Here is a 72,089-nt window from a genome sequence, read left to right as displayed (position 1 = left end):
GTTAGGCAATTTTGGGGAGGAAGCACCGGCAATCAAAACTTAACAGATCTCTTGGATCTTGACGTATATGGTCAACTTAAGACGAAGCCTTCCTTTTCTTCTTCTCGTGATAGTAATAAATAGCTTAACTCAAGCCTTTGGCTCTCACAAGTAGCATTGCCTGAGGCGGTTCTTAGTTGGATGGTAAATTAAGCCATGCAATGGACATGAACAATATATGCATTGTCCAGGGAGGCATTTGGTGTCTTAAGTGTGGCGCCGAGGTGGTAGGTCCTCCCGCTAGCGTCACCCCAAGGTTTGCTCACCGGCTACCGGCTGTATAGGATTCCCTAGGTCATCAAAAAAAAAAAAAACAATAAATGCATTGTGGTACATTGAATCTTAGCAAGGTTTTTTTTTTTTTTTTTTTTTTTTTTTTTTTTGTAGATATGTGATTCGGGGATGGACTAGATGGCCTTTAGTCAATCCAACAAAATGGGGAATGATTGTTGAGACTTAAAAGCTTGAAAAAATGTGGCTCTTAGTAGAATAGGAAATGTTACTGCCCAACATGAGTTGACAACGACAAGGAAACTAGAATTATAAGTGGAAGAATTTGTGACACTCCAAATCTCACGTAAGATGGGAAAGAACTTAAGATATAAGTTGAAACCTACTCCCAAGAATCACCATCTATATACTTTTTTAGGGAGATTGGCCCCGTTGAATGCTCCAAGTCATTACGTGTGTTCATTTAGATTGAGGAATTGTCACTACCCAACATGAGTTGACAAATAACGAGGACACTAGAATTATAGGTGGAAGAGTTTGTGACACTCCAAATCTCACACATAAAATGGGAAAGAACTGAGATGTAGTTGAAACCACTCACAAGAATCACCACTTGTACACTTTCCTAGGGAGATTGGCCAAGTTGAATATCTAAGTCATTACATGTTTTCATTCAAATTGAGTAAATTTGTGTCCTCGTAATATTTGATGGAGCAAAATAAAGATAAGAAATTCCCTAAAGTTAGTCTAATGTATCGCATTAGAAAGTTAATTCTAGACCCAATCAATAAAAGATCCGGTCTAAATGTGGACCGATTGGTACTATTTTTAAGGCAGAGGCCCGTGACAAGATCACAACCTTAAGGTCAATGAGCAGATCAATCCCGATCCATGCTAATGGTCTGAGAACGGAATAATAGGAACGACATGTTAATTAGAATTGAAAAATCATTGTTCTAAAGAGCATGAGAAACATTGCGCAAACTGAAATTAGAATTATTCAACCGCATCGTTGCCAAATGCCATGTCTTTCTTAGGGCTCCTGTGAAGTAGCTCGCATCATTATCTACTAGTGAGAAGTGAATAATTCAACTTCATTTGCGATTATCATATTTTTCACTTCTAGGAAGACTGTTTCTGAGGTGTTTTTTTCGTACAAGTTCAGTGAATATTTCGATTATTTAGTATTCAATTTTTTTTTTTGGGCAATGATAATCAAGAAAACTGTAAGGGCATGTAGATTACTTTCTTGAGTTTGACTTATATGTATTTTCTTATGTTGGCTGACTTTTGTGACCATCTACTATTAACTAAGTCAGCATGAGATTTATAACACATTTAAATATCTTGCAGATTACTTTTTTTTCCAATAGTGAAATTTAAATTCTCAAAAATAAAATGTATGTTTTGAGGTGTGAAAACTTCAATCGATCGGCGCACGGGTCAAATTCTAGTTGTTTTAAAAGCAAGAGCAATTACTCGGTCTTCTTCACTTTACTTAATAATGAAATGTTCATTTTCAAAAATGGTCATACATGTTAGGGAAAAATTAGTACAATAATTTTTTGTTAATTGATTAGTTAGCGCCCTAAAGGTAATTCTTTTGAAAGACAGTTATTTTTATTGAAAAGAACCTAGGGTTATTGGCTCAACATGTGAAACATGCTCCTTTTTAACCGCAGAAGATTCTCGACATTAGTGTTACTATGGGAAAATATTAGTGTCCTTAGAGTAGGACTTGTAGAGTACTGTGGACCTTACATGGCCATGTGAACCACGCCATGTTTTTAGTTGCAAATCACTCGCGACATCGATGTTACATTGGAAAAAGAGAAAAGAAAAGCAAAAGCAAAAGGACGGCAATATTATTGCCCTCTAAGGACCTATAGTGGATGGGGGACCTTATAATTGAGTCTTTGATGCTTCCTATCTGAATAAAATAACGGCTGGACATGGAAGATGTGAAAAGGCGAGGAAGGTCCTAAGTTCATAAGTTCATCCTATCAAAACGTCACTTGTCACCAACCAAACAAAAAAATGAAAGAAAACGTTGTATATCATGTAAAAAAGTATCATGTTTCTAAATATAAATGATTCGTGACGTTAGCATCATTTTTCAAAGAAAAGGCAAAGGACAAGCATACATTATTGTCCCCGAAGGACTTGTAGTGGATTTGGACCTTATTCGTGTCCAATTAAAGCAATGATGGACATGTGACGCGTGAAAAGACCAAGATGACCCTAGATTTGCAAAAGCTCATCCAAAATTTCGAAGTAAGAAGGATATCATTGTCATAATAATTGTAGGATGCCTATTTTAGTACCAAAATTTTTCAAATAGAAAAATCACCAATTCAGTCCTAAAAGGTCTATTGTACAAATTGAAATATAGTCTTTCATCTTTCAATTTGACCAATGTAGTTTTCTAATTAATACTGTAGAAATTGTTGACATGATGGTCCAATTATCATCAATCGTCTTTCATAAAACTGGGGATCTAACATGGACAAATTTCAACTATGATTAATAGATACTACCTAATCACAAACTCCATTGGCATTTTTCCGTTAAGAATTTGGATTTATTATATTACTAATATTATAAATTCAAGTTAAGAATAAACTTCTGGTGAAAAAAAAAAAAATCAAGAATAAAATGAAAGATCTTGATCACCGAATCACAATCAAACTTACCCCTTTTGAGTATACCAATTCAACCAATTGATGTGAAGATATAATATTCAATATTGAAGCTTTGAAGAATGGTGATATTTTAATAATGTTCCTATCACTAAGCCACCTTTCCAAACTCACTTTTAAACTACCTAACTATGGTTGTGTTTGGTCATGTCTTAATAAGCTAATGTTCGATATAATAGCATTTGGTCGAAGTGAATTCTCCATCAATTTTCTCATGCTCAATTTCATGTATGAAGGATGATAGATCTTACCATGCACTCACGCCAAATATTTTCGAGTCTAAAACTACTTAGCTAAGTAAAACGGGAGGAGCTGAGTATCAAATCAGTCGGTAGTCAAAACAATGAGTCGATTTGTCGAATATCACCGATGTTAGTTGATGATCTCCATTTGTGGAGATGACTAAGTTCCGGTCAAATAGAGTGATATACCGAATTATATAACATATTGCAAATGGACCTTTAAACAAATGGTCATATGCAACATTAAAGAGAAGTTTGACAAGCTCATAATATTCCGATTTTAATAAATTGGTTTTACTGTACTTTTGTTATTTTGCTATCATTGAAAGGGCCAAGACACTATTTGTTGGAGAAACGGGAGGGCAAGATTACACTCAATCTTGGCCTTTCCTGAAGTTAAAGGGCAGAGCATGGTCCGGGGCTGAGCAAGCATTGATGGATAACTTGCGACTGCTTGCATTGACGATGTTTGTGAGCTCCAGGTCCTTTTTCGACGTTGCTTGCGAGATGGATGGCGACTGCTTCAATTTGACCCATGGCACCAAAGAGTCGAAATGCGCTGAGTGGGAGGTTTTTTTTTTTTTTTTCTGGAATAAGTTAAGGATTTTTGTTTGAGACTTAGATTGGATTTTGACCGATGGTAAAAATAATGGAAAAAATATTATCTCTATTTTGTAAATGATTGTACTAGACACAATCGCTAGTTTGGATTATCGGTCTACAACTACAGAAAGCGAATGCCAACTATATAGCGATAAGAATAGTATGGTTGCCCTATCAATATCAACCTGTGGATGGACATTCTCCTTATCGAAAGATTAAGTTTTCTTTTAGAAGCCAAAATGAGTTCACTCTTGATCATAACAAGTGTTTACTTGATCCTAAGAATGATGCAGTTGGCCTCTGATGACCGCGCACTTGACCTAAACGAGAGCATGGATCATGACGAGAAGCATGCACTTCCTCATGCACATCACCCTGCAGAGTATGCACCTTATCCATAATAGGACTGCGTTTTAACAGTGACCTTCTAATTTCTCCATAAACAATGATTTTTTTTTTCTGGGTCAGATTGACAGTTGACACCATGTCCTTAACTGGTTCATGAAATGGCGGCCAGACAACAACACGAAGTACCGTGCCAAGGAGAGGGAAAAAGTACAAGATGACAAGCTTGAAAGTACATAAATATTAGCAGAGAAAGTAATTTATCGAATACCCTGTCAATGAAGGATATTTCCGAGCAATGACAATGTCGAACCGAGACAATTCGTGGTCCATCAGTTATCAGTTACTCGAAGACCAATGAGGAGAACTTTTTCTAAATTCCACAAGGAGCCTCACCTATTATTTCCAAGCAATTATACTCTGGAACCGGAGAGACAATTCATGGCCCGTCAGTTGCGCGAACACCAACGAGGAGAACTTATCTAAATTCCACAAGGAGCCTCACCACCTATTATTTCCAAGCAATGACACTGTCGAACCGAGACAATTCGTGGTCCATCAGTTGCGCGAAGACCGACGAGAGAACTTTTCTAAATTCCACAAGGAGCCTCACCACCTATTATTTCCAAGCAATTACACTGTGGAACCGAGACAATTCGTGGCCCGTCAGTTGTGCGAAGACCAACGAGGAGAACTTTTTCTAAATTCCACAAGGAGCCTCACCACCTATTATTTCCAAGCAATGACACTGTCGAACCGAGACAATTAGGTGGTCCATAAGTTGCGCGAAGACCAACGAGGAGAACTTTTCTAAATTCCACAAGGAGCCTCACCACCTATTTATTATCCACTCGTTTCGTCTTAACCACCATCTATTTATTATCCACTCGTTTCGTCTTAACCAGTAGAATCTCGCATGCGTGGCACATGTTAACACAATACATATTTGTAACGACGTACATAAATCAAATTTGAATTAAAAAGATTCGAGATTCTTTTTTTTGACTTCTAAGTGTCATTATTAAGGGATATTTCCGTAATTTTCAAGAGAATAATAGAAAGAAGAAGCAAGTGACAATTTCTCTTATAAATCGTACCTAACGAGACAATTTATTATTTATAAAATCTTTTGAAAAATCTTTGAATTTTCTTCAACGTGAAATTAAAAAACACTCATGTGAGAAAAAGATAACAATAACATACAAACTAAAATAAAATAGCAAGAAATTGAAAAGTATAATATATGGAGAAAGAGAGGGAGTAATTAATAAATTATTTGTGCAAAAAGGCAATGAAAATAGAGAAGTAATATATTGGCATCTTCGGGTGGTTAATAAATGTTTTGGAGATGAGTTAGTGATTGCAGCTGGATAGCTTTTGAAGAATGTATATATCTCCATGATAATGCTTCATCTATTATATTATACAAAATTTAAATAAGAAAACGATGAGAAGGCTGTAGCTGCAGTATCTATGAAATAATTTTTTTTCCACCCTCTTTTTGGAGATTGATCACAGATTAGAGAGTTGCGACCAGTCTGTAAATGTGATACATTACATACGTTGGCGAGATAGGAAAGTTACTCAAGTCCTAAACTGGAGTGAAATGGAGCCGGCATTTGGTGGACTAAACCTGTTAGGAATGGGGGAACTAGAAAGAACAAACAGATTTCAAGTATTTAAAGGACTTGCTGAGGATAATTTCTGGTCGTGGTATTATGGTCACCCTCCTTACGCCCTTCAAAATCACAATAGAGGATACAAAAATCAACTCTATGCAATTGCACGGAAACAATGTTGATCAGGCCTGAACTTCGCCGGCAAAACCGACGTGCATTTTTGTGGAAAATCATCTCAAGGATCGAATTGGTCCTCAATGGCGAAACCTGACTCTCGCTCATCTAATCCTGCATTCATTCTCTCTGCCTAGCGTCCTTTGCATGTGAAGTTGTAACATTCAATATTGAAGCTTTGAAGAATGGCAATATTTTAATATTGTTCCTATCACTAAGCCACCTTTCAAACTCACTGCTTAAACTACCTAACTTCTATGGTTGTGTTTGGTCATGTCTTAATAAGATAATGTTTGATAGAATAACATTTGGTGGAAGTGAATTCTCCATCAATTTTCTCATGCTCAATTTCATGTTTGAAGGATGATATATTGAGTTTGGGACACCTAGAGTGCAAAAACTTGGCACGAAAGGGACATTTAAATGCCAAAACTTCCGAAAATATCTGACGGCAGGAGTGCAGGTTTCCGAGTAAGAGTGGAACATTAGAAAGTGCTCGACAAAATCTGTTAACAGTGTTTGACGACTGGCAATTTTGGCGGATTGGGTGGAAAACGACGTCTTTTTTGCGACGTGGCGAGAAAATACAAAACAACGTCGTTTTGTGTCTCATCATGTAAATAATTAATATAAAAATTAATTAAATTAAATTTAAACTTAATTTTATTTAAAATATTCTAAAAAATAAAAACTTAAAATTGAAAAACCTAAAAATTATAAAATTAAAATTATAAAACCTAAAAAATAAAAACTTGTAATTAAAAAAACATAAAAAATAAAAATCTTAAAATTAAAAAACCTAAAAAATTAAAAAAAACTTAAAATCAAAAAACTTAAAAATAAAAATAAAAATTGAAAAACTAAAAAAATTTAAAAATTGAAAACCTAAAATAAAAACTTATAATTAAAAACCTAAAAATAAAGAACTTATAATTAAAAAACCTAATAAATAAAAAATTAAAATTTAAAAACCTAAAAAATATACATATATATAATTAAAAAACTTATAATTAGAAAACCTAAAAATTAAAAAACCTAAAAACTAAAAACCTAAAATTAAAAAAAATAAAAAATAAATAAAAGAAGTGGGGAGCCGAAGGGGGCGGGTGAGGGCTAAGCCCTCACTGGCCGCTAGGAAGGGCGTTTTTATTATTACTTCTTTTATTTTTAGGTTTTAAATTTTAGGTTTTTTAATTATAAGTTTTTTTTATTTTTTAGGTTTTTTTAATTTTAATTTTTAATTTTTTAGGTTTTTAAATTTAAGTTTTTAATTTTAGGTTTTTTAATTTAATTTTTTTGGCTTTTTTATTTTTTTTAATTTTTTAATTTTTAGGTTTTTTAATTTTAATTTTTAATTTTTTGGTTTTTTAATTTTAATTTTAAATTTTTAGTTTTCAATTTTTAATTTTTAATTTTTTAGGTTTTTCAATTTAAGTTTTTTATTTTTAGGTTTTTTAATTTTAATTTTTAATTTTTTAGGTTTTCAATTTTAAGTTTTTTATTTTTTAGGTTTTTTAATTTTAAGTTTTTATTTTCTAGAATATTTTGAATAAAATTAAGTTTAAATTTAATTTAATTAAATTTTATATTAATTATTTACACATCGAGATACAAAACGACGTCGTTTTTGCATTTTCTCACGTTAGCAAGCAAAACACGGCTTTTTTCAGCCAACTTCACGGAAAATTGCGGCGTCGGCAATTGACCGATTTTGGTCGGGAGTAACACTTAAGTGTTCCACTTTCTCCGAAACTAAATGGGCGTACATTCCGTTTTGATAGTTAAGTGTTTACCGGTGCAGTTTTGGCACTGGTTGTTCTCATATGATATATCTTACCATGCACTGACGAATATTTTCGAGTCTAAACTACTTAAGCTAGGTAAAAACGAAGGTGAGTATCAAATCAATCGGTAGTCAAAACAATGAGTCGATTTGTCGGAATATCACCGATGTTGGTCGACGATCTCCATTTGTGGAGATGACTAAGTTCCATGGTCAAATAGAGTGATATACCGAATTATATAACATATTGCAAATGGACCTTTAAGCAAATGGTCATATGCAACATTAAAGAGAAGTTTGACAAGCTCATAATATTCCAATTTTTTAATAAATTGGTTTTACTATACTTTTTGTTATTTTGCTATCATTGAAAGGGCAAGACGCTATTTGTTGGAGAAACGGGAGGCCAAGATTACACTCAATCTTGGCCTTTCCTGAAGTTAAAGGGCAGAGCATGGTTCGGGGGCTGAGCAAAGCATTGATGGATAACTTGCGACTGCTTGCATTGACGATGTTTGTGAGCTCAGGTCCTTTTCGACGTTGCGAGATGGATGGCGACTGCTTCTTTTGACCCATGGCACCAATTTTGACCGATGGTAAAAATAATGGAAAAAATATCATCTCTATTTTGTAAATGATTGTACTAGAACACAATCGCTGGTTTGGATTAACCGGTCCCTACAACTACAGAAAGCGAATGCCAACTATAGAGCGATAAGAATATTATGGTTGCCCTATCAACATTAACCTGTGGATGGATATGCTCCTTATCGAAAAGAGGTAAGTTTTCTTTTAGAAGCCAGAATGAGTTCACTCTTGATCATAACAAGTGTTTACTTGATCCTAAGAATGATGCAGTTGGCCTCTAAGGACCGACGCACTTGACCTAAACGAGAGCATGGATCATGACGAGAAGCATGCACTTCCCTCATGCACATCACCCTACAGAGCATGCACCTTATCCATAATAATAGGACTGCGTTTTAACAGGGGCCTCGTATGTTCTCCATAAACAATGATCTTTCCACATCCTGCCCTTTTTTTTTCTGGGTCAGATTGACACCATGTCCTTAACTGGTTCATGAAATGGCGGCCAGACAACAACACGAAGTACTGTGCCAAGGAGAAGGAAAAAGTACAAGATGACAAGATTGAAGGTACATAAATATTAGTAGAGAAAGCAATTTATCGAATACCCTGTCAACGAAGGATATTTCCAAGCAATGACACTGTCGAACTGAGACAATTCGTGGTCCATCAATTGCGTGGAAATCAACAAGAGAACTTTTCTAAATTCCACAAGGAGCCTCACCACCTATTATTTCAAGCAATTACACTGTTGAATCCCGAGACAATTCGTGACCCGTCAGTTGCGCAAAGACCAACAAGGAGAACTTTTCTAAATTCCACAAGGAGCCTCACCACCTATTATTTCCAAGTAATGACACTATGGAACCAAGACAATTCAGGCCCGTCAGTTGCGCGAAGACCAACGGGAGAACTTTTCTAAATTCCACAAGGAGCCTCACCACCTATTTCCAAGCGATGACACTGTCGAACCGAGACAATTCGTGGCCCGTCAGTTGCGCGAACACCAACGAGGAGAACTTTTCTGGGTTCCACAATGAGCCTCACCACCTATTATTTCCAAGCAATGACATTGTGGAACCGAGACAATTTGGTCCATCAGTTGCGCGAAGACCAACGAGAGAACTTTTTCTAAATTCCACAAGCAGCCTCACCACCTATTATTTCCAAGCAATGACACTGTCGAACCGAGACAATATGTGGTCCATCAGTTGCGCGAAGACCAACAGAGGATAACTTTTCTAAATTCCACAAGGCCTCACCACCTATTATTTCCAAGCAATGACACTGTCGGGCAGAGATAATTCGTGGTCCATCAGTTGCGCGAAGACCAACAAGGAGAACCTTTCTAAAACGCCAAGGAGCCTCACCACTCATTTATTATCCACTTTCATTTCGTCTTAACCACCACCTATTTATTATCCTCGTTTTGTCTTAACTAGTAGAATCTCGCATGCATGGCACATATTAAAATTTGAATTAAAAAGATTTGAGATTCTTTATTTGACTTCTAAGTGTCATTAAGTAAGGGATATTTCCGCAATTTTCAAGAGAATTATAAATAAATAAATAAAAAAAAGAAGCAAAGTGACAATTTCTCTTATAAATCATACATAATGAGACAATTCATTATTTATAAAAAAATCTTTTTGAAAAATCTTTGAATTTTCTTCAACATGAAATTAAAAAACACTCATGTGAGAAAAGGATAACAATAACATACAAACTAAAATAAAATAGCAAAGAAATTGAAAAGTATAATATATGGAGAAAGAGGAGTAATTAATAAATTATTTGTGCAAAAGGGCAATGAAAATAGAGAAGTAATATATTGGCATCTTCGGGTGGTTAATAAATGTTTTGGAGATGGGTGAGTGAAGATTAAAAAACGTTTAGAGAGTTTAGGGTTGGCATATTACTACGACGATCTGGAATCGTTCTCTCTGGAAATATGATAACTAATGAAACTCCCTAAAAAAAGAAAAGACCTAGGTTATTTTGTTTTACGCCATACTACGATTGTACGAAGTAGAACAATAATATTATGAAATTGTCATATCAAACAAACTTAGACACGTTCCTTAATCAATTGTTATAATTTTTTTTTATGATTCAAATATCATCAACCTTCTCTCATAAAGGCTTTCTTGATGACAATAGAAGGGCTTCGTTATGTCCCTAAACCATCATTTCTCACAAAAACTTGTCTCGAAAAGTGCAATCGAGTCCTAAAACTTTCAAAAAGTGCAATTAATGGAATGACTTAGATTGAACCACTTTGATTAGTCTTAGGACTTGATTGTACTTTTTTAAATTGTAGGAGTTAATTGCACTTTGTGACACTTTACCCAAAAAAAAAAAAAAAAACTGCACTTTCAGGACAAGTTTTAGGATTTAATTGTATTTTTGAAAGTTTTTGGACTAAATTGTATTTTTATGACAAATTTTAGAATTTTCAATACACTTATTCCTATATTTATGTATAGAGTCCCGAAATCTGTACGAATTGTCTTGCAAATAACAGTAACAAATATTCTTGAAAAAGCAACCTCTTAATTCGGTAATAAAAATGGTTTTAATCGATGGTAAAACATACCCCATGTAATCCAAAATCAAGTCATCGTGTACGTATAAATATTGTAGCCCTGGAATGGAAGCTTTTTATTTATTTATGCTGATTGTGCACATAATAGAAAGAATAATGATATGAGGTGACCGCACCGTTACTCCTTGGAGAGTAACGTTGCTCCCTAACTACAAGCTTAGATTAAAAAAATAGATTAAATAAAATAGAAATTAGAAAAATCCTAAGGAATTGAAAAGAGTTTTATTGAAAGCATTATCAACATGAAATATTTTACATTTCATGTAGAAAGACCAGTCCAAACATTTTTATTATAAGACAAATAAATTTAGGATTTCTATTGACAACATCACTATTTAAAACATTTTTCATACTTACTGTCGTAAAAAATTATATTCATCATTTAACAAAATTAAAACAATTACAAAAATTAGCCCTAAGAATATTTATTTATACAATTTAAAGCATTGATAAATTCAACTTAAGCCAAACCAATCAAGTTAACTCAAAAACCAAAAACATGATCATTTTGTAACTATCCAAAATTGAAATTTATTTAAAAATGTATAGTATATTGAATTTGTTTGATTAATTTTTGCCTCACTTCCCTTTTTTTTTTTATATATTGCATAGCCCAACTTTTTCACCATGCTAGTCAAATTTCAATTTAACATATCTTAACTAAATAAGTATATATTGTGTCTACATTCAACAACACAACAAGACTGTTGTAGTGTACAAAATTTTCACTTATTCTATAATGTCTTGGAATGTAATTAAATTAGTGAAATACACGTGTGGATTACTAAGATGACTTTTTTTATGTCAATAATATGTGAAAATATTATTGCAAGTACACTATGAAGGATTGAGTTTTACATTTAAATAGTTAATCAAAGTCAAGTTAAAAGTTCAGGCATAAGTATATTTCCACTTTAGTTAACTTTTATTGAATTGTCCAAATTCTAAGAAAATTTTGTTCAGATTTTCTCTGAAATTTGTGTGGTTGAAAAGGCAGCGTTATTTCACAGCCCAGACAAGGTCCTAATAGAAATTGTAGCTCAAAGAGTATATATTCATTATGTAGATTTGGCATTCATTTTACTAAAAAGTAATACAGATAAAATTATGCAATATTAATGAACGAAATGATTTAAAAATCTCTCCACTCTACATAAAAACATCTCCATGCACCATTGTAGAGGATAAAGAGGTTGTCTCTTTCATCCACTTTGTCTCTATGCAAATCATCGAAAAGAACACCACAAGTGCTATAACTTGGGCATGCGGGACATAAGTGCCATAACTTCCAAACTAGGTACACTTAAGTGTACTTTTCAAGTGGGACACTTATGCCACCTCCCAGCGACCATGCCGGAAATCATACGTGGCACTATTTTATTACTATTTTTGCCAACATGGCTCGCCGGAGCTGAGTCGGCGCTTCGGATCTAGAAACGACGTGCGTCTCCATAATAAAAGCCCCAAATCTTCCAAAAACGTACGTCGTCTCCCAAATGCCCCAAATCTAAAACCCTAAATCGGCCCAGAAATCCCTATTGAAGTGCTCGAATTGAAGTCTCGAACCCTAATTTTCATTTGCCCAAAATTCCTTCGCGAATCTTGGAAATGGAGAGCAGGACTGTAGCGGCGCCTCAATTTCCTCTCATCGAAGCGAAGGAGAAGGCCAACGTTTCTGTTTTTGGGTTAGAGGTCCAAGAAGAACATCGTGGACTCAAATCAATCTGGGAGAAGATTTTATGGATGCGCCCGATATAAAGAAGCGTCGAAGTGCAAATACTTCAAATGGATTGATGAGAAGTTCTCCGCCCAGGAGCCCAGAGGTGATATTGGATCTACTTCATAAAAGACAGCAATCTTCATCTCAGGTTCGGACGACTTGGACGATGTTGACTCAATGCAAGCTCAAGTGTCTTCAAAGGTGAAACTTTCGAAGAATGAAGTGTCAATGCACGCTCAAGCATCTTTCAACTAAACCTTTCAAGAATGAAGTCCCAATGATGAAGATTGAACGAAAGTGTTACCAAGCGTGTATTATGGTGTTGTTTTGTTGTCTATTGTACTTTATGATGAAATGTAAAGTACTTGAGAATGAGAAAAAGTTTACGACTTGCCATAGTTAAAAATGGTGTTGTTCTGATTAAACGTTGGGTTTTTTTTTTGAAAGATCTTGAAGAAGTTTGTGTTGTGGAACAAGATCATTGTTGCTTTGTTGTCGTTTGTTGTATGGACTTGCCATAAGTTTACCATCATCTTCCGTTTTGATGCGATCATCTTCTCTGTTTTGCAATGCGAGAATCATGTTCTGTTTTGATGCGGCAGAGCATATACACAAGACAAACATGAGTCATTACCCGAAAGTGCCATAAGTTGTATTCGTAGATCGCGTAAGTGCTTGGTCGCGATGAAAAAGGATCACTTTGGGTGTCAAGTTATTGTTAAAGTGATCGGTTAAGTGTCACTTGACAGTTAAAAGTGAACAGGTTAAGTGCCAAGTTTTTTAGAATAGGATCGAGTTAAGTGCCAATTTTTTGTCGGTTTCAGTAAAAATTGCGCCCAGCCACCCGGCACCGGCGACACCACCCCAACCATCACCACTTATCCACACTACACACCAGGCGCTCCCAACACCACCATGTCAGGTGGTGTTGCTCGCCAAGATACTAGTGCAGGCTCGGCTTGCACTAGTTTGCACCAACACATGGTGTAAGATGGCCTGCACACTTGTACTGTGTAGGTGCAAGCTTAAGCCTATAACCCCACCACAAACCAATAATCACCGAGGCATCACCATCACCACACAGCACCCCAGCCACGACATTAGCACCCCACCAACAAACTGACTACCACCTACCACCAAACATCACCATCCACCATCACTAGATACACCAGCACTCCAGCTATCACCACAGAACACCAACAGCAGCAGCAACAAGTAAAAAGCGAATCCATGATAAACAACAACATAAATTGACAAGCGAGCGCAATATCATTTCATTGATATTAATATCATCAAGTCTGAGTCTGACAACATTCATTTCATTGATATTTCATCAAGTGTGAGTCTGAGTCTGACAACATCAATGAATGACAAACTAAAGAAAAAAACAAAAGATAACCATCGATGCATAGACTTTCTATATGCACGACAACATCATCGTTTACATAATTGTTTTTACTCCTAAGCTCCACCAAATCCTATCACATCTCATCTCATCAATCAATATGCACGACACCCCCGTTCGTCCTCCTTTTCGATGGGCCTTTCACTTGATTCATAATTCGGCACTCTTTCTAACTGATGTGAAACTTCTTCTTGAACCTTCTCGGTATCCGCGGACTCGATGGAGCTGCAAATGTCATAGGCCGAATTGAATCAAAAGGAGTGGAGCCGGAGCCGGAGATGGGCCGGAGCTGCGAGCTCGAGCTTGAGCCGGGTTCTTTCTCTTATTTTTTTGCATTGATGTTGATGTTTTCTTCTTTTTGTTGGTGCAGCCGTCGATTCTTGAGTTGGGCACGAGATAAGAACTTCGAACTTCTCCCGGGCTACAAAAAACAATAAATTGTTAGCAAAATCTACAGCATAAATTAAATTAAATGCGGACCAATAAAACTTACATTGAGAATGACTGTTCAGTGGCTCATCTCGTATAATGTGCCATAGCCATATTATGAACCTCTTTCCCAAGTGCCCCTCTTGTTTGAATAGGGCGTCACTTTCAGAACTTGTGATTTGTTGCCCACTGTCTGCTTTCTTGGGCCACTTTAACTACGGTAGAGGCTTGTTCGACCCATTGTGTTGGGCGTCTTCTAGATGGCCTTTGTGTACACCCCTTCACCGGCCTTGTTCTAGTTGTCCTCTCCGTGTGCCCTTCAACTTCAAAGGTGACACCTCCTTCTGTTTGGCCTTACGAGGTGGTACTGGTGGTGGTACTTGTGGTGCCCACTTGCGGTGAGATTCTTCCGGTGGCTCTGTGATGATCCTTGAGGTGGCTCCCGTGATGATCCTTGAGGTGGCTCTGTGATGTTCGCCCTTGATTTAGCTTGAGTTCGAACTTGCTTTCTTCAACTGAGAAAGAGGCGAAAAGATACCATAAATATAATATCGAGACATATAATAATAAAACTGAATACAAATTGATTGAATTTAGTTTGGGTATTTCTTTATCACGCTGAAGAACAATGATCGACTGCACTGGATGATCTTTGCCGCTTGGTCAATCAGCTTCAGCTGGGCGAGTGATCTTTGCAAGGGTCCAGTCCTTTCAGCCGTGATGCTGCCACTTGGGCCAATCCCTTTACCCTGGCTGTGTTCTACCTTGCCTTCTTGAAAGGCTGTTCGGTTTCATGACTTACTCGAGGTTCTTCTTGTGACCTAACAAACACATTACATAAGAAGCCAAATAGGATATCATTATGTACATTTTATGATAAACAAGAAAGCAACATAAACATAAAATAAATTTCATGACTTAGGTTCTACTTGTTGACGAAGAACACTCGACTCCACTCCTGGCTTTGTGCATTTCTCCAACTGTCTCTTCACTAGGCCCTTCACCTTGCCTCAACCGTTGTTGCTTCTCAATCGACAACCTTTATCAGGTGGCTGTGGCGACAATAAGAACGTGATCTTTTTGCCCCTCCTTGCTCATTCTTTCTTGACCGAGACCTCTCCCTCCGCCATTCTTCGTCTTCGTTTTGTCCTTCCAATTGTCTTCTTCGGTGGCAAGGTAGAGGTGCTTCACGATCAGGTGGGCTCCCAAACTTGCTACTTCTAATTGGCTGCATCATGAACGATAGGAAGCAAGATACTTTGATTTATGGTACCAATCATCGTGTAATCATCTATATTGTCGCCCTTCAACCGGATGGCACATATGGCATGTGCACATGGAATTCCACTTACTTGCCATGATCTACATGAACACTTCCTACTTCCTAGATTGACAACATACTTATCTTGCACCCTTCATTATCTCATATCCGTCATCTCCATTCCAAATGGGATGACAATGCGTATTCTGCAGACCAAGTTGTCATCAATTTCTTCACAATCCTAGGACCATATTGTCTTGTCCACTTTGCGGCCTCATCTCTTTGTTTTACTGAGTCATAACGCCTTTCGTATATCTTCAAGCATTGAGATGACGGTTTGCATCTGCATCTATTATCTTCGAATTAAATACTTCACAAATGTTGTTGTCGACGTTATCGCACTTGAACTCCTCATGAAGAATGCCCCGCACCAATGCTTCGGTTCTAGTTGAAATAGGGTAGCCTGACCTTCCTTTGTCAAGCGAAGCGATCCTTCTTTGGCTATTCTAAAGTCAGCCATGTTTGCACTCTTTGCTAATTGCCAAAATTGCAATTAGAACTGTCCCCTTTATAGTTCTTTGCCCAATTTCCGTATATGTGCCGCGCACACATTCGATGTTCGGCATGGGGCAACAACTCGGCATTCTTCTTGGAACCAATCCTATGATAATTCAAAGTAAGAAATATTATAGCAAATTACATGTTCATATTACAAAGCAAAGCAAAGCAAACTATTGACTAAACTTTTCAAAAGCAAGCATTACCTTACGTTGGTCACTCGTGAATGCCCACCCTTCCCCGTTTGTTATCTCCAAGTCGTTATCAGATTTTTCAAGAACCAAGACCAATTGTCCTTGTTCTCAATCTTTACAATAGCCCAAGCTAGTGGGAACATTTGGTTATTCGCATCTCTTCCAATCGGCGCAACAATTCTCCTTGCACTGAGCCCTTCAAGAAACAATTGCCGTCCAATCCTATAATCGGAGTCTACACCAGCTAAAAACCTCGTCGCGCATCAAAGCACACATAGAACTTATCGAACTTGGTCCCATGATCGGGAAGTGGTCTCTCAATCCCTCTACATACACTCTACTTGTAGGGTTTGCAACACTCCCAAGCATACTCCCACTCGCCCATATTCCTTAGCATACCGACCAATAAGTACCTTTATCACCTTTTGCTTTGCTCTTTTGCACCGATTCCTAGATACATTGATGCCTACACGCTCCTTCACCAGCATCCTAAAGTTAGCAAGTTTCAAGTTGGGCATCACCTTGATCGGATCGAAGAAGTGCTTCGACAACCATGAACTTGTTACCCTTTTTGTTTTGAAAATTAATGGAACAAGTGTGTTCCTCTTGGTAGGCTCTAATCGAAAAGACCCACTCTTCTTAACAAACGCACCGTAATCTTCCATGGACAGTTTTTGCTGGCACCTAGCTCTTACAAATTTCTTGGTATTTCTAATGAAATCAATATTTCTTTGTGTGCAGCAATGGAAGAACTCGAAATTATAGCTTCCCTAAATTGTATCGCATCATGGAATTTCATACCCTCTTGACAAAGTAGGAGATGCATGAGATGGATCATAGGAAGGAAACTTACTTTTCCTTCTACGCACACTCGTTGATCTTCTTCAACTTCGTCTGGAAGTTGCGGTGTCGATGCTTTCTTCATAATCTGTCTCCCGGGACAGACCGCGCAACACCAACATCTGCGGGCCTTCGTCTGTTTGGATGAACAGCTACATGCAAAGTTGCAAATCTATCGACAAAAAGTCCCTTTGTTTTTTTTTCCTTGGCCGTGTAAGCTCCTCATCGTCGGCGTCACTTAAGATTAACAAATTTTCAGCTTGACGGCTTGACCCTTCATCGTCATCGTCACCCTCCCTTTGGATTCGGCTACTTCCCAATCTAATTCAGTGATGGTGACATCACCCATGTCACAATCGCTGCGTGGCTTGACATCTGCGCCCCTCTCCTCCCCATCCCGTCCATCATGACCTCCACCATCTCCTCCTTCTCCTACTTCGGTGGTATTCGTGTCATCATGTTCGTCCTCCTTATTGTTTTCAACAAACACTTTCGCCTCTTCGCCATGAAGATAATGATATAAGACATCCCTAAAACCATTTATCATCTTCCAAAACTCAAACCCGTCTCTCAAGCCTTTCGGAACACAGTACGGTAACTTTTACTTACACAAGGCAAAAATGTCACTATATCCCTAACAAATCCAATATAAGATGCCTTCTTTATATCTAAAAGATAGTACTTCCTCATTCCCCTCATACTCCCACTCATCCTCCCGTCACAAAATCTCCACCGTAGTAAACGATGACAAACATAGTCTTTATGCGCCATTTCTTGCAACAAAGAGACAAATATACTGATGTATTTTGGGGCAGCATTCTAAAAAGAAACAGAGCAAATTGCAAGTGGAGGTCCCACACTCTTTATTAAAGAAAAAGAAAAGAAAAGAAGAGAGAGAGAGGGAAGATGCGGTCGTCGACAACTGCAGAGCTTGAAAACAACGGGCAAGGACAAATAAAAATTAAGATGGGACCGGACAACTGCTTTGATTATGCGCGTCGCATTTCTTTAAAATATGGAGAGATTCCTCAGCATGGGTCCTCAACAATGCAATTTATTAAACAAATATCCAAGTCCCCATCCCCCAACCTTGATTCTCACATGTGCAAAGTCCAATACTCAACCCTAACAATCAAATCATCGCACATTTCACATCCGACCACTACAAATTACTTTCGCACATCACGATTGACACCCTGAATGAATCACACATCACAAAGGATGAGGCGACGTCGGCCCTGCACTGGCCAGCCCACTTTCCCCCTCGAGCCCTACACCGAGCCTATATTTCAATGCCACTCCTAAACTGTCAATTTGAACCCCAATAGGATTGTAGCACTACATCTCGGCCATTAAATCTCACATCAAGCCTGACCTTTCCAGCCGAACCCAAATTTGAAGTCCGAGCCCTAATAAACGAGTCGGAGCCCTAATTTCACCACGGGGAGAGGAAGAAGAGAAAAAACCTGAGCAAATCGACGACGGCGGCGATGATTTCGGCGCTTCGACGGCGGCCCGGCGACCGGCCGCGGCGGCGACCGACAAAGCGGCGGCGACGGCGGCGATCACTGCGAACGGCGAGCTGTGAACGGCGATGGATGGATGGAGGGACGTCGACCTACGTGAACCGACAAAATGTTAAATTCCAAATAAACGAACGACGTCGTTTTGTTTGGCCAAGTGCACGGTGGATGGGGCGGCGTCGTTTCCTCCTCCACGTCTGCTTTTTTAAAAAAAAAATTGCCACATCGGTTAAGCTTGTCGCTAGGAAAATGCCACGTCTGCATTTTGGCCGGTTTTTGCCGGATTGGCACTTAAGTGTCCCATTTTACTCCGATGATGGCATAAGTGTACCATTTTAAAGTTATGGCACTTAAGTGTCCGGGCGTGCCAAGTTATGGCACTCCGTGTCCCGACCTCCAAATCATCTCTACTTCCTCAATTCTTATAATAGCTCGATGGGCAAAAATCATTTATATATGGGATGAGGAAAAGCAAAACAGATTTGAATGCAAAAAAGGATGAAGGAGGGAGAGAGCCTCGAAGAGCAATCAATGGAGAAAGAAACACCCAGGAACTTTTACGGAATATGTAATTATCAACGGCTGAGATTTAATACCATTCATCCAACAATTTAGAACCTTAATAAAGACCCAAACGTGAGAAAGAAAGAGGGAGAGGTATGGACCATGGAACTCACAGCCTAACCTTTGTTAATGCCTTAACTAAACACCAATCTATTTCTTGGTAATTGGTAAGCGGGTTGCTCTAAATCATCTCTAGTCAAAACTAAATATTAAAATCCGACCAAAGAAAAACTATTAAGAAAGACTATTGCTGATTGCCTCAATCAAGACAAGTATATATACGGAGATGGATGATGAGGTTTTAGTCTTAAACCCGCTTCTTGTCTGCCATTATTAGGAGAAAGAATGGAAAGAACAACAATAGAGGTGGATGGGCATTATGTAATTATGCACACTATAACGCTAGGATATGTAAGTATATATTAAATTCCACCTATTTGAACGGCAGATGGGCATATTGAAGTTAGGCTGCTCCTCTTTAACTGGGATAAAACAATAAACATGTATATTTTTTGACCAAGGAAGCTTTGCTATGATATAATCTATGATATAATCATTGTTGCTTGGTAAAAAGGGGTAAAAAAAAAAATTTGAAGCTTGAACGTTTGCAATTTAATTCGATCTATAAATACCCGATTCTCTTTTCCATCTACTATAATCTGATTATATATTCTTGGGAGAGCATATCTAGGTGATGACGACAGAATTGAAGAGAAACTAACAAATTTTTTTAAATTATTTTTATCATCAATTAAAAATAAATTTTTTATAGAGTGTTTTTGGACACTTATTGAGCAATACGGGCCCACTTTTTCACCTTCTGAACCTTTGGCGTCTTTAATAATTCCAAGACTTTGGTCCCATTTCCGACCAACTTGCTTGAGAGAAATTGAGGCAACAAAAATGAAATTAAATCAAAAGGGACATGATGAAATGCAACGGCAGCTTCTTCCGAGAAAGAAAGAGCCCTTTAGTGCTTAAAGTCTTTTGATTCGCTCCATTATTTGATCTTTGCTGTCCTAGCCGGAGTAACTTATGTTCCCTCTCCGCTCTGCACACTTTATTTCAACCCATACTGGGCACTCTTGTTTAGTCCTCTGCCCTCACGAATCAAGCCATGCCCATCACAGAGCTCTTTCTCGCGCCTTTCTTCAGGTGTTGTTCAATAGGTTGGCCTCTCCGGGGCTCCTCAACATTGCACGGCGTGGGGGATTGATATGCGGTTGAAGAAATGGGGAGAAGATCTTGGAGTATCAAGGAGGTCTTTGGATGATGCGGAGGATAGGCAACTCACCGAGCCATCTCGGGGTGAAGTCGTGGCTAGAAGATCTTAGAAACTTGGCCTATGACATCGAAGACTTGCTTGATGAGTTTGTCCACGAATCACGAAAGCAAGTCCAGGCGAATCCAGCACTAGCAAGGCGCATTCCCTTCTTTCCAATTGTTGCTTTAGATTGAGTCCGAGAGAATTTATGCTCGACCACAAAATGAGATCTAAGATAGAAGAGATGGATGCCAAATTACTGGAGATCATAACTCGAAAAGACAGTCTGAGCTTGAGAGAGAATAACGAGAAGCAATTGACAAATCGTTTACAGGATAAGCCAATTCCAACTACACATTTGACCGAGGGTTGTTTTGTTGGTAGGGAAGAAAAAAAAATGGAGATTCTCAAGTTACTAACCGAAGAAAAGATGATATAATAACTACAAACATAAAAGTGATTCCCATCGTAGGGATGCCGGGTCTTGGGAAGACTGACTTTGGCTCGACAAGTCTTCAATGATGCCCGAGTGACCGGTTACTTTGATGCAAAAGCATGGGCTTGTGTTTCGATGATTTCGATGTGCTTGCTATTACGAAGAGTATCCTACAAAATCTGGCACTTTGTCTAGTGAAGATAAGGACTAGATTGGCTTCGGGATAAGCTCAAACAAAACCTTTCGGGGAAGAAGTTTCTTATCGTTTTGGACGATGTTTGGAACGAATTATGGAACCGGACTATCCTCTTGAAGCCTTTTCAATCGGGAGCCAAGGAAGCAAAATCATCGTCACAACTCGTAATTCCATGTTGCTTTGAAATAGCCGGTGCTCGACCTTATACTCTCAGAGAGTTGTCACGAGAAGCTTGCATGACTCTACTTGCATTTCATGCTCTTGGAGTCAAAAATTTTGATCATCATCCTTATCTTGAAGCATTAGGTCTCAAAATAGTGGAAAAATGCAAAGGGTTGCCACTAAGATTTGTAAAGACATTAGGCTGGGCTACTACGCACTAAAGTTGGTCCCCTTGAATGGCAAGCTGTATTGAGCAACAAGATTTGGGATCTACCAAAAGAAAGAAATGACATCCTTCCAGCTTTGAAACTTAGCTACCTCCATCTCCCTTCCAATCTGAGGAGATGTTTCGCTTACTGTGCTATATTTCCCGAGGACTATGAAATACAACGGGACGAATTGATTCATTGGTGGATTGCAGAGGGCTTGGTGGACAAAAAAGAAGCAAAGAGTCAATGGAATACAGGTTTGAATTATTTCAACGAGCTAGTAAACAGGTCATTATTACAAAAGTCAAATAGCAATGGATCACAATTCTTAATGCATGATCTTGTGAATGACCTGGCAAAACTAGTTGCGGGTGCATCCCATTATAGCTCAGGGGAATTTGAGTTTGTGGATGATCACAATAATGCGTCTTTAGCTCGTCACGCCTCATTCCTTCCAAGAGAGTATATTATGCCAGAAAGACTCAAGATATATCATCGAATGCAAGGACTTAGGAGCTTCATATCGTTAGGGAATCAATGTCAATTTTCCTTTGTGACCCAGTGCTATATGACTTGTTGTCGGGATTGAAGTACTTAAGTGCTTTCATTGAGTCACTATTACATCAACGAGGTACCAGAATGCATTGGCAAACTAAGGCACCTAAGGCACCTTAATCTATCACGTACTAGTATTGAAACCTTCCAAAGTCGATTGTTGCATTGCACAACCTAGAAGCTTTGATGTTGCAAGACTGTTACATGCTTATCAAATTACCTGAAGGTGTGGAAAAACTTATCAATCTAAGATTTCTTGACATTACCAATACTTCAAGTCTAAGATTAATGCCACTAAATATAGGTAATTTATTGGGTCTTGAGATCTTGTCCAAGTTTATAGTTGGAACGGAAAATGGGTCAAGGTTGAATGAATTAAAAAACCTAAAGAACCTTCAAGAGGAATTGTGCATCTCTGATTTGCATAAGGTTCAAGAAGCTAGAGAAGCCAAAGATGCCAATTTACTCATGAAGGAGGGAATATGCCGGTTGAACATGCAATGGTGCACAAATTTTGAAAATTTCCGGAATGAAGAGCTTGAAACAAGGTCCTCGACTTTCTTTGCCCTCACAAAACCTTGCACATCTTGAAATATCCTCCTATGGTGGCCTAAAATTCCCATCTTGGTTAGGTAGTCCTACACATGTTAACATAATGCATTTACATTTAGATGGGTGTCCGAGGGTCAAAGCATTACCATCGCTCGGGCAGCTATCTTTGTTGAAAGAATTATACATTGAAGGTTTAAATGCAATATGCATGGTAGGGTCTGAATTTTATGGAAGAAAAAGTCCTTTTCCATCCTTGTTGACTTTGGAATTCAAGGACATGCCATTGTGGGAGGACTGGTCTCATTGCATTGACGCTGAAGAAGTTGGAGTTGTATTCCCTTGTCTTGAGCATCTCGTCATTCAGGACTGCCCTATGCTAATCGGAAGATTGCCTAGTCAACTAAGCTCCCTTGTAAAGCTCGAAATTAACTCATGTCCACGTATGGAAGCCTCGCCATCTTTCAATGGCCTTCCATCTCTCAGTAAATTAAAATTCAACGGTTGTAATGAGAGGGTGCTACATAGTTTGGTAAACCTGGCATCTCTTACTACTCTAAAGATAAATGATGTTGCTGAACTCATTTGCTTAAATCATGGGTTTACAAGCTCCTTGATCAAGCTAGAGAAGTTGGAGATCGAAAGGTGTACAGAGTTAATATTTTGTGGCCAGATGGAGATGTAATTGGGTCTCAATTGTCTAAAGAGATTAGTCGTATGTAGTTGTCAGGAATTCATATATTTTGTGGCCGAAGAAGGAGATATAGAGCTGCCTAGCAACCTTGAGACTATCAAATTGGAAAATTGCATCAATTTAGAAAAGCTCCCAAGCAAGATGTACACCATCTCCTCTCTTAAAGACTTGACAGTTAGTGGCTGTCCAAAATTCGCGTCCTTCCTTGAAATAGGTATCCTCATCTCTAATATCATTAAATATCGAGAACTGTGAGATGTTGCAATCTTTACCCAGAGGATTAAGTGCTCATCTAGATGAACCAAGCAGCAGCAGTAGCAATACCAGCAATGACATTATATCTTGTCTACAATACTTAAGAATATCTGGATGCAATTCTTTGCCATCCTCTCCATTCAGTGAGGGTATATTTTTACCCACGACCCTCAAGAGACTTGACATTGGCTACTGCAGGGGAGTGGAGTCACTTGCGGAGATAAATCTAGAACCTCTTCAGTCTATTCAACAGATTAGAATTTGGGGTTTCAAGAATTTGAGAAGCTTACCCCAGGGTCTACACACACGCGGTCTCAGCTCACTTCCTTGAGATTGATTGGCTGTCCTGTTTTGGAGATGGAGTGCTTCCCTCCTCTTCCTCTCGGAATCTCTGCGTTTGAGCTTGGGAATTGTCCAAAGATAAAATCGTTACCTAATCAGTTGCATCAACTCACGAGTCTTCGATATCTATCAATTTGGGGGTGTGAGAGATTGACGCGCTTCCCCGAGGGAGGATTGCCGCCCCAGCTAGAGACACTTTGGGTACGTAAATGCGAGAATATGAAGCAGCCGATGAGGGAGTGGCTCACTCCTCTCACCTCCCTTCAAAGTCTAAGGATCGACGGCAGCGTGGGAGGAGTGGGAGAGGAGGAGGGTCTTGTGCTTCCGCTCCCTTCCTCTCTGCTCAAGCTCTCTATCTTATGTATGGGGAAAGTGGAAAGACTGTCCAACAGTCTCCCTCCCTCTCTCCGGTTCTTGGAGATCTCAATGCCCAAAGCTGAGGAATTACCCAGGATGGCCTCCCTCCCTCCCTAGAAGAACTCCTTATTTGGAATTGCCCAATTCTGAAGGAGCGATGCAGGAAAGGGACTGGCTGCTATTGGCCCCTCATCCGCGAAATCCCATATATTCAAATACCGTGAACCCTAGCTCTTTCATCATCTGTGTCCTTCCCCCGTTGTGGTGTGCACCTCAATCGCCACCGCTGCTTCGGCTCTCCACTCCGTCGTCGTCCTCACCTCCATCTCCATCTCCATCTCCATCTCCATCTCCTGAATATATTTCAATTAAAACAGGTAATCGATCTTTCCGATCACTACTCTTCAATACTCGTAGTCACTTCTCTTTCTCAGATTTGGCATCACTTTTCCTCCAATTCTTTCATTCTCGGTGTGCTCCGCCTCATTCTCCAAGATTCTTTCAATCTTGCTGGCCTTTCATATTACATTGGAATTCCCATTGGTGAAGTTCCCTGGTACTAAGACTAGGAGGAGAAGATGCTGCTGAAGGGGGGACCCCTGATGTGAGATTGCTCCTCATTGTAGAGACGAAGAGGGGAGATGCCATTGCAGGCTCTGCTGTTCTTAACACCTTTGACCTTTTTGTGGAAACTCTTTCCCATGATTAGAGTTGGCTCTCAAATTACTCACGGGGGATAGAGGTATGTATATATGTTCTCTTTCCCTATTCATCGAGTGTCTATTTTCCTCCTCATGTTTCAATCCGCTAGACGAATCTATAGTCTGGACATAATTTATATGATAAATAGATAGCAAGGACAAGTTTGAAAATGTTTGAAGTTGCATCACATTGACAAAGAGTGGTTCAGAACTTTAGATGGATAGAGAAACTTCATGTCATCTTAATGGCAGTTTAGGTGCTTTAAATCCTCTTTCATGTTTTAGGCTGGAGACTTAATTTGAACACATTTACTGAGTTTATGGAATGTGCCTGACTAATTTCCCTTATATCTCTTACTCTGATATGCGAAAATTACTTTTATAGCATTCACCAGAAGTTGGAGGAACTCAGTATTAACTCTCTATCTGCATTTACCAATACAAAGTACTTATTCCCACACATGCAATTCTCTCATTTTTTAGCATACTGTGATGCACATTGGAATCTATGGGGGAAACGGATTTATTGCATCTCAACCCTTCCATCCAGCATTTTACTCACCATCCAAGATTAGCCCTGGACTCTGTAGTGGCTAGTTGGCAAAAGTTTAAAGGTGAGTAGATTTGTTTCTGCTATTTCTTTTTTACTGGCTATTTAAAGGTGGGTAATAATCATGGGGCATAATCAGAACCTAAAAGAATTTCTTCTAAATGATTTAAGTATATTGTCCGCATATCCAACAACTTGTCCGCACTTGTTCATTTCTAGCATTTTACAAAACACATATCAAAGATTCAAAATTTCTCGTGTTACATGTTGTTTGTTATCATTCCCGGTTATCCCATTGACGTGATTACATCCACATTCTGTTGTGTGTAAGGGATTGGTTCTACGCAAGGGGAATGTTAAGTTATATTTTTTTATATAAATTGCTTGGCAAGTTTCCTAATAGATTAAGCTTTTAAAAAATGTATTTGTCTAACATGCGGCGATCAAATCAAACAACATGACCAATTAGCCAACCTATGTTCTTGTTTGGTTTTTTCTTCTAGTAATTGTGGAAGACTTTCGGACAAGGATTATAAGCTTCTAAAAAAATCATCGAATTACAACAAGATTTAAAGCTTGCACTCATATGCCAGCAAACTTCAACTTATTAAATCTGTTATTCATAGTGCGGTTAAGTATTAGTGTCAACTCTTTTTTGTTGCCCAAGAAAGATTTTGAAATGGTTGGCGAAAGTGTAGAGCTTTTCTTCAAAGGGAGATCCTTATACCAAGGGAGCAAAAGTCAGATGGGACACTGTCTGTCCTCCTAAGTTTCAAGGCCTTGGCATTCAAAGACTAGATTTGTGAATCTTGCTTGTATTTTAAAGTGTCTGTGGGTATTTTATTGAGGTGTGGTCTCTATGTTTTTCTTGGCTCTATAGCTATTATCTTGATTGCAAACTAGATGCTACTTATGCTTTGAAGAAGTCATTAAGAGTCAAGAATATTTTGAAGCCCCACATTAGATATATAGTCAGTAATGGAGATAATATATCTCTTAATTTGATTTGTGACACCATACTGGGATCTCGTAGGAATCATTTCTCAAGGAGAATAATTTATGAATCTTCTCTCCTCCGTAGGCCAAAGTATCTGCTATAATTTATAACTCATTGGAAAAATTACGTTACTTTAAAAAGGTATTTTTAATTTTTGCAATAGCGATTGGGCAAAACTAGGGGCTATGAAAAATGCCCCTTCCATCATCGTCTTCTTCTCCTTTGTTGTCTGCACCTAAGTCACCTATGCTTCATCTCTCTGCTGTCTCCATCTCATGAAGATGTCATTAAAATCCAGTATCAATCTTGCCATTTACTATGCCTACTCTACTCTTCTACTCGTAGTCACTTCTCTTCTCAGATTTGGCATTGGTTCCCCTATCCATTGAAACACTTCGCATAATCTCTTCAATCTAGCAAAAATGAAATAAAAACCTGTAATGTTATTAATGGACTGTTGCATTTAAATTTGGATTCTCAACTTATTTCTGCATTCTATCAGTTTTCTGCACTCATCCACTTCTTTTGTCATCACTGTGCTCTGTCTCATTCTCCAAGATTCTCTAAATCTTGCTTGCCTTTCAGATTACATTGGAATTCCATTGGTGAAGTTTGTTGGTACAACCCAGCAACCTAAAGAAAGGTCTATAGACCCTTCCTCCACCATCGCCTCACTGGTATTAAGTCTAGGAGGAGAAAATGCTGAAGGGGACCCTAGATGTGAGATTGCTCCTCATTGTAGAGACAAAGGGAAATGCCACTGCGGGCTCTGTTCTTAAGATCTTGACTTTTGTGGAAACTTTTCCATGATTAGTTGGTTCTCATATTACTCATGGAGATAGGTATGTGTATATGTTTCCTTTCCCCATTCAGTAAGTGTATGTTTGGCCCTGATGTTAGATGAATCTAAAGTTTGGACATAATTTATTTGGTTAGTTAATAGCAAAGACAAGTTTAAAAATGTTTGAAAGTTGCATCTCCTTGAAAAAGTGTAGCTCAGAACTTCGGATGCATAGAGCAAGTTTGTGTCATTTTAATGGCAGTTAGGTGCTTTAAATCTTCTTTCCTGTTTTAGTCTGAAAGCTCCATTTGAACACATTTACTAAGTTGTGGAATGTACCTAAGTAGTTTCCCTTATATCTCTGAACTTGATATGCGGAAATTACTTTTGCAGCATTCACCAGAAGTGGAAGCAACTTGGTATTAACTTTGTGTCTGCATTTACCGATACAAAGTACTTATTCCCACACATGCAATCTTCTCATTTCTGAGCATACTGTGGTGCACGTCGAAATCTATGGGGGACTGATTTATTCCGCCTCAACCCTTCCATTCCAGCATTTTACACAGCATCCGAGATTAAGGAGTGGTTTAGTCGGTTTGAGTATAGACACAAGTGAAGGCATTTTGTGTCCTGGATAGCACTCAATGATATCTTTGTCCATTGTTCATTCTGATAACTATTTATGTTATGCTTCATGGAATCAGAGATGCAAGCCTTGCAATCGCAGGTTGGCAAAGTTTAGAGGGTGGGTATATTTGTTTCTACTATTTCTTTTCACAGGCTGTTTGAAAGACATGGCTAATGATCATGGGGTATAATCAGAATCTGGAAAGAATCTCTTCTGAAGGATTAGCAAATTGTCTGCATTCTACTTGGTTCATTTCTAGCATTGTATCAAAGCATGTCAATGGTTTAAAATTTCTCATCTTTTATGTTTTTTGTTATCATCCCCAGCTATCTCATTGACATGATTACGTCCACATTCTGTTGTGTGTCTTAAGGGATCGGTTCTACGCAAGGGGACTGTTGAGTTATACATTATATGTACATTTTTTTGGTCAAATGCGTTATATACATATTGCTTAGCACCTTGCTTAACAGCTTACGGTGTTTTTAAAAAGGAATTTGTCTAACATGTGGCAATCAAATCAAACAGCTTGGCCAATCATATGTTCTTGTTTGGTTCTTTCTTCTTGTAATTGTGGATTGTCTGGAAGACTTTCAGACAAGGATTGTAAGCCTCTATAAAATTATTGAATTACAAAGAGATATTAAGCTTGGACAGTTAAAAGCCGCTCATATGCCGGCGAACTTCAGCTTATTGTTTCTGTCTTTCATAGTCTATTTGTGTCCACTCTTTTTGTTTCCCCAGAAAGTTTTTGAAATGGTTGAGCAAAAGTGTAGAGCTTTCCTTTGGAATGGAGATCCTTATGCCAAAGAGGGAGCAAAGCTAGATGGAACACTGTCTGTCCTAACCAGCTTGGAGGACTTGGCATTTGAAGATCGGATTTGTGAAATCCTTTTGTATTTTAAATTGTCTGTGTAGTATTTTGTTGAGTTGTGGTCTTATGTGGTCTTAAGTGTTTTGCCTGGCTCTATAGCTATCATCTTGACTGTAAACCAGATGCTAGTTATGCTTGAAAGAATTTATTAAAAGTCAGGAACATTTTGAAATCCCACATTATACAAACAGTGGATAATGGAGATAATATTTCTCTTTGGTATGAATTCTGGCACCATGCCGGAATCATTCTCGAGGAGAATGATTTATGAATCTTCTCCTCTTCTCTGCGGGTCAAAGGATCGGCTGCAATACGTAACTCTCATTGGAAATGCCTGCTGCTAGGTCTGAAGAGTTGGTTCCCATACAAGCTGCAATTTGTGGTATGTTTTTCCTAGTTCCTAGCTGCAAATAAAGTTATTTTTTGCACAGCTTGTTCAAATAGTTGCCTTTAACTTTTTTGTTGCATGGGATATTGTCAGAAACAAGGATGCTGATGTTGGCTGGGACAAACTTGGGTGGTTCTTCCTAATGTGCCCAGATTTGGCTTCTTTATTTTTGTTTGGGTTAGTAATATATGATAAACTTCCCGCTGTTAAGAGGATTTGCAGTTGGTCTGTTGGGAGTACTAGATCTCTCTCTCTCTCTCTCTTTCTGTGATCTACACATTGAATATTGCTCTCATCTGTTTATTGAGTGTAGCTTCTCCCCAATCAATTATGGAGAAAGGTGCTGCAGCTTTGTTTGATTAATCTGACTCCTGGTTTTTACGATTGTGAATTCGGTTTAGATGAAACAAGCTACTCAGGGAAAGATTTTCAGAAGTGTCTATCGCAGTTTATATGGAAACTACTGCATTTTATCTTGAAGTCCATGTTGCCTTTTCAGGTGCCTCCTTGGATGTTTAATGAAATCAAAATTATGAAGTTCTGTTAAGCATAGTGTTGAGAATTGCCTTGGTCTCAAAATAAGATTGGCACCAATGAGCATCATAGGTTGTGTTGCTTGGAATCTGACTCTGTAAAAACTATTAGCTAGAGTAAAGATTTGTCTGACGTGGTGCTTATTCTTGCTCTTTGGTGTGTAGAATTGCATGTTTTGCTGTGTCGTCTATATGCTTGTGATACAGATGTCAACTTCAACCCACTTGTTTGGGGTCCAATTCTTTATGAGGTCCAATTTCTATATCATTGGCCTTCGCATTTCTTCAAATAGTTCTTGAGGAAGGACCCCAGTCCATGAAAGGGAGTTGCTACAAGAGTAAGAGAGTAAACACTTATTTAACTGCGAGATTCGAAGAGAGATTTTACCACATTCTACTCTTCTTTTTTTATCGGTTAATGGTGATTTTATTTAGTTATGTCGGCATGAAATTCGACTTCCGAAATTCTGCTATCTCTTGTAGATATTCGTCATTTGGATCACTTTTGCTCGGAAATTTTTAATGGGCACTAACTATTCCACGGGACATGACTGGCACTAATGTAGACAAATTTTAAAAAAATTGGAAAATTTTTTAGTAAATTTTCTTTTGTTTTTTTTTTTTTTCCAATTGTGGCTAATGAAAGCTTGCGAGCTCTCACCGGGGGCAATCTAAGTGTGATTCCAATAAATATAACATATGAACTTAGCAAAAACACTTCTAATTCAATTCAGTTCCATACAAGAGATTCTTGTCATAATCTAGCAATATTCAAGATCAAATTTATGTTGCTAGAACACTGTCTAAACCGAGGTAGAAATGTACTGAAGTGCATGGCTCCTAGATTCATTCTTAATGCAAGACAATAGGACTTAAGGAACGCCTATACATCAAGAACCGATCAACAAACATCCTTAAACAATGAAGAAATAGACGCAATTGAATTGCCAATGAGCTTATTTCAATAACAAGAAGGTCTCAGTTGCCAACACAACAGGCAATTAAACATTGTAATGCGCGCGAGTTCGTTTCCAACGTTCAGGGGGACAAAGAGAGAACGATAGGGGGAGAGGGGGGCCGGTTCCAATGAGGTGGACCGAGCTCAATTCAGATCTTTATGGGTTTCACCAAGTTGGGCTTAACGGGTTGTATTATAACTTGATGGGCCTAGTGTGGCCTGGGCTGCTCTTGTGGATCGATGGGTTGAGGTGAATTGGGCCAGGTGCTTGACGGGCTTGACTTGTGGTCGGACCGAGCTGGGCTGGAACAAGGTGATCATACCGGGCTAGAGTGATGGGCTTTGATAGACCTAGTGCTTCATTATGTTTATTTTCTATTCTTTTTTCTTTTTTCATTTTTATGTTTTCATTATTTATTTATCTTTATATTATACACAGTTTTACAAAAAATGCATGTTTGACTTGCCATCGAAAAATTAAGATATTAATGGCACCGTGACGCAAATGGACCTTTCCCAAAATATTACGAATAATCAAATGATATAGTATGATATTTATCAATCCAAATTCATAGGCTTGACAAGCGTCGAAATACCAGAGACTTCGGCTCCTATTGGCCCCTCACCTGCGAAATCGGTCGCATCGTCTTGGCTCCTATTGGCCCCTCACCTCCGGACCTCCTGCTGCACCACCCGCAATTATCCGTATTTCCGGGCTCGCAAGGCGAAGGTAAGGTAAATAAAGCTACTTCGCGCTTTCCTTATTTTTAACTCTTACTCGTCGCTTTCCGCGGGGTTCTCTTCTCATCCACACAAGGTAATTTCTTTAGTTCAAAATTAGCCTTCGTCGGGGACGAGTCAGTCAGTAGTCAGCTGCATTTCCTCGGTTAAACGTGGCTTGTAGATTGATCTCAATAGCCTGAACGAGCGACGGTTTCTCTAATTTTTGTCCTTATTTTTTATAGTTTCCGTTGAATTCTATATTGGATTAATTGTTTCTAACCTTGTTCGTAGGACATGGTGTTTGCTGCAACGTTTCATGGGGCATAGTCTATAAACCCTTCCTTCACCGTCGCCTCGCCGGTATCAAATCTAGGAGGAGAAGATGCTGAAGGGGGGGACTCTGGATGTGAGATTGCTCCTCATTGTAGAGACGAAGGGGAGATGCCACTGCAGGCTCTGCTGTTCTTAGCATCTTTGACCTTTTGTGGAAATTTCTTGCTATGATTAGAGTTGGTTATCAAATTACTCATGGGGGAATAGAGGTGTGTATATGTGTTCTCTTTCCCTGTTCATTAAGTGTCTGTTTTTCCCCTGATGTTGCAATCCACTAGATGTGATGGACGTAATTATTTATATGATAAGTTAATAGCAAAGACGAGTTTGAAAATGTTTGAAGGTTGCATCACATCGAAAAAGTGTAGCTCAGAACTTCAGATGGATAGAGCAAGTTCATGTCATGATAATGGCGGTTAAGATTCTTTATATCCTCTTTCCTGTTTTAGTCTGGAAACTCCATTTGAATACATTTACTAAGTTGTGGAATGTGTACCCGACTAATCTCCTTTACATCTCTGATTCTGATATGTGAAAATTACTTTTGCAGAGTTCACCAGAAGTGGAAGGAACTCGGTACTGACACAAAGTACTTATCCCCACACACGCAATCTTCTCATTTCTGAGCATACTGTAACGCACATTGATATCTATGGGGGAAACAAATTTATTGCTCCTCAACCCTTCCATGCCAGCATTTTACTCACCATCCAGGATTAAGGAATGGTTTAGTCGGTTTGAGTACCGACACAAATGAAGTCGTTTCGTGTCCCAGATAGCACTCAATGAAATCTTTTCCCATTGTTCATTTTGATTACTATTCAAATTCTGCTTCGTGGAATCAAAGATGCATAGACTAAAGTCACTGGTTGGCAAAGTTTAAAGGGTAGGAAGATTTGTTTCTGCTATTTCTTTTGTCAGGTTGTTTGAAAGACACTGGTAATGATCATGGGGTATAATCAGAATCTAGAAAGAATCTTTTCTGAAGGATTAGCATATTGTCTGTGTTCTCACTTTTTTTTGTTAAATTTCCAATAGATTGTCCACTTTCTACTTCTTCATTTCTAACATTGTACCAAATCACATGCAATGGTCCAAAATTTCTTGCCTTTTATGTTGTTTGTTCTCCTGTTCCATAGTTATCACATTGACATAATTACGTCCACATTTTGTCATATGGTTGCTATAACTCTTTCGTTGCTAAGGAAATTGTCAGAAGCAAGAGTGCTAATGTTGACGGGCACAAACTTGTGTGGTTCTTCCCTGATGTGCCAAGAGCTGCCATTTTTTTGGTCAGTAATATGTGATAAATTCCCACTTTGAGAGGATTTACAGTTGGTGTGTTGGGAGTACTAGATCTCTCTGATTGTTCTGTAATAAAAGCATTGAATCTTGCTCTCATCTATTTTTTGAGTTTAGTTTCTCTAATCAAGTATGTAGCAAGGGGCTGCAGCTTTGTTGGATTCACAGAACTCCTAGGATTTGGGATTACGAATGTGGTTGGATAAAACAAGCTGCTTAGGGAAAGATTTTCAGTAGTATTCATTGGAGTTTATAACCACTGTATCTGCTATATCTTGAGTCCATGAATAGTTTGTATCATATACATGTGGTCCTTTGGATGTTGGTGTAATCAAAATTATCAAGCTCTTTGTTATGCATAGTTTTGAGAGTGGCCTTGGTCTCAAGATAAGATTCGGATTGGTAAGCATCATAGGCCGTCCGTGTCTTGCTTGGAATCTAAGTCTCTGAAAACTATCCAGCTAAAGGAAGGTTTGTTTGGGGTTGTGCTTATTGTTGTTTTTTGGTGTGTAGAGTTGCATGTTTTGCCCTATGTCATCTCTATGCTTGTGATGGCAGACAGATGTCGACTTCAATATCTTGTTTGGAGTCCAATCTTTATGAGGTCCAATTTCTATGTCCTCATTTTTACATATAGTTAGAGGAAGAACTCCAATCGGTGAAAGGGAGTTGCTATAAGATTAAAGAGGTAGCTACTCATTGACTGCAAGTATCAAAGAGGGACTTGACAACATTTTAGTCAATCTTTGGTCTTTTGATTGACAGTAATTTAACTCGGTTGCACCTGCTAGAAATTCTACTTCCGAATTTGACTTTTCGCTTGTAATACTTTGTCATAATATCGTCATTATATAATGAAGAATTTAATTTGGAATCAGCGATGGCGTTTATGTTTGTGCTTACTATCATCTAATAGAAAGCAAGTGTGCCCATGAAAACCTTCCAAGGACCAGCCAACGTCTTTGACAAGAAATTCCAACTTCGGAAGCATTTTGCCAACTATTTCCAATCGGAAGTGGGGTTATTTTGACTGGAAAAAAACCGTGGTTATTAGAACAGCGTGGGTAACACGCCTCCTTTTTGGCTGCTACTTTTCAAAAACGACAAAAGGAGGAGGGGACATTACTAAGCCACGCCTCAATTTTAGCTTGATTCGTGAGATGACAATGAATCCAAATTTGTATTGGCGTGATACACACATCAAAGTTTTGTCAATGAAAATCATTAAAATTTTGTCTCCAAAGAAGTCAGAAAACGAACAATATTTAATATGACGCCCATGCGAGTCAAATGAAATAAACAAGATATTATTTTCACTGAAAAATTATTTGACGACACCTTGATGGAAAGTAAAGATGTCACATGCAAGAAAAAATTAAGGTAAATGTATCATGATGATATAGTTTGGGATTTTTAATATCTTAACAAAAGTTCATGGTATATATATATATTATAATGGGCATAGTTTGAGTTTTTTTATTTTAAAAAGGGACAATGAGACATTACCTGTAGTGGATGGGGGGCACCTCAGTATAAAGCCTTTGATGCTTATGGCTTGTTGGGTAATACTCCGAGAAACAACTAATTCTATTTTTTTGCTCCCATGAGCAAAAAAATAAAAATAAAAAAGAGATTGGTTTGGTAAAATTTTTGTTCCCGAAAACGAAAATTCGTGTTTTTTCCCAGAGTAGATTTGGATCAAAATCAAGAAATATAAAATTTACTTATTGTTCCCAGGAACAATCAATTCTATTTTTTTCTTCTCTTCTCTTTTCTTCTCTTTCCTTTTCTTTTTCTTCCTTTTGGCTAGTCATTGGCCTTGGCCATGGTCGGCGATGTTGAGCCACGATAAGACTTGTCAACCCGAGCCTCACCTAGCCATGTCGAGGCTTGACCTTGCTAGCCGGCAAGAGGTTGGCCTCACCAAGCCTTCGCGAGGCTCGTGGTGGCCAAGTGAGCTTTCGAGCTTGTCGACCTCACCCAGCCGATCATTGGTTGCGGGCATGGCCGACAATCGGCTAGAAAGGAGGAGGAAGAAGAAGAGAAAATTAGAAAAAAATTAGAAGAAAAGAAAATATAATAAAAGTATTAAAAATTAAAAGAAAAAAATTAAAATCTTATCAAATGCATTTCAATTTGGAATAAAAATTTCGGATAGCTACCAAACGCTTTAAAAATTCAGAAATTGTTCTCGAAAACAAAATAAAAAAATCATTTTCGACCAAAAATTATTTTTAAAAATAGAATGGTTACTAAATATGCCCCTAACGTCCGAATAAAACACCATATAGACATGGGGAGACATGAAAAAATGAAGATGGTTCTAAGTTCAAAAAGGTTTATCTAGTTAAATGTCGCATGGCAATGCAGAATGTGTTACATTTTAAGTGCAAATGATTTGTGATATTAGTATCGCATTTGAAAAACAAATAGCAAAAGGAGATACATACGTTATTGTCCTCGAAGGACATGTAGTGGACTATTGACCTTATTCATGTTCAAAAAAAAGAAAAAGAAAAAAAAGAGGTGAATATGTAAGACATGAAAAGACCAAAATGATCTTAAAAAGTTCATACAAAATATCTTGACAAGAATAGTATCACTGTCATCATTATTGTAAAATACTCATTTTGGGGCCACAAATTTTCAAATGATCAACTAAGTAACACAATTTTTATGGGGCGACCACCTAAGCCACCTTCCTGAACTCACTATGTAAACTGCCTTCCTTCTATGGTTGTGTTTGGTTTTCTTAATAACCTAATGTTCAATAGAATAGCATTTGATGGAGGTGAAAATTTGAATTTTCTTATGTTCAATTTCGTGTTTGAATGATGATGGATCTTGCTATGTGCTTTCTGATGTTTGGAACACGATAATTATGCTCGCGTCTAGACGACTTGAGCTATGGAAAATATGGAGTAGAGTATCAAATTGATCGGTAGTTACGATGGTGAGTTGATTTGTCAGAGCATTATCAATGATATCAGCTAGCGCTCTCCGTTTAAGAGATAACTAAGCTAGATATTATTAGAACGGTCAACTAACATGATACACAAAGGATACAACATACTATACACGGACCTCTAAACAATAGGATCATATGCAACAATTAAAAGAAGTTTGAAACATTGAGAAAATTCTCTGATTTAATAAATACTATTTGTTGAAGAAACGCGACGACCAGGTTACTCTCAATCCTGGCCTTTCCTGAAGCATAGTAGAGCAGAGACCAAGGGCTGAATTTACCGAGGACAAGGTGCGAGAGGCCATAGCGTAGCATCAATGGCTAACTTGCGATCACCTTTTTCATTGATGATGCTTGAGAGTTGCGGGCCCTCGTGTGAGGTTGCCGGGATGAAGGACGGCCTCCGCTTCAGTTTTGTCCTGAGTGACAAAAGGGTCAAACGCTCGGAGTTGGGAATTTTAGTTGGGGACTAATTAGTGGACTTTGACTGACAGTTAAAGTAATGGAAAAAATCTCGCCTCTTTTCCTACAAAATGAAGCTTGAGGATTTGCAATTTTGATTCGATCTACAGCCACTCATTTTCCCCCCTAATGTTCCGATAATGTATCCTTGAGAGAGCAAGTATCTGCAGCAACGACAGAAATGAAGACAAAGTAACAATTTCTCTGGCCATCATTTGAAAAGATTTTGTTACAAGCAAGTGCTTCAAAACACTTGTTAAGCAATCAATTTGGGAGATTTTGCACTTTCCAATGCATTGAGTTCTCATGTTATGTGGAATAAATACTTAAAAATTTATTTTGAAATTACATATGCTTAGCAAGTACCCCAAGATGCTTGCTAACATTGGAAAAATTTACTCCGACCCTCTATCACCATATATTGGATATGAGCAATTATTTAGTGAAATCTAGTACACATATTAAATTGGATATGGGTTGTCAGACCTTGTAAGACTCACGTGTGTCAACCTTTATTAAAGGTTCGAATTCATTTCTACGTATATTAGGTTGATGCAACAATTTATATTTGGACCAATCAAATTACACGGATTGTTGCCTCAAAGTCCACTTTTCATCGTGATCGGATTTAAGCGATGCACATCAAGACAAAAGCCATCTCGATCTAACTAGAATACTTCAGAACTTAAAAGTCTTCCATTCACACCATCATTTGATGTTGTTCTCCCCGGCATAATAACCGTCTCTTGTTCACACCTTTTATTATGCATCAGTACACTTAGCTTCAAACCATCTAGGCACTCGTATTCAATCCTTTGACACTCAGAACCAAGCCATGCCCATCGCAGAACTCTTTCTTGGTGCCTTTCTTCAGGTGCTGTTTGATAGGTTGGCCTCTCACAATCTGCTCAACTTTGCACGGCGCGAGGGGATTGATACACGGTTGAAGAAATGGGAAAAGATGCTGATCGAAATCCACGAGGTGCTGGATGATGCAGAGGACAGGCAACTGAGCGGACATCTTGGAGTGAAGTCATGGCTTGAAGATCTTAGGAACTTGGCCTATGACATCGAAGACTTGCTTGATGAGTTTGCCACAAAATCTGTTGAAAGCAGGTTTAAGGCAGAATCTGGCACTAAAAAGGTGAGTTCCCTTCTTCCGAGTTGTTGCTTCAGATTGAGCCCAAGAGCGTTTACGCTTGACCACAAAATGAGATCCAATATAGAAGATATGGATGATAGATTACGAGATATCATAATGCGGAAAGATAGTCTTTGCTTAAGAGAAAATAATGGGCAGCGATCAACACACGGCCCATTGGATAAGCCTCTACCCACTACACATTTGCCCGAGCCTTGTTTCGTTAGTAGGGAGGTAGAAAAAATGGAGATCATCAGATTACTAATCACAGAAGAACATGATAGAACGTATGCGGATATAAATGTGATTCCCATAGTAGGGATGGGGGTGTTGGGAAGACAGCTCTAGCCCAACAAGTCTACAATGATGCTAGAGTCACCAACTATTTTGAGGTGAAAGTATGGGTTTGTGTTTCTGATGAGTTCGATGTGCTTGCTGTTACAAAGAGAATCTTTGAGGCAACCAATGACCATTCATCTTGTGAATGTAAGGACCTGAATTGGCTTCAAGATAAGCTCAAGGACAACCTTTTTGGGAAGAAGTTTCTTGTTGTGTTAGATGATGTTTGGAACGAGAAATATGGAAAGTGGACTACCCTCTTGAAGCCTCTTCAATCGGGAGCAAAGGAAAGCAAGATCATCATCACGACTCGTAACCTCCATGTTGCTTCAATAGCTGGTGCTCCCCCAAAAATTCTTAAAGAATTGTCACTAGATGCTTCTATGACTCTGTTCACATTTCATGCCCTAGGAGTTAGAAATTTCGATCATCATCCCGATCTTCATGAATTAGGTCAGAAGATAGTGGAAAAATGCAAAGGACTGCCATTAGCCGTGAAGACATTAGCTAGGATATTACGCACTGAAGTTAGTCCCCATAAATGGAGAACCATATTGAACACCAAAATTTGGGACCTACCTGAAGAAAGAAATGAGATCCTTCCAGCTTTGAAACTTAGCTATCTTAATCTCCCTTCCAAGCTAAGAAGATGTTTCGCTTACTGTGCTATATTTCCCAAGGATTATGAAATCAAACGGGATGAGTTGATTCATTGGTGGATTGCAGAGGGCTTGGTGAAGGCAAAAGAAGGAAAGAACTGTTGGAATGAAGGTTTGGATTATTTCAATGAGCTAGTATCTAGATCATTATTTCAAAAGTCAAGCAGCAATGGATCACGATTCTTGATGCATGATCTTGTGAATGACTTGGCAAAGCTAGTTGCAGGTGTAACCTATTTTAGCTTACGGGAGTTGGAGTTTGAGGGTGACCAAAACAATTCATCTTTAGCTCGTCACGCCTCATTCATTCCCAGTGATCTTGTTGTGTCAGAAAGATTGAAGATATATCATGGAATGGAGGGACTTAGGAGTTTCATATCATTAGAGAAGCAATATTGTACTTCCTTTGTGTCCCAGAAAGTGCTATGTGACTTGTTGTCGAGATTGAAGTACTTGAGGGTGCTTTCATTAAGTCACTATAACATTAGAGAGGTACCGGATTGCATTGACAAACTAATGCACCTAAGGCATATCAATCTATCGTACACTGATATTGAAAGGCTTCCAAAGTCAATTGTCACATTGTACAACCTAGAGGCTTTGATGTTGCGTAGTTGTCAATACCTTATTGAATTACCTAACAAAATGGAGAAACTTGTCAATTTAAGATTTCTTGACATCACCAACACTTGGAGCCTAAGAGCAATGCCGTTGTATATAGGTAATTTGGTTGGTCTTGAGATGTTGTCTAAGTTTGTAGTGGGAACAGAAAATGGGTCGAGGTTGAAGGAGTTAAAAAACCTAAAGAACCTTGGAGGGGAATTGTGTATCTCTTATTTGCATAAGGTTCGAGAAGCTGAAGATGCCAAGGATGCTAACTTACCCAAGAAGGAGGGAATATGCCGGTTGACCATGCAATGGAGTGAAGATTTTGAAAATTTCTGGAATGAAGAGCTTGAAGAAAAGGTCCTCGACTTTCTTCACCCTCACCAAAACCTCAAAAGTCTCACAATATCCTACTACAGTGGCCTAGAATTCCCGTCATGGTTAGGAAGTCCCTCATATGTTAACATAGTTCATTTGTATTTACATGACTGTCGTAGGGCCAAGGCATTACCATCACTTGGGCAGCTATCTTTGCTAAAAGAAGTGTACATCAAAGGTTTAAATGCAATATGCACCGTAGGGCCTAAATTTTATGGAACTAAAAGTCCTTTTCCATCTTTAATAACATTAAAATTCGAGGACATGCCTTTATGGGAGGATTGGTCTCATTGCATTGGTACCGAAGTAGAAGTTTTCTTCCCTCGTCTTGAGCATCTCATCATTCGGGATTGTCCTCTGTTGATCGGAAAATTGGCTAGTCAACTAAGTTCCCTTATAAAACTCAAAATTAAGTCATGTTCACGTATGGATACCTCATCCTCTATCATTAGCCTTCCATCCCTCAATGAATTATACTTCGGAAGTTGTAATGATGGATTGCTAGAGAGTTTGGTTAACCTAACATCTCTGACTGCTCTTGTCATAGAAGATGTGGCTGAATTGACTTGCTTAAATCATGGGTTTACAAGTTCCTTGATCAAGCTAGAGAAGTTGGAGATTAGTAGTTGTGAAAAGTTGATACACTTATGGCAAGACAGAGACGTAACTCGAAATCTCGTTTCTCTAAAGAGCTTACTTGTCAATAGTTGTCGTAGGTTGATATCTTTTGTGGCTAAAGAAGGAGATATAGAGTTGCCCGACAACCTTGAGACTATCGATTTGAGGAATTGCTTCAATTTAGAGACCCTCCCAAGCAAGATGCACATCCTCTCCTCTCTTAAGGGCTTGGCCATTAAAAAATGTCCAAAACTCGTTTCCTTCCCTGATACAAGTATACCGACATCATTGATGTCATTAGATATAAATCATTGCAAGATGTTGCAATTTTTACCTAGAGGATTAAGTATTCAACTGGATGAACTAAGTAGCAACAGCAGCGGTAATCATGGTGGCATGATGCCTTGTTTGCAAGAGTTGAGGATCTTTGGATGTGATTCTCGCCAACCTCTCCATTTGGCGAGGGTAGATTTTCACTTGTGTCCCTTAGGAGACTTACTATTGGAAATTGCAAGGAAGTGGAGTCTCTCATGGAGATAAATCTAGACCATCTTCTGTCACTTGAGGTGATCAAAATTTTGGATTGCAAGAATTTGAGAAGCTTACCCCAGGGCTTGCACACGCTATCCCATCTCACTTCCTTGGTATTGGACAGATGTCCTACTCTAGAGCTCCAGTGCTTCCCTCCTCTTCCTTCTAGCATCTCGAGCTTGTGGTTTTCTTGGTGTCCAAAAATAAAATCCTTACCTAATCAATTGCATCGACTTACATATCTCCGTGTTCTAATAATTTCATGGTGTGAGAGTATTACAAGCTTTCCCCATGGGGGATTACCACCCCAGCTACAGACACTTAGGATATGGGGATGCAGGAATATGAAACAGCCAGTAAGGGAGTGGCTCACCCGCCTCACCTCCCTTCAATATCTCATGATCGACGGTAGCGTTGGAGGAGTGGGGGAGGAGAAGGATCTTCGGCTTCCGCTCCCTCCTTCTCTGCTCCATCTCGAAATTAAAGATATGCTGAACGTGGAAAGACCGTCCAGCAAACTCCCTCCCTCTCTTCAGACCTTATTGATCTATGATTGCCCGAAGCCGAGGGAATTGCCCCAGATGGCCTCCCTCCCACCCTAGGAGAACTCTGGATTGAAAGATGTAGGATTCTCAAGGAGCGATGCTCGACACTAACCGGGTCGCTATTGGCACCTCATCCGTGAAATCCTGCAAGTCACATCCAGTACTTTGAATCGGCTTTTGAATCTAAGTTGATTAAATAAAAGGGCTTTTTGGACCCAAAATTTTTGTGTATATAGGCCAAGGCTATTTCCACAGCTAAAATAACTGCTGCCACAACCATTTAATCTAAACAGACAATAATACTCTTCACTTTACACAAAACATGGCCTCTTCTCTTTCGGCATTTTCGGCTCTTCTCTTTCCCCCCCGACTCCCATCCATCCCACTTTACAAACCTTGCTGATGCATAGAGGATTGGCATATTTTCCCCTCGATTTAGTTTTTCATTAATTCCTCAAAAATCAAAGAGACGTGCTGCAATCAAATATCAGTAACGGTGAAGAAAACCAAAGCCCTATTCTTCTTGAGGGATTGTACTCATGTTGTGAATTGCTGGGACAAGTATAAATCCACCAAGGCAGATTAATTGGTGTGTGGGTGGGACTTGTCGTCTCTTTTTCTCTTTTTGTCGAGCCTATGACGATGAGATTTAAGTGCTAGATCGTTCATCGTGCTAGGAAGTGATGCAATGCGTGGTTATTTTCCAAATTTAAAATGCAGAGTTTCTCTTTTCGATCGAGGTGATGATCTTCAACTGCTTTCTTGCTATTCTTCTTGCTGTCACTTTGAAGGACGAGAGTTTATGGTTATGGAGTATGATTGGAATTTAGAACAGATCCGTTCGAAGGGTTGTTAAATTCTAACATTCACCCTCCGTTGCTTTGCAGAAGATTTGTCAACTCCATCGAATAACCCGTGAGCTACAGCCTTCTCGTTTCTATTCTCTCGCTTAGTAGCTGTGATTGCGGTAGGTGCAATGATCTTTCTCTACAGCTCATGCGGTGATGGCATTGGAATTGTTTGAATGCCTTCTTCCAAGTCATCCTCGCCCCTTGAATCAGACGTGCATTTGCTCCCAAGAAGACTTCCATGCCTCGATTCATATCATCAAACTCGGGTATGATCTTGCCATTAACTAACTCCTACTCTTTAACTCTTCTACTCGTAGTCATTTCTCTACTCAGATTCGTCATCAGTTCCCCCGTCATTTGAAATGCTTCGTCGATGTCAACACACCAGGGAAAATGCCAATATATCTCGGGATGTCATTAACGAGTGTCTCGTTGGAATTTGGATTTCTCAGCTTAGTTTTGCATTCTAGCTGTTTGTTGCATTCCCTCATCCCACTCTTTTGTCAATGTTTTCCTCTGTCTCGTTCACCAAGATTCTCTCAATCTTGCTTCCCCGCAGATCGCATTGGAATTCCATTGGTGAAGTTTGTGGGTACGACCCCGCTTACCCATGTAAAGGTCTATATAGCTCTCCTTCACCGTTGCCTCACCGCATTGAGTCTAGGAGAAGATGCTAAGGGGGACATCCGACCATGCCACTGCGGCCTTTCTCGTTAAGATCTTGACTTTTGTGGAAACTTTTCCATGATTAGTTGGTTCGTGAATTTCTCAAGAGGATAGGTATGCATATCTCCTCTTTTCCCATTCAACAAGTGCCTGTTTTTCCTCGATGTGCAATCCACTAGATGAGTCTGAGTCTGGACATAATTTACACGATACCCAAATAGCAAAGACAAGCTTGAAAAGCCGCATCACATCTAGAACTGTGGCAGAAGAACACCACAAGTGCCATAACTTGGCACGCCGGGACACTTAAGTGCCATAACTTCCAAACGGTACACTTAAGTGCCACTTTTTTTCAAGTGGGACACTTATGCCACCTCCGGCGACCCTTGCCGGAAATCATACGTGGCACTATTTTATTACTATTTTTGCCAACGTGGCTCACGGAGAGCCGAGTCGGCGCTCGTCACCAGAAACGACGTCGTCTCCATAATAAAAGCCCCAAATCTTCCAAAAACGACGTCGTCTCCCAAATGCCCCAAATCTAAAACCCTAAATCGGCCAAAATCCCTATTGAAGTGCTCGAATTGAAGTCTCGAACCCTAATTTTCATTTGCCCAAAATTCCTTCGTCGAATCTTGGAAATGGAGAGCAGGACTCAGCAGCGACGCCGCCTCAATTTCCTCTCATCGAAGCGAAGGAGAAGGCCAAATAAGTTTCTGTTTTTGTGGGTTACCGAGTCCAAGAAGAACATCGTGGACTCAAATCAATCCCGGGAGAAGATTTTATGGATGCGCCCGATATAAAGAAGCGTCGAAGTGCAAATACTTCAAATGGATTGATGAGAAGTTCTCGGACCGAGCCACGAGGTGATATTGGATCTACTTCATAAAAGACAGCAATCTTCATCTGTGTTCGTGGACGACTTGGACGATGTTGACTCAATGCAAGCTCAAGTGTCTTCAGTGAAACTTTCAAGAATGAAGTGTCAATGCACGCTCAAGCATCTTCAACTAAACCTTTCAAGAATGAAGTCCCAATGATGAAGATTGAACGAAAGTGTTACCAAGCGTGTATTATGGTGTTGTTTTGTTGTCTATTGTACTTTATGATGAAATGTAAAGTACTTGAGAATGAGAAAAAGTTTCTGACTGCCATAGTTAAAAATGGTGTTGTTCTCGGATTAAACGTTGGGTTTTTTTTCTTTTTGAAAGATGCGAAGAAGTTTGTGTTGTGGAACAAGATCATTGTTGCTTTGTTGTCGTTTGTGCTGTGGTATGGACTTGCCATAAGTTTACCATCATCTTCTCTGTTTTGATGCGGAATCATCTTCTCTCGTTTTGCAATGCAGAATCATGTTCTCTCGTTTTGATGCGACCGACATATACACAAGACAAACATGAGTCATTACCCGAGTGCCATAAGTTGTATTCAGTAATCACGTAAGTGCTAGTCGCGATGAAAAAGGATCACTTTAGTGTCAAGTTATTGTTAAAGTGATCGGTTAAGTGTCACTTGTAGTTAAAAGTGAACAGCTAAGTGCCAAGTTTTTTTAGAATAGGATCAGTTAAGTGCCAATTTTTTTGTCGGTTTTCTGTAAAAATTGCGCCAGCCACCAGCACCGGCGACACCACCAACCATCACCACTATCCACACTACACACTAGGCGCTCCAGCCACCACCATGCTGGTGGTGTTGCTGCACAAGATACTAGTGCAAGGCTCGGCCAGCACTAGTTTGCACCAACACATGGTGTAAGATGTGCAACCGCACACTTGTACTGTGTGTAGGTGCACCGCTTAAGCCTATAACCCCCACCACAAACCAATAATCACCAGCATCACCATCACCACACCAAAGACCCCAGCCACGACATTAGCACCCCACCAACAAACCGACTACCACCTACCACCAAACATCACCATCCACCATCACTAGATACACCAAAGACTACTATCACCACGTAACACCAACAAAGAAGAAGAACAAGTAAAAGCCAGAATCCATGATAAACAACAACATAAATTGACAAGCAGCGCAAGATCATTTCATTGATATTAATATCATCAAGTCTGAGTCTGACAACATTCATTTCATTGATATTTCATCAAGTGTGAGTCTGAGTCTGACAACATCAATGAATGACAAACTAAAGAAAAAAAAACAAAAGATAACCATCGATGCATAGACTTTCTATATGCACGACAACATCATCGTTTACATAATCAAGTTTACTCCTAAGCTCCACAAATCCTATCACATCTCATCTCATCAATCAATATGCACGACACCCCCGTTCGTCCTCCTTTCGATGGGCCTTTCACTTGATTCATAATTCTCGGCACTCTTTCTAACTGGACGTGCAACTTCTTCTTCAACCTTCTCGCATCCACCACTCGGATGGAGCTGCAAATGTCATAGGCCGAATTGAATCAAAAGGAGCCGGAGCCGGAGCCGGAGATGGAGCCGGAGCCGGAGCTCGAGCTTGAGCCGGGTTCTTTCTCTTATTTTTTTGGCACGCTTGATGTTGATGTTTTCTTCTTTTTTGTTGGTGCAGCCGTCGATTCTTGAGTTGGGCCCGAGATAAGAACTTCCGAACTTCTCCCGGGCTACAAAAACAATAAATTGTTAGCAAAAATCTACAGCATAAATTAAATTAAATGCAGCCAATAAAACTTACATTGAGAATGACTGTTCCAAGAGGGCTCATTCGTATACGTGCCATAGCCATATTGTCCGAACCTCTTCCCAAGTGCCCTCTTGTTTGAATAGGGCGTCACTTTCAGAACTTGTGATTTGTTGCCCCTTTGTCCCGCTTTCTTGGGCCCTTTAACTACAGCCCGAGGCTTGTTCGACCCATTGTGTTGGGCGTCTTCTAGATGGCCTTTGTGTACCGCCCTTCACCTGGCCTTGTTCTAGTTGTCCTTCGTGTAGCCCTTCAACTTCAAAGTGACACCTCCTTCGTTTGGCCTTCTCGTGGTACCGGTGGTGGTACTTGTGGTGCCCTTGCGGTGATTCTTCCGGTGGCTCCCGTGATGATCCTTGAGGTGGCTCCCGTGATGATCCTTGAGGTGGCTCCCGTGATGGCCCTTCGGTGGCGTTGAGTTCGAACTTGCTTTCTTCGAACCCGAGAAAGAGGCGAAAAGATACCATAAATATAATATCGAGACATATAATAATAAAAACTGAATACAAATTGATTGAATTTAGCACTGGGTATTTCTTTCGCTGCCAAGAACAAGCCGAATTGCACCGGCCGTGATGCTGCTTGGGTCAATCCTTCAGCTGGCCGTGATGCTTTGCTTGGGTCAATCCTTCACCGGCCGTGATGCTTGCCACTGGGCCAATCCTTTACCCGGGCCGTGTTCTACCTTGCCTTCTTCGAACAGCTGTTCGGTTTCATGACTTACCGAGGTTCTTCTTGTGACCTAACAAACACATTACATACAAGGCCAAATAGGATATCATTATGTACATTTTTATGATAAACGACAAGAAAGCAACATAAACATAAAATAAATTTCATGACTTACCGGTTCTACTTGTTGACTCAAGAACAACGACTCACTTGGCCCCGCTGTGTGCATTTCTCCAACTGTCTCTTCACTAGGCCTTCACCTTGCCTCAACCGTTGTTGCTTCCTCAATTGACAACCTTTAATATTGTGGCCTGTTAGGCGACAATAAGAGCACGTGATCTTTGCACCCTCCCTCGCTCATTCTTTGCTGACCCGAGACCTCTCCCTCCGCCATTCTTCGTCTTCGTTTTGTCCTTCCAATTGTCTTCTTCAAAGGCAAAGGTAGAGGTGCTTCACGATCCGTGGGCTCCCAAACTTGCTACTTCTAATTGGCTGCATCATGAACTGATAGGAAGCAAGATACTTTGATTTATGGTACCAATCATCGATGTAATCATCTATATTGTCGCCCTTCAACTGGATGGCACATATGGCATGTGCACATGGAATTCCACTTACTTGCCATGATCTACATGAACACTTCCTACTTCCTAGATTGACAACATACTTATCTCGCACCCTTCATTATCTCATATCCGTCATCTCCATTCCAAATGGGATGACAATGCGTACTTGCAGCCAAGTTGTCATCCAATTTCTTCACAATCCTAGGACCATATTGTCTTGTCCACTTTGCAGCCTCATCTCTTTGTTTCGCAGCCGAGTCATAACCGCAACTCGTATATCTTCAAGCATTGAGATGACTGGTTTGCATCTCGGCATCTATTATCTTCGAATTAAATACTTCACAAATGTTGTTGTCGACGTTATCGCACTTGAACTCCTCACTGAAGAATGCCCTACACCAATGCTTCGGTTCTAGTTGAAATAGGGTAGCACAACCTTCCTTTGTCAACTGAAGCAGTCCTTCTTTGGCTATTCTAAAGTCAGCTATGTTTGCACTCTTTGCTAATTGCCAAAATTCCAATTGTAGCTTATCCCCTTTGTAGGTCTTTGCCCAATTTCCGTATATGTGCCGCGCACACATTCGATGTTCAGCATAGGGTAACAACTCGGCTACTGCCGGAACCAATCCCTGCAATAATTCAAAGTAAGAAATATTATAGCAAATTACATGTTCATATTACAAAGCAAAGCAAAGCAAACTATTGACTAAACTTTTCAAAAAGCAAGCATTACCTTCTGGTCACTCGTGAATGCCCACCCTTCCCCGTTTGTTATCTCCAAGTCAGCCATCAGATTTTTCAAGAACCAAGACCAATTGTCCTTGTTCTCAATCTTTACAATAGCCCAAGCTAGTGGGAACATTTGGTTATTCGCATCTCTTCCAATCGCTGCCAACAATTCTCCCTTGCACAAGCCCTTCAAGAAACAAATGCCGTCCAATCCTATAATCCGTCTACAACCAGCTAAAAACCTCGTCCGCATGCATCAAAGCACACATAGAACTTATCGAACTTGGTCCCATGATCGGAAGTGGTCTCTCAATCACCTCTACATACACTCTACTTGTAGGGTTTTGCAGCCTACACTCCCAAGCATACTCCCACACCTCGCCCATATTCCTTAGCATACCGACCAATAAGTACCTTTATCACCTTTTGCTTTGCTCTTTTGCACTGATTCCTAGATACATTGATGCCTACACGCTCCTTCACCAAAGATCCTAAAGTTAGCAAGTTTCAAGTTGGGCATCACCTTGATCGATCGAAGAAGTGCTTCGACAACCATGAACTTGTTACCCTTTTGTTTTGAAAATTAATGGAACAAGTGTGTTCCTCTTGGTAGGCTCTAATCTGAAAAGACCCACTCTTCTTAACAAACGCACCGTAAATCTTCCATGGACAGTTTTGCTGCGAACACCTAGCTCTTACAAATTTCTTGGTATTTCTAATGAAATCAATATTTCTTTGTGCAGCAATGGAAGAACTCAGTATAGCTTCCCTAAATTGTATCGCATCATGGAATTTCATACCTACTTGACAAAGTAGGAGATGCAATGATGGATCATAGGAAGGAAACTTACTTTTCCTTCTACGCACAGCTCGTTGATCTTCTTCAACTTCGTCCCGGGAAGTTGCGGTGTCGATGCTTTCTTCATAATCTGTCTCCGGACCTGGCCAGCAACACCAACATCTCGGGGGCCTTCGTCTCTCGTTTGGATGAACAGCTACATGCAAAGTTGCAAATCTATCTCGACAAAAAGTCCCTTTGTTTTTCCTTGACTGTGTAAGCTCCTCATCGTCGGCGTCACTTAAGATTAACAAATTTTCAGCTTCAGCAGCCAACCCTTCATCGTCATCGTCACCCTCACTGGATTCAGCTACTTCCCAATCTAATTCAGTGATGGTGACATCACCCATGTCACAATCGCTCCGGTGAACAAAGATCTGCGCCCCTCTCCTCCCCATCCCGTCCATCATGACCTACTTCATCTCCTCCTTCTCCTACTTCGGTGGTATCTCGTGTCATCATGTTCGTCCTCACTATTGTTTTCAACAAACACTTTCGCCTCTTCGCCATGAAGATAATGATATAAGACATCCCTAAAACCATTATCATCTTCCAAAACTCTCAAACCATCTCTCAAGCCTTTCCCAGAACACAAGACAAAGAACTTTTGTACTCTACAAGGCAAAAATGTCACTATATCCCTAACAAATCCAATATAAGATGCCTTCTTTATATCTACAAAGATAGTACCCTCATTCCCCCTCATACTCCCACTCATCCTCCCCAATCACAAAATCTCCACCGTAGTAAACGATGACAAGAACATAGTCTTTATGCGCCATTTCGCAACAAAAGAGGACAAATATACAATTAACTATTTTGGGACCACATTCACAAAGAACAATTGCAAGTGGAGGTCCCCACACTCTTTATTAAAGAAAAGAAAAGAAAAGAAGAAGAGAGAGGGAAGATGCGGTCGTCGACAACTGCAAAGCTTGAAAACAACAGCCTCAGGACAAGGACAAATAAAAATTAAGATGGGACCCGACAACCGCTTTGATTATGCCGTCGCATTTCTTTAAAATATGGAGAGATTCCTCAGCATGGGTCCTCAACAATGCAATTTATTAAACAAATATCCAAGTCCCCATCCCCACAACCTTCGATTCTCACATGTGCAAAGTCCAATACTCGAACCCTAACAATCACCAATCATCGCACATTTCACATCCGACCACTACAAATTACTTTCGCACATCACAATTCAACACCCCCGAATGAATCACACATCACAAAGGATGAGGCGACGTCGAGCCCTACACCGAGCCCTAATTTCCCCCCCTCGAGCCCTACACCGAGCCTATATTTCAATGCCGCTCCTAAACTGTCAATTTGAACCCCCAATAGGATTGTAGCACTACATCTCAGCCATTAAATCTCACATCAAGCCCGACCTTTCCTGCCGACCCCCAAATTTGAAGTCCGAGCCCTAATAAACGAGTCGGAGCCCTAATTTCACCACGGGGAGAGGAAGAAGAGAAAAACCTGAGCAAATCGACGACGGCGAGCGATGACGGCGCTCGACGACGGCGACCGACGACGCCGACCGACGACGGCGACCGACAAAGGCGAGCGACGACGGCGAGCGATCACCGCGAACGGCGAGCTGTGAACGGCGATGGATGGATGGAGAGGACGTCGACCTACTGGTGAACCGACAAAATGTTAAATTCCAAATAAACGAACGACGTCGTTTTGTTTGGCCAAGTGCACAAAGTGGATGGGGCGACGTCGTTTTCCTCCTCCACGTCTGCTTTTTTTTAAAAAAAATTGCCACATCGGGGCTTAAGCTTGTCGCCGGAAAATGCCACGTCTGCATTTTGGCCGGTTTTTCGCCGGATTGGCACTTAAGTGTCCCATTTTACTCCGATGATGGCACTTAAGTGTACCATTTTAAAGTTATGGCACTTAAGTGTCCCGGCGTGCCAAGTTATGGCACTCCAGGTGTCCCGACCTCAGAAACTGTAGTTAAGAACTTCAGATTGATAGAGCAAACTCATGCCATGTTAATGGCCATTAGGTGCTTTGAATTGTCTTTCCTGTTTTAGACTGGAAACTTCAACACATTTACTAAGCGTGAAAAGTGCCCGATTACTCTTTTTATATCTAGAATTCTGATATGGAAAAATTACTTTTTGCAGCATTCACCAGAAGTGGAAGAAACTCTGTATTGACTTTTGGCCGGCATTTACAGATACAATGTACATATTCCCACAGACGTGATCTTCATTTCTGAGCACACTCTGCGGTACATCAAAATATATGTAGGAAATGGATTATTGTGCCTCAACCCTCATTCCATCATTTTACTCACCATCCAAGATTAAAGAATGGTTTAGTTGGTTTGAGTACAGACATAAATGAAGGCTTTTCGTATCCTAGATAGGAATCAATGAAATATTTGCTCGTTTCGATAACTATCCATGTTCCGCTTCATGGAATCAGAGAAACATCGCCCTGCAGTCGCTGGTTGGCTAAGTTTAAAGGGTGGGTAGATTTGTTTCTGCTATATTTTTCGACAGGATGTTCAAAAGACACGGCTAATGGTCATGGGTATAATCAGAATCTAGAAAGAATCTCTTTTGAAGGATTAGCAAATTGCCTGCATTTTCCAACAAATTGTCCACATCCTATTTGTTCATTTCTAGCATTATCAAAGCACGTGTTAATGGTTCAAAATAAGAGTGGCGCTGTGCTGGATCATTTCTCAAGGAGGATAACTTATCACTCTTCTCTTCCTCTGCAGGCCAAAGCATCTGCTGTAATTCTTAATTGAGAAAGCATTAGTTTCTACTTGAGTTTGGAAAAGTTGCCTCCATATTTGCATGTGTTTAGAAGTGCCCCGATTTGATACGGAGAAGCAAGAACAGAATACACATATTTATGCCCTTCACCAAAGTCCTTTTCTGATTTTCGGAGTGAACCACGTCTGAATTCAACATTTTTAGATACGGGTCGGCTTTCGCGGGAACTTAGGTGAGGCCACTGGAATGCTTTATTCATAGGCTTTGTTGCCACTGGTAGGAAAGGTAGTTTATGAATCTTGCCATTCTCAGACGGCAGGCTTATGAGCTGTTCTAACTTTCTAATGGGCCTCTCTCCAACATTTTCTTTAGCATTGAAATTTGACGGTTGAATTTTGTAAGTGCGGCAGCCGTTAGTCGGATTTCATGGTCCCCTGAACTCACAATCGCTGCGGGGATAATGGCGAGCGACTCCCCTGTTCACGGCTCCACTTTCCTCCGGTTTCAGCTTCTTCCTAATCATTTCCTCTGCATTGCGTGCTTCCCAGGGAAAATTCGACGGAGATGTTCGGAGATTAGGAGTCTCGATCGTCCACGCTGGTGGTGAGAATCCAAGTTTCAATGTGCCGAATCCAACTTTGCCCGTTCCTGACTCACTGAGTCTGAGGACTGTTGATTCCATTGAAAAGCAGCGAGGAAGATGAAATCGCTTCTGAATTCTTCTTCACCTCCGAGGTATCCTGCGAAGATCCTCCTGCGAGCTGGAGAGCTGGTGACGGGGCTTTTTGGGAGCTGCTATGGAAGAAGAGTGAGTGATCTCTAAGCCTGACCGAATCATTCGTGAGAACTCTGTCAATGCTGGTGTCGAACTCGCCAGACGCATAACTGCACGTTGGATTTTTTGATAAAAAAATTGAGGTTCAACAACAATCAATGCTTCCATCCGTTTAGATAATGAACTCCACCGTGACAATGAATATTTTCAATCAATTATTGCCATAACTATACGTGGCCGACTTATTGATTTTAATTCCAAAAGCCTTCAGGTCAAAGCACGCTGAATAAATGTTCTAGGATGAGCTAACAACAGCTGAATCATCTCGATCCCACCTAATTTCATGGAGTTCACGACAAGGTAGGTGGGATTGATTAATAATGGCAAATCTAAAAGTAAGACCACCAAAAACGGAATGATGTGCACAAGTTAAAGAATCAGAACAGTATCCTAACCCGTTTCAACACTAATCATTTCACTGATATGATAAGCTAAAAGCATCTCAGACTTCACGTGCTGATAGATACATATTTCGCTCATAACGCATGCTCACTTTATGATAAAATCCCATTAACACAAGGATTTAATTCTCCAACTTTCACGGCAGGTCCGCATGAGGTCTAGCTTTCTCCAGTTTTCGATTGCCTGCACATGACCTTTATATAGCCTTTTTATACTTTCTCTAAACTTAAAGAAAAGACAACCCCTGCACTTACGAATAAGCAAAACCATCACATTTCAACCTCTCCCTGTGCTATGGTGCTTATCTTCCATAAGCAATAATCCTCCTTCCTCCTTCCTCCTTCCTCTTCTTCATATCATTCACTGATGCTCTATGGACCACAGCAAACCATTGAACAAAACTCGTCATCCTATGAGCTCATACCACAAATCATTACCCATACAAAGACCTCCCTTTGCAAACCTGATTCAGCAGTTCTAGGCCAGGTAAGTAGACAACACATGCTTCACATTTAATAAGTCTGAGAATATGAGGCAAAAAGAAAAAAAGAAAGGAGAACTTGAATCATCAATATCATATTCCTGTGCCTAACCTATTAGCGACCAATTTTGGCGGAAAATCTTTGTCATGGACACCGACTGTCCTACATGGCAATTGTCACGTCGGTGATTTCTAGCCAAAATTAGCTAGAATGAGTATATTGATAAGTTGTCAAAAGGTTTATGACTAAAATTGCAAATCAATAAAAGGTTTATAACTGAATTGACAAAATCAAAATATTTAAGATTGAATTGACCATCGTACGAGTAGGTTTAAAATCTTTTGGACAATTATCTTGATACAAAACGTATATTACTCCCTACATTATACAACTTTTCTTGAATAGATAATATCTTTTGTTAAGTTGAATTTTCTCATATTTCCCAGGAAAGACTAAGGCTTCGTTTCTTTCGTGAAAAACAATTTCTCAGAAAACATTTTCCTGATTTTCCGGTGTTTATTTCACAAAAAAACGAACTAGTTATAGCAAACATTTTTCACAAAGGAAAACAAGTCTTCTAAAAAGAGGACAAAATGTTTTCCACTTTTTAAATTAGGGAAAACATTTTCCTTACTCAATCTTGTCTTATGCTCTATTAGCCCCGCTTCCTTTTTTTTTTTTTTTTTTTTTAAATTTGAATTTTAAATATTTTTTCTTTTTCTTCTTTTTCCTCTTTTTCTTTTCGTTTTCCTTTCTTCTTTTTTTTCCACCTTCTTCTGTAGTTGATCATTGACATGGCTATGGCCGGTGATCGGCCACAAGCGAGCCTTAGGCCTCACCTGGCTCACCCTCACACTTGTCGATCTCTAGCCTGCACTGGCAAGGCTAGAGGCTAGAGAGCTCGAGGCTCGCCCTCACATTCGCCTATCTCTAGCGAGCTCGTGGCAAGCTTGAGGTTCTTGCTCACTAGATCCACGAGCCAACGACGAGCATGAACCTCTAGCTCACTACTCACCAAATTAGTGAGCCAGCAGCAAGCGTGAGCCTTTAGCTTAGCCTAAGGCCGGCAAGCTAGCAGAAGCTTGGCTTTGGTCGGTTGCCGACAATAGTTGTGGCTAGCAACTAGCCAAAGAAGAAGAAGACAAAAAGAAAGGAAAGGAAAGAAAACAAAACAAAATAAAAGATAATTAAAATTTGTTTTTAAAAATAATTTAAATTTTGATTTTTAAAAATAATAATAATATCATAGTTATTGAAAAAAAAAAAATTGCATAGAGAAAAAAAAAAATTCCTTACTGAACAATGAAATAATATTTTCCATTTCATTTTCAAGTTTTAGCTGAATACTAAAAAATAATTACATTTTTCTAGAAAATATTTTTTCAGAAATGCTATATTTTCAGGGAAACAAATGGAGCCAATTTACAATATAATTTGTCTTGCTTTTTCGGCTGTGGATCTTCATTTGTCAGTGTGAAGTGTATAATCCCTATATATTTGAAGTCATCACTTAGCAAAGATTCCTATAACTTTTTAGTTCTTAAATTCAATTAAAATTTTCATTTTCATTATGCAAATTGTGCATGACATTTTGCCAAAAAACATAATGCACATATGACATATAAACCTATTGTATGAATGCCAATTTAGTCATAAACCTTTTAATTTACCCATTTAGTTCTAAACCTTTTGACGATTTGTCAATCTAGTCCTTCCGCCAATTTTGGTAAAAAATAATTAACATGAATACTAGTCATTCTATATAACACAGTTGGCGCTAATGAAAACAATTTTTGCAATTAGAAAAGTTTGAAATTTTTATAAATTTTCTTTGCTTTTCCATTTCTTTTTTTTTTTTTTTTCATTGTGGTCGGCGATAGCCACTAGGTGAAGGCTTGCAAGCTCACCAGCTGCCCCGAGGGGGAGCAAGGCAACCGCAATGAAAAAATAAGAAAATAAAAAATATTAAAAATTTCAGATTTTTTTTTAAAAATTTACAAAAATTGTCTATGTTAATGCCGATTATGTCACGTAGGATGATAGACATCCCTATTAGAGATTTTTAATCAAAATTGGCTAAAATGATCACATTGGCAAATTGTTAAAATGTTTAGAAATAATCTTATCAAATTCAAATTAAAAGGGTTAAGGCTAAATTGACATTCGTACAATTAAAAAAGTTTGAAATTTTTATAAATTTTCTTTGCTTTTTCCATTTCTTTTTTTTTTCATTGTGGTCGGCGATAGCCACTAGGTGAAGGCTTGCAAGCTCTCACCAGCTACCCTGAGGGGGGAGCAAGGCGACCGCAATGAAAAAAATAAGAAAATAAGAAAATAAAAAATATTAAAAATTTCAGAATTTTTTTAATTTACAAAAATTGTCTATGTTAACGCCGGTATGTCACATAGGATGATAGACATCCCTATTAGAGATTTTTACTCAAAATTGGCTAAAATGATCACATTGGCAAATTATTAAAATGTTTAGAAATAATCTTATTAAATTCAAATTAAAAGGTTTAAGGCTGAATTGACATTTGTACAATAAGTATAAAACTTTTTTGACAATTATCACCCTGGAAATTGTGCATGACACTCTACAAGTTAATCTTAGTTCAAGGCATGAAATCTAAAATTTATATAAAAGTTGGCTTTGCATCAAGTTTTCTTTCCAATAGGTGTTTAGTATTGTGCAAATGATTATATTATGTATATTATTATTCTTTTAACGTCCTCAATTTTGTGGTTTTACAGCGTAAGGAGCATTTTTAGCAATTGGTTTTGGATGTTATATATTCCGGTTGCCATAATCGCACACACGAACGAGTGGTCGGCTTGTCTCTGTCGCTTGATGGAACCGTTTATTTGTAATGGATCTAATAGACAAGTCCTTTCTTGTCTTCAGGATAGTTTTGGTGGCACGACTGTAACCCTCTAGAAATTCTCTTATAAGGAAATCAGGTAAAGGGTTTGAAGAACCATTTGTGAATTGGATATCAAGATCAAAAACTAATAGGATGGCTGCCATCTTGCAAAAATATGTGTTGGTGCAGTGTTTAAAATATCTTTTCATAATACTTCTTTTGTTCATTTGCAATCAATACGTAAGAGAAATTTGGAAGATTTCTTCAACAATTAGAATGGGTACAGTTTAAAGGTTATATACATAAATATTGCCAAATAATCGATGAAAGTTCTTTAACTTTTTTTGGCCAATCAAACACATACATACATACAGACATACATACATACATATTTATATTATTTTTAGTCATGTTGGTCCTGAGATTAGACTATGTATAAAAACAATGATGTGGCATTCTACATCAACGCATGACAGATATTAAATTCTGACGGAAGAAAAAATATGGAAAATCGAAAACGAAAACCGTATGAGAGAAAAAGCCAGCGTTTATAGTTAGGTCTGACGAGGAGAGAGAGACGCTTGCTTTGAGCTCAGTGAAGATTGTCACCCTTCATTGAGTTGCACCATTATTGATCGAGATACCACGTGACCGTTAAATCGAAAATAAATTAGAGACCGATTACACTTGACATGTCATAAAATTTAGACAATTATATAATGATATGGTCTGCATAAACTAAATTAGATATTAACTTATTCTTATTTTGATAATTTGACGGAGTTCACGAGGCTTGCATAAGTGAGATGGTGATGTCATGATCTATGTGATGCATGATGATTATGGTCAAGCTTGAGAAATTGAAGATAGTAAGGTGTACAAAGTTAATACACTTGCGGCAAAACAAAGATGTAATTCAGAATCTCGCTTGTTTGAAGAGTTTAGCCATCAACAATTATTTGGAATTCGTATATTTTGTGACTGGAGAAGGAGATATAGAGCTGCTAAGTAACCTTGAGACTATCAAATTGACAAGTTGCATCAATTTAGAGAAGCTCCCAAGCAAGATGCACACCCTCTCCTCTCTTAGAGGCATGACAGTCAATAACTATCCAAAACTCGTGTCCTTTCTCGAAACAGGCATACCAATATACTACAAGGTGTTATGATCTTTACTCATAGGATTAATTGTTCATCTAGATGAAGCAAGCAGCATCAGTCATACCCATGGTAACATGATGTATTGTGTACAAGAATTAACAATTTCCGGATGCAATTCTCTGCCATTTAGCAAGGGTAGATTTTTACCCCGACCCTCAAGAGACTTGCAATTTGGAACTGGAGGAGAGTGGAGTCACTTGCGGAGATAAATGTTGACCATTTTCAATCGATTCAAGAGATTGAAATTACGGGTTGTAGGAATGTGAGCAGTTTACCCCAGTGGCTACACACTGTCTCATCTCACTTCCTCGATATTGGATAGTTATCCTGCTCTAAAGCTGGAGTGCTTTCCTCCTCTTCCACCCAGCATCTTGAAAGTTTGTCTTTGGGATGTCCGAAGATAAAATCATTACCTAATGAGTTCCATTGACTTTCATGTCTCTGAGATCTGGAAATTTCTGAATGTGAGAGTATTACACGCTTCCCCAATAGAGGATTGCCGTCCCAGCTACAGGAACTCGGTGTATGGGGATGCAGGAATAAGAAGCAGCCGGTGAGGAAGTGGCTTACCCCCCTCACCTCCCTTCAATATTTGAGGATCGACGGTAGCGCTAGAGGTGTGGGAGGGGAGAAGGATCTTCTACTTCCGCTCCTTCCTCTCTACTCCATCTCAATATCTCATATATGGGGAATGTGGAAAGACTGTCTAGCAGTCTGGCAGCTCGCTCCCTCTCTCCGGACCTTATGGATCGTACGATGCCCGAAACTGAGGGAATTGCCCTCGGATGGCCTCCCTCCCTCCGTGGAGCTACTCTGCATAGTATAATGTGGGATTCTCAAGGAGCGATGCGCAAAACTGACCGGCTGCAATTGGCACCTCATTCGCGAAATTCATGAAGTTATATTAAATTGTATAATATCTGAGCCGGCTCTTTGAAAATGGTTCGGATTTTAGACCCAGGAATTATTAACTTGAACAGCGTTTTATAATTTGAGCAGATTAGGCAAGCTAAAGCTTTTGGGCCTAACTGGGGGTGTAAAAAATACTGCTTCATCGTCGTCTCCTTCCACCTGTTGTCTGCACGTTAATCACCTATGACAGCGCCCTTGAGATGCATCTCTCCGTCCACACACGACTAGAGCCTTCCCTCGTCGACAAGGACAAGTGGCGACGACAACAAGCCGGGATCTGAGGCTCGCCTCCAGTGGAGCTTTGACCGAGCCGTAGATTTCAGTATCTGGTTGCCTTCTTCTAGCGCTTCACGTGGGCGGGGGAAGACGATTCATGAACGATGAATCATGCAATTTTTCTCTTTTGCTGAATGTCCGGGTGTTTAAACTCATGTTCTGCTTTGGGTTTGGATCTTGCATCAGTTTTCGGGTAAATCCATTCGTCCTCGGACTCTGTTTTTCTTTCTTTTTGTTGGGTTCGTTAGTCTATCTTCCTACATTGTTAAGGATTCGACTTCTGCTTTTTCGCGTGACCCGGTTTTTGTTTGCTTTTGCTGGTGCAGGTTTGAGACTCAAGCAAAATAGGCAGGATTTGGTCCTCGACTTGAAGGAAGTCCTGAACTTCTCGGAATCGGACTCGACGGTTCGCATTCCAGAACTTCGAGCTGAATTTCCGAGAGATTTGTCTTTTCTCGCGTTCAACGAGGATTGGAGCCCCAATTAGGCTTGATCGGAGGCGTTCAGCAACGATTGGAGGATGAGGATGCCAGTGCCGCCAGGGGCGACCCAGCACCAGCTGTACTCGGTGCCGCCCACAGGTTGGGTCACGGGCTCCGACGGCAACGGACATGGGAACAGCAAATGTGGGTGAGAGACACCCAGATTGAGTTTCGCACTTCCAGTAGTAGCAAGCAGGCCTTACTATGCTTTTGTATGAGTAAGTGTGATAATTCAATTATTTGTCCATATTTTACAGTTCTTCTCTGTCCTACTTCACACTAGTCCAAGAGCATCAATTCACTGATTCACATATCGTGTGGCAGCATGTTTGTCAATTACATTATGAGTGTTTTGGAGCCAATAAATTTTCTGATAAGATCAGTGAATTCTATTTTGAGATTGAGAGATTGCTTTGCAAGAGACTGAGGGCTAAATATTGTGCGAGTTATTGGTGTATTTGGAGGCTGGGTAAAATTAAGAGTATTTGAGTAACTTGGGTGGTTGTAGTGTCTGGTGTTTGATTTATTAATTTTGTTTATTATTGTGTTTGGTGGCTTGTTTTTTCGCAATGATATGAATACTTAAATTTAATGGGCCAGGTGATGATCTTCAACTGCTTTCTTTATTCTTCTTGCTGTCAGTTCAGACTTTTTGGTCATGGAGTATTCATTGGAATTTAGAACAGGATCTCTCCTGAAGGGTTGGTACATTCCCTCGTTCACCCTCCTTTGGTTTGTGCCTTTGTGGATAAAATCTGTCAAGTCCATCAGAATAACAATAAACTCTTGTTTATACATGTGATCTCATGAAGATTTCTATACCTCAATATTTTTCATTAAAATCAAGTATGATCTTCCCATTTACTACTCCTATTCCACTCTTCTACTCGTAGTCACTTCTCTTCACAGATTTGGCATCAGTTCCCCTATCTATTTAAATGATTTTCATGAATTCATCAATCCAGCAAAAAGATCATAAATCTGGGATGCTATTAATGTTCTCTTGCTTTTGAATTTGGATTCTCAGCTTATTTTTGCATTCTAGCAGTTTTCTGCACTCATCCAATTCTTTTGTTCTCACTATGCTCGGTCTCATCCTCCAAGATTCTCTCAATCTTGTTTACCTTGCAGATTTTATTGGACTTACATCAGTGAAGTTTGTTGGTAGGACCCGGCAACCTATGGAAAGGTCTGTGTACCCTTCCTTCACTGTCGCCTCTCTAGTATTAAGTCTAGGAGAAGATGCTGAAGGGGGGGACCCTGGATGTGAGACTCTTCCTCATTGTAGAGATGAAGGGACATGCAACTACAGGCTTTCTTGTTAAGATGTTGACTTTTTGTCGAAACTTTCCATGATAGTTGGTTCTCAAATTACTCATGGGGATAGAGGTATGTATATATGTTCTCTTCCCCTGTTCAATAAGTGTCTGTTTTTCCCCTGGTGAATCAATCCACTAGATGAATGTCAAGTCTGGACATAATTAATTTGATAAATAGATAGCAAAGATAAGTTTGAAAATGTTTGAAAGTTGCATCACATCAAAAAAGTGTGGCTCAGGACTTCAGATGGATAGAGCAAGTTCATGTCATGTCAATGGCAGTTAGGTGCTTTCAATCCTCTTTCCTGTTTTAGTCTGGAAACTCCATTCAAATACATTTACTAAGTTGTGGAATGTACCTGACTAGTTTCCCTTATATCTCTGACTCTGATATGTGAAAATTACTTTTGCAGCATTCACCAGAAGAGGAAGGAACTCGGTATTAACTTTCTGTCTGCATGTACTGATACAAAGCACTTATTCCACACGCAATCCTCTCATTTCTCAGCATACTGTGGCACACATCGAGATCTATGGGGGAAACAGATTTACTGCGCCTCAACCCTTCCATTCCAGCATTTTACTACCATCCAAGATTCAGGAATGGATTAGTTGGTTTGAGTACAGACACAAATGAAGGCGTTTTGCATCCTGGGTAGCACTCAATGAAATCTTTGTCCATTGTTCATTTTGGTAATTATTCATATTCTTCTTCATGGAATCAAAGATGCATGCCCTGCAGTCGCTGGTAGGCAAAGTTTAAAGGGTGGGTAGATTTGTATCTGCTATTTCTTTTGACAGGCTGTTTGAAAGACATGGATAATGATCATGGGGTACAATCAGAATCTAGAAAGAATCTCTTCTGAACAATTAGCATATTGTCTGCATTCTCGTCACTTATGTTGTTCGTCATCATTTCCCTAGTTATCTCATTGACATGATTATGTCCACATTCTGTTGTGCGCAAGGGATCAGTTCTACGCAAGGGGGGCACTAAGTTATACGTTAGATATACTCTTGTGTCAGGTTAAGCTTTTAACAAGTGCATTTGTCTAACATGCAGCAATCAAATCAAATAGCATGACCAATCAGCCAACCCTATGTTCTTGTTTGGTTCTTTCTTCTAGTAATTTTTTATGGTCTGGAAGACTTTCAGACAAGGATTATAAGCCTCTCATAAGATCATCAATTTACAACAAGGTTTAAAGATTGGACTGTTAAATATGTTATTGATGGTCTGGTTATCTATTAGTGTCAACTCTTTTTGTTGCCCAAGAAAGTAATTGAAATGGTTGGAAGAGTTGGGAAAATTTTGGAACTCGATATTATTTATATGGTGGGTAATGGAGATAATATTTCTCTTTGGTATGACTTGTGGCATCATGCTGGGATCTTGCCGGAATTATTTCTCAAGCAGAATATCTTATGATTCTGCTCTTCCTCTGCAGGCCAAAGGATCTGCTGCAATTCATAACTCTCATTGGAAATGGCTTGCCGCTAGGTCTGAAGAGTTGGTCTTCATCCAGACTGCAGTTTGTGGTGTGGTTTTTTCTAATTTCTCAGCTGCAGACAAGATTGTATGCACAGAATCTTTAAATAGTTGCTTTGACTTTTTTTTTTTGCTGGGGAAATTGTCAGAATGCTGATGTTGACTGGCACAAACTTGTGTGATGCTCCCCTAATGTGTCAAGATTTGGCTTCAATTCATTCTTGGTTAGTATTACATGATAAAATCCCTGCTTTAAGAGGATTAACAGTTGGTCTGTTGGGAATACAAGATCTCTCTGCTTGCTCTGTAATCTAAGTTTTGAATTTTGCTCCCATCTAAATTTTTTGTGTAGTTTCTCTAATGAAGCACGGAGGAAGGTCATAATTCTGTCAAATTAATCAACCAATCTTGCTGTCATCTAATTCTCAATGTTTAATGTTGTAAACTTTATCAAGTTCTCTGTCAAGCATAGTTTTCAGAGTTACCTTGGTCTCAAAATAAGATTGGCACTGATAAGCATCATAGGTTTTCTCTTGCCTGGAACCTAAGTTTGTGAAACTGTCTAGCTAGAGTAAGACTTGTTTGAGGTTATGCCTATTGTTGGTTTTTTCGCTCGTAAAATTGCATGTTATGCTCTGTGTCATCTCTATGCTTGTGATTGTAGATAGATGTCAATTTCAACCCTCTTCTTTTCGGGTCCAATTTTTATGCGGTCCATTTATTCACCTTTGCATTTATCTAAATAGTTATTGGAGGAAGAAGCGCAATCGATGAAAAGGATTTGTTATAAGATTAAAAAGAGAATAATTTATTGACTACAAGATATAAAGATAGACATTACATCATATTGCTCTTTTCTTTTTTGTGCCTTTATGGTAATTTCACTCAATCACAGCCGTAGGAATGGTCATTTGAAATTCGGACATTTTCTTCTAGTTATTCGCCATAATATCATCATCACTTCAAAGAAGAAATTATTTGGAATGGTCGGTGGTGTGCGTGCTTGGGCTTATTTTTAAATGTAAGTTTGCCGATGAAGACCTCTTCCAAGAAGCAGCCCTATGTCTTTGACAAGAAAATCCAACTTATTTACTGTTAGAGCATTCACGCAGAGTAATAGGTGTTGACCAAGTACAGCTACCTGACCGCATTGGAATCTTCCAATCTTATGATTATTCAAAACTTATCGCATTTGCCGTAAATTGATAGAATTGGTATTTTCTATGCATGCTACATGAAAAAGTTCTCTCTTTGCCTTAAGCGGTCTTTCACTTTCGATAATTATAAAATTCTTGCAACGGATGGGCAATTTCTCTGAGTTTCAAGTGATTTAACTGCTTATGCTTCGAGCAATTGATTGTCCAATGCATCATTTTACTTCTAGGATATGTTGTTTGTTGACGAAGACACGGGATACATGTTCAGAATTCAGAGCTTGGTTTCTTATTGCATCTGCAGGTTACTGTTTTCAAGCAATTTGCTAGTAAATTAGCATCTCTGAATGAAAAGTTGATCGGTATTAAAGTGGGTGACTTCTGGTGAGGCGAATGTTATTTACGTTCTGGCTTTGTCTTTGATATTTACACACGACATGTCCAAAACTTTTAGCCGCTCCATTTCAGCTATGTGAAGGATGGATTTGTTTTAGGGCAGCTCTTGGGAAATTGATTTACAGTCACACTATGGTAGGAGACCCAACAAGAAGCGCCAGTAGCTACTTCAATAGAACGAAGACCCCACCAACCAAAAATACAATTCTATCATCCAAATGAGATAATGAAACACGGAAAAAAATTATTGGCTTATCAAATTATCTATTGAGCCATGAAAAAGATTCAACAAAAAACACAAAATCCTCATTTACTGCACAAATACAGACGGACAACAAGCTCCTAGGACATCTAAAGCCCACTTTGAGCATAAGAATGTGATAATTCAACATGAAATCAATATGAATCCAAAGCGTCACTTTCTTCCATGGATATACATTCTGCAGAGGTCCAAGTAACAATTAGTAATACCAAACAGCTACTGATTTTATTTGACTCAAATCATCCTATCAAATAATTTTGTTTCAAGCCTTGAGACGACCCAATTTGATGGAAAGGGATTGCAACATCAATGCAGCATCTCTCTATATGTTCACATGACTAAAACACTTTTATAATGAGATCAAAATCCTCACATTTTACAAATGAACAAAAGCAACAAGCAAGCACCATTGTTATGTTTAAGGCTTGAAACAATGACATCTTGATTAAATTTCAATATCCACAAAGCATTATACATGTCCATCTAACTATACATGTTTGTGGGCACCTAAAGGACTATGTATAAAACATCATATATCTACCATCCGTACCAGAACTTCTCATGTCAAGCAGCTTAGACGAGCTATACCATGTACATTTTCCAAAGCGAGCTCAACATCAGTTGACGCAGCAAACGCACACCAGAAGAGCGAACAAATGGACATGACGAGCATTTGACATATTCAAGCACCCATAAGCAGCGAGCAACAGAGTATGCCTATAGGCGCAAATTTCTTCGCATTTCAATCAACTATATACAGGAAGCCACAGTAAGACAACCAACGCAACTTCAATTTGGACATCAAAACGTTTGTAAACAGAATGAAACAGGAACTATCTACGATTGACTCGGGCATTCCGTCTAACAGGTTGTGAGCAAGCGGTATGAAGCACACCACAAACAGAAAAGCTTACAATTTGGAGAAACCAGGTGACGTAGGATACTCAGCTAGACAATAGTAGAGAGAAAACCCGAGTTCTAAGAACAGACAACAATCGAAAGAACAATTTGAAGCTCTTGGCAAAAGGCGATGCAGAACAACCACATGATTGAGTCTCAGTGAATCGACCGTACCCTACGTTACGAAGATATATCCTCGAGTTATTGAAACAGAGGTTAATATCCGCTACGGCTGCAAAACATCACCATCAGGACACATATCAAAACTACGAGATGGGCATCGAAAGGTGTCGATAAATATTTATTAAAACTAAAATCTTGGGCAATGTTCGATTAATATGCTTGGAAGAGGCTTGATTTGAGGCCAGCACTTCTTTTTTTCTTTTTGCAGGAGCAGAAAGAATATCAACGTTGAAAAGAGTTGGAGGAGGAGGAGGGTAAGGAACAAACAAAAGGAACAGACAAATCAGAAACATGAAGTGGCAAAAAGTCTTTCCCCTTGAAAAATCATCGCATTAACTTTAAAAAAAAAAGAATGTTTCACCTTAGAGTTATGTTTAATAAGAGTATTGCACCGAAAATATTTCTTATTTTAAAATATCTATTAAGCGTAATGGAAAATAAGCCGACTATATAGGAAAATGTAAAATAATTACTCAATCAATTACCGGAGCAAATGTACCCTTGAAGATTTTGTTAAAATGCCACGACAACTTTGCATTTTCGAAAATCACTCCGGCATCCCACTCCCCAGTTAGATTAGATTTGGAAACTTGAATAATATACATTGTTCCTACTGACGTGTGGTGCCACATCGTAGGTTAGAAACGTTGCCAAGATGAAATGGAGTTGACCTCCTTTGATCTTGACCAAATCCATGACTTCCTTCGGTTTCCGCTTAAATCAGGTTGGCTTGAACTTGGGGCAGGCTTTCCTTCCTAAAATGGGGTGCGACATGTCGTTTTAGCTCTCCTAACTTGACCCGGCTCATCAATATCAGCATTTTCGGCCCCTTGAGTTGAAAAGACATAAAAGAGGCAAAGTATATTTCATGCCATTTTCTGGTTGAGCCACTGATGGGGCGCATGCAAAGAGTCGTTTCTGTAATTTAACCAAAGCTGAAGGTGAGTATGTTTTCCACCTAAAATTAGGGAACCAAGTCATTGCTACATGGTGCAGCTCTTCAGATCTGCTGAATGATTTTATCCGGGCTAGGTGATTAATGGATTCAGCTTTTCTCATCTCTACCAGCGCTTTGGAAGTGAGTTCTGCTCCAACTCATGATATCGGTTCAGCATGACTTCGAGGAGAGTGAAAAAACTGCTGTGAGCACGATTCTTGATCCGAGGAGAGGGGAATATCCTTTTAATGTTTCCAGTCTTTGACATTGCATAAGTTTAGAGGGCTTCCTGTTTCTTTTTCCCGTCTGAGCTCTAGTCTGGCAGCTGCTCACAAAATGAAAGGACTCGCTCTACTTGGACGCCTTCATTTTGTACAGTAACTTGGAATTTCGATTTTCATCTTTACTTGAGCCCGCATTATTGAGCGTATAAGTCAATCGTTTGCTGTTGGAACTTGTTTTTGGCTAATGATAGAACACTCCATGCATGTAAAGCACGGAGTTTTTCCGCTGCTCCCCTGGAATTTCTGAAACACATTTAGGATGTTTGTGTGATCCGGTCAGATATGAGAATGGCCCTTTTAGCTCGAGTGGACTTAGGAGACCTAAAGTTATCCCGAAAATTAAACTCAAGATGATTGCTCGTATTTATTTTTCCGAAAGAGAAAATTGGTGATAATAGTGCACGATGTCGAGTAAATTTCTCATTATTTTTTTATTGGATAAGCCTCTCAAGGTCTTCCTCACTACCTACCACATATCCCATTTAAGAGCAGTTTCTGCTCATTGGGCATAACACTAACCCAGTTTATTTTGGTATGTCGGATGGAATTCTCCATAACAAGTATGGCAGGAGGTTACAGGTTCAGAAAGCCAGTGGACTATGTATGGTATGGTCTGGCTTTTCCTGTTATATTCTGTCCCCATCTTTCTCAAATATCTTGTTCCTTGGATATGAAAGTTCTGAGATTGTTTTCTCTCAGCAACATTGTTTTCTGCCGTTGCAGGGAGATGCCTCGCAGGGTAGTTGAAGGGAAGTACTTTGTGAATTGAAACGAAGGCAATAATCCATTAGAAAGAGAACTCGAATCATCATTATTTTATACTTGTGCCTAATCTAGCAATGACCAATTTTGGCCAGAAATATCTAATGTGAATATCGGCTGTCCTATGTGGTACAATCATCATATCAGTAATTTATAGCCAAAATTAGCTAAAATAACTATATTAGTAAATCGTCAAATTTTTTAAGATTAAATTGACAAATTATCAAAAGAATTAGGACTGAATTGATAAAATCGAAAAATTTATGATTGAGTTGGCCACCGTATAATAAATTTAAGATTTTTGAATAATTATCCCGAACAAAAAAAAAAAAATGTCTATCACTCCCTACATTATACAATTTTACTTAAGTAGATATTATCTTATGTTAAGTTTCGTTGAATTTACTCATAATTCCCATGGAGACTAAGATTTACAAAATATTTCGTCTCGCTTTTGGGTTGTGATCCTGCATTTGCCATTTGTGAAGTGTACTATCCTATACATGTGAAGCTGTCACGTAACGAGCATTAATCTCCTAAAGCTTTTCAGTTTTTAAGTTTAATTAAAATTTTCATCTTCCTTTTGAAAAATGTGCATGACATTTTACCATATCTTGTACAGATGTCACATAAACATATTGTATGAATGTCAATTTAATTATAAATCTTTTAATTTGATCAATTTAATTATAAACATGTTGACGTTTTGCCAATGTTGTGCTTTAAGCCAATTTTGGTCAAACATAGTTGACATGAACACTGGCCATCATACGTGACACAACTAATGCTGATGTGGATAACTTAAAAAATGATAAATTTTATTTTCTTTTTGTATTGGTTGAAGGTTTCTGAGCCCTCACCGGTCGTAGGAGGCGATCTAAATGTGATTCCAGCAAATTCAACATGTGAACTCGATAAAAATACATCATATTCAATTCAGTTCCATACAAAAGATTCTCGGCCACATCTAGCAATACTCAAAATTGAATTTATGTCATGAGAACGCTGAATGTAGATCTAGACCGAGACAGAAAGAAATCAAAGTGCATAGCTCCTGTGTAGATTCTCATTGCAAGACAACAGACTTAAGGAACGCCTATACAGCAAAAACGATCAACATGAACTCATATACAATGAGGAAAGCGATGCAAGCGAACTATAAATGAGCCAATTTCATAACAGGAAGCCCTCGGTCACGAACACAATACGCGATTTAAGCATTGTAACGCGCGCGAGTTTGTTTCCAACGTTTAGAGCGATAGAGAGGGGGAGAGGGAGCGGTTCCGATGAGATGGACTAGGCTCAATATAAATCTTTATGTGTTTCACCGAATTGGGCTTAATGGGCTTCATTAGAACTTGCCTAGGCTGCTCTTATGGATCTGATGGGCTGAGACGAATTGTGCCAGGTGCTTGATGGGCTCGACTTGTGGTCTGCTGCGCTTGTGGTCGGATCGAGCTGGGCTGGAACAAGGTGATCAAACCGGGCTGGAGTGATGGGCTTTGATGGACCTGGTGCTTCATTGTGTTTATTTTCTATTCTATTTTTCATCATTATGTTTCCATTTTTTATTTATCTTTAGTTTATTTTTTTTATTATAATATATTATATTTTTTCCTTTTTTATTACAAAAAATGCATGTTTAACTTCTCGGTGAAAATTAAGATTTTAATATTGTGGTGACGCAAATGGGTCTTTCCCAAAATATTACGAATAATTAAATGGTATCATGTTTATCAATCAAAGGTGATGAGATTAATAAACGTCAAAATACTACAAACTTAAAACTGTCTTCCTGAAGTTGTAGTTATAGAAAACATATGTAGATTTAGTCTATGGGTAATGTTATAGACATAACTAATTAAAGTGTAGAAGCTATATAAAACCTATGTTTACTAGCAAGATTTAGCATAGATCTACAAATTCTTGCAATGTGATTATCTTGATCTAGTAGATTAAATTTACGCAATACTCACCCGTGGAGTTGTGCCTATATATTAGGTGTGTTTTCCATGCATGGGACAAAAAGGATGTTGAACACCAAATTCCGCATGTATGGTTATTGTCGTCGTCATCATTATTCTTTTTGCATTTTGCTAGGCAAGTATTCAAGGAAGCAGCTACAATCAAAACTTTAAAGATCTCTTGGATCATGATACATATGGTCACCTCAAGATGAAGCCTTTCTTTTTTTCTTTCCATAATAGAAATTAAATAGTTTTAACTCAAGCCCTTGCAGCTCTCACAAATAAGATTGCTTGAATCAGCCCCCAGTCAGATGGTAAGGTAAGTCATGCCACAAACGTGAGCAATAAATGTGTTGTGGCCCATTGAATCTTAGCAAAATTCTTTTCAATAGATGTGTGATTTGGGGATAGAATGAATGGCCTTTAGCCCATCCAATGAAGCAGGGAATAATCACCAAGACATGAAAGCTTGAAAAAGTGGGGCTTTTCGTAGAATAGAACATGTCGTTGCCCAACACGAGTTGACAGTGATGACGATACTAGCATTACACGCAGGAGAGTTAACGACACTCCAAATAACACATGAAACGGTAACGAACTTAAGATGAAAGTTTAATCCAGCTCACGAAAACCACTATTAAATACTTTTTTTGTCTGATCCTTATATATGTTCATTCAATTTTCATAAATTCGTGTATAGCTTAAGAAAGTATCTATCCTACTCTAGAGCATTAGAAAGTTAATTGTAGACCAATCAACAAAGCATCCGATCTGAATGTGGATCGAACGAGGATACTATTTTTAAGGTAGAAGGCCCAAGCCTCAAGCCTCACGACTTGAAGTCATTAAGCTGGTCAATCAATATCCCATGCTAATAGTATGAGAAGGGGACAATGGTCCAAAAAGTCCTAAATCTATTGTACAATAGCCAATATAATTCTAAACCCTTTCAATTATGCCAATTTAGTTCTAAATCTTTTAAGAATTTGCTAATTTAGTCCTAAACATTTCAATTGTGTCAATTTAGTTCTAAAGCTACCTATTATTTAGATAATTGGTTGGAAGGTCTACTTTGGCAAATCATCAGAAATGTTTAGGATTAAATTGACAAATTATCAAAAAGTTTATAACTAATTAGAACAATTGAAATGTTTAGACTAAATTGATAAATTTTAAAAAAGTTTATAACTAAATTGGCATAATTGAAAGATTTAGGTTGTTGTATAATATGTTTAAGTCTTTTTGGACAATTTTATCATTTGAAAAGTGAATGATAATAGCGACATGTTAATTAGAATTGCAAAGTCATTGTACCTTAAGTGAAAAACACGAGAAACGTTATACTGTTACTACGGGTTCTATGAAGTAGGTCGCATCATTATCTAGTTGTGAGTAGTGGATACTTCAATCAATTTGCAACAATACTTTTCTGCTTCCAGGGAAGGTTGTTTTGGGAGTGCTTTTTTGTATAAGCTCAGTGAATACTTCGACTTCAATATGCAAGATTGTGCATAAGTTTGTGAATTATATTGGGAGAGAATTGACCATTGTGTTCAATAGTTGTGAAAATCTTGGTAAGATTTAGTGATTATTTTGCAAGGAATTGTGCATGTTGAAAACTATGTGAGTTATTAGGTGTGATTGGGGAATAAGAAAAACTAAGAGTGCTTGAATGACTCAAGCACCGTTATAACATCTACCATACTGTTCAATTAAATATGAAATTTTATGTTGCTCTAACAATGGACAAAATTATATCGACCGAACCATGTAATATGGTGTTCGATTTTTCATTTTTGCATATTGATTTATTATTGTTCGATTGCTTTATTTTTATGCAACTATAATATAGATAACGAAACAAATTACCAAAAACAAGATGTATGTGTTGAGGTGTATATTTCAATTGATGGTGTCAAATTCTAGTTGTTTTGAAAGCGAGGGAAATTATTAAGTCTTTTTATATGTTAACTTTACTTAATAATAAATATCAATTAAAAAAAAATTGATCCCACATATTCTGGGGAAAAATCAGTGCAATCAAACTTTTATTAATCGATTTATGAGCAACCTAAAGATAGTTCTTTTAAAAGACAAGTTGTGGTTATTTTGATTGAGAAAAGCCGTGGTCGTACTCAATTTTTTTTGTGTCCAATCAATCACGATATGGTCATTAGTAACACTGTGTCACTTTTTAAAAACGCAAAAGGAAAAGGAGACAATTACTCTTCTTTCTTTTTGCGTTCAATGAAACGTCATATTGCCATGTGAAACGCACCATTGTTGAAATGATTCGCCCCATTGTCTTTACTTTGGAAAAACAGCCAAAGGGGAAGGCGACATTATTATTATTCTATCCTTAAAGGACCTGTAGTGGAGTATGAACTATGAACCTTCTTATGGCCACGTGAAACGTTGCCCCTTTATTAGCTGTAAAGGATTCGTAACATTAGTGTTACTTTGGAAAAGCAACAAAAGGAAAAGCAGACATTATGGTGGAGGGTGGACCTTATTATGGAGACTTTTGATACTTCTTGTCCGAAGTGCACTATGGTCCTAAGTTCACAAAAGTCCTTCCAATCAAATGTCGCATGTCCACGTGAAATGCAATATTTTTTTCTACTTGCAAATGATCCACGACGTTAGTGTTACTTTGGAAAAGAAAAGCAAGAAGCGGACATTATTGTCCTCTAAAGACATGAAGTGCACTATGGACCTTATTTGTGTTTGAGCAAAACAACAAATTGACCCGTGGGACATGAAAAGATAAGGATGATCCTGAGTTTGCAAAAGTTCACCCAAACAATTTGGGATAAGAACAATATCATTGTCATAATTATTGTATGACATCCACTTCATTGTCAAAATTTTCCAAACGGGAAAATGCAACGTGTGTATATTTCAATCACGATGCTTGTGGCCTCATTAATGATTGTACGTTAGATTATCACAAATTTGTCACAATTTCTTCTCTCTTTTTCCCCCAAAAAAGACTTATCACAATGGAGAAAGGGCTATTAAGTCATAGGTTTGACGTGTGCATTAGCTAATCAGAAGTTCTTTAGAAGCTGCCGTGTGATTTCAATGGCCAGATTTTTGGGAAGCCTCTGCTGACAAGAAAATTCCGACATTAAACATCAACAGTTCAAAATTTTCCACAGAAAAAGCCACAAAAGATTATCCTTAATTATACATATCTTTAGTAATTTTCCATAGAAAATTAATATTTTTCTAATATAAATATTTTTTTTTTTTCCTGAGAAAGCTACCTTACCTAGGTAATTCTAAATTCATAGAGTACTCTACTATTTTTATGAATTAGTTAGCTAAGAAACAGATTAAAACTTGGTTGAAATATCTAATTGATAACCAAGTTATCTGCATCTAGTCATATGAAAAATTCGAATAATACAAACACGCAATTCTCCTTTATGTGTCAATTATTTAACCATTAAGCCAGTCGCATGGTTCATCGATTCTGTCTCCTTATTCTTATCCTTTTGGCCATGGCCCTTGGGGCTATTATTCTGTTAGGCTTCTAGAAAGTAGAAGGCAATCTTTTCCATGATCTTTTTTAAGCATAGAGGCGACAAAAGATATGTGTACACATCGTTCATTTGTTCTGATGTGATGCCATAGCATAAACTGTAATCTAGAGATTCAACTATTTTGTACCGCTAATCTAATACTTATACACACTGTAGTAATAGGGTATGAGTAAGTATATACCAAATTCCTATATACCAAATTCCACCTATTTGAAAGGCTGGTGGGCATATTGAAGCTGGGTAGCTCTTCTTTTCTAGGGACAAAA

General features: G+C 38.8%; 3 long non-coding RNA genes across 8 annotated transcripts; all 3 read left to right on the top strand.

Moving 5' to 3' along the window:
* Window positions 1–24,538: 24,538 nt before the first annotated feature.
* Window positions 24,539–29,724, top strand: LOC104432504. 4 transcript variants are annotated; one of them, XR_005547542.1, is made up of 6 exons: window positions 24,539–24,818; window positions 24,991–25,183; window positions 25,528–25,756; window positions 27,275–27,531; window positions 27,864–29,357; window positions 29,457–29,724. It is a non-coding gene; the product is annotated as an uncharacterized LOC104432504 (long non-coding RNA). The 4 variants fall into 4 exon arrangements; XR_005547541.1 differs by having other exon boundaries at window positions 24,937–25,183; XR_005547544.1 differs by lacking the exon at window positions 24,539–24,818 and having other exon boundaries at window positions 24,833–25,183; window positions 25,693–25,756.
* Window positions 29,725–31,524: 1,800 nt separating this feature from the next.
* On the top strand, window positions 31,525–61,538 carry LOC120290300. 3 transcript variants are annotated; one of them, XR_005548168.1, is made up of 4 exons: window positions 31,526–31,584; window positions 31,869–32,119; window positions 32,461–32,796; window positions 61,390–61,538. It is a non-coding gene; the product is annotated as an uncharacterized LOC120290300 (long non-coding RNA). The 3 variants fall into 3 exon arrangements; XR_005548167.1 differs by lacking the exon at window positions 61,390–61,538 and having other exon boundaries at window positions 31,525–31,589; window positions 32,461–33,212; XR_005548166.1 differs by lacking the exon at window positions 61,390–61,538 and having other exon boundaries at window positions 32,461–33,212.
* Window positions 61,539–65,827: 4,289 nt separating this feature from the next.
* On the top strand, window positions 65,828–66,433 carry LOC120290338. Its single transcript, XR_005548254.1, has 2 exons — window positions 65,828–66,152; window positions 66,270–66,433. It is a non-coding gene; the product is annotated as an uncharacterized LOC120290338 (long non-coding RNA).
* Window positions 66,434–72,089: the final 5,656 nt, after the last annotated feature.

Source organism: Eucalyptus grandis, chromosome 2, assembly GCF_016545825.1.
Source record: "Eucalyptus grandis isolate ANBG69807.140 chromosome 2, ASM1654582v1, whole genome shotgun sequence".
In the NCBI taxonomy this organism is placed as follows: domain Eukaryota; kingdom Viridiplantae; phylum Streptophyta; class Magnoliopsida; order Myrtales; family Myrtaceae; genus Eucalyptus; species Eucalyptus grandis.
This window is presented reverse-complemented; position numbering and strand designations above follow the sequence as displayed.